Source organism: Eretmochelys imbricata, chromosome 3, assembly GCF_965152235.1.
Source record: "Eretmochelys imbricata isolate rEreImb1 chromosome 3, rEreImb1.hap1, whole genome shotgun sequence".
NCBI classification, from domain to species: Eukaryota; Metazoa; Chordata; order Testudines; family Cheloniidae; genus Eretmochelys; species Eretmochelys imbricata.
In genome coordinates this window covers 148,851,901-148,923,173 of record NC_135574.1, presented here as the reverse complement: position 1 = coordinate 148,923,173, position 71,273 = coordinate 148,851,901, and the positions used below count along the sequence as shown (strand labels likewise).

The 71,273-nt window shown below is 50.3% G+C and overlaps 1 protein-coding gene across 1 annotated transcript; it reads left to right on the top strand.

The window, feature by feature from the left end:
• The first annotated feature begins 52,883 nt into the window (after nucleotides 1-52,883).
• Nucleotides 52,884-61,908, top strand: DRC5 (dynein regulatory complex subunit 5). Its single transcript, XM_077811907.1, has 4 exons — nucleotides 52,884-53,067; nucleotides 56,873-57,441; nucleotides 58,938-59,387; nucleotides 61,714-61,908. Exons 1-4 carry the CDS (start codon nucleotides 52,884-52,886, stop codon nucleotides 61,906-61,908), a joined length of 1,398 nt encoding a protein of 465 aa, XP_077668033.1.
• The last annotated feature ends 9,365 nt before the right edge of the window (nucleotides 61,909-71,273 follow it).

Here is a 71,273-nt window from a genome sequence, read left to right as displayed (position 1 = left end):
GCTGCAAGGAGCCAAACTGTCTGGAGAGGAGGAGTAAAGCCCTTCACTGGGTGCAGTTAGGGAGCTGTCTCAGCTATGTGTCCATGGATAAAGCAAGAACTGAATTCCCCTATAAACCACTTCTCTCCCCCTTGCCTGCCAGTGCTTTACACCCGTGTCTGGAAACCACAGAAGAGGACCCAGGGGTTCTTGGGACTCACTCCAGGAAGGTGGCTATCTCATGGCGGAGGTAGTGGAGCCAGGCCTCACAGAGAACAGCGAGCACATGCTGAGCCACTGGCTCCAAGGCCAAAGGCTCCAGAGGTTGGTTGCTGGAGCTGAGCATCTCCTGGAGCTGCTGGATGTAATGTGGCAGATCGGAGCTGAGCCCTGCCGGGAGAAGAAAAGCAGAGCGGAGCGTTGGCCTTAGACTCCATCTTCAAAGGCAAGTTCGCTGGGGCAGGGAAGTAAGTAACATGCAGCCACTGGACACGAACCCTCCTCCAGTGCACCCCTTTGCATTGGTTCTCCAGAGGAGTCCAAGGAAATCTCCCCATGAGGCAGTGTGTTGGTCCCCAGCTGCCGTTTACGGAAGAAAGTGGTGCAGTAAGTCTACTTGAGCAGGAAACTAGATACTCTCCCCGGACCCTAGACACCAGCCAGTGCCTCCCATGTGTCCCTACAACTGAGATGGGCTGTGGTAGCGACTCCTCTCCCAGAGGATGGGCTGCTTCTCTGGCTTTGGGAATTCACTGGGCTATTGCTCCCATTCTAGACCTTCTGTCACCGGGCCCATGGAAAATGGGTTATTTAGCAGCTGGAGGAGGGGGCAACTTGCTTTCCAACTTCAAATCCATTTTGGGTGGCTGCAGGTTCAGACTCAGACTGTCCCTCTAGACCCCTGAATGTTTTCTGGTATTACACTCCCACTCACTTATGTTCTCTAGAACCAATAATTTTGCTCATTAGTCCCTGTGGTCCCCCGGTGCAGGTCTCTGGGATTCAGCCCGGGCTCCTCACGCACACCCAGCCACAGTTGAACCCAGCGCCAAGTGGATTTGGCCACTGAATGCATATGGTGTGGAGCTCACCGACATCATATGGCGCACCGTGCACCAAATACATGTGGAAGATCTGCCAGGCTGAGCGGTGGGGCTGGAGCCGGTCTGCCTGCCACTCCCAAGCAGCCTGGTGCTCCTCCAGCACTTGCCACAGCTGGAAGTTATGGACCTTCTGAGCATCCTCAAACCTGGAGGGTAAGCAGGGAAAGAATGCGCATCAGCCTGGGGGAGTGTGAACAGTGAATTAGTCCCGTCTCCTCTGGAGCAGCCGCAGGGATAGAGCCCAGATGGCTTGTACAAGGCTGTATGGTGGCCTCTGGAGAAAACTACCCTAAGCCAACATTTGTCTCTGATGCATCAACTCTCTGTCACAGCTGGAGGTAACACAGCAGCAAAGTCTACATTCCCAGGGATTCCCCAGCTCAGTCAGGTGGCTGAAAAGGATAGGGACAGGAGAGAGAGACTAACCTGGTCAGGTAGTGAAGAAAGCTCCCCCCAGCCCCAGGATAACACATTAGTGCTTGGAGGAGGTGGGAGGTCAGTGGTGTGTCAGGGAGATTCCATGGGAGGTCTGGCTGCCGAGCTGATGCAATCCTCCCTCGCCAGCTTGCACAGGAGCGCGGAAGCTGCATCGGATGGACAGCAAGAAGAGGTTTTCAATGCTATATTCATTCTGACCCTCACTGCTGGCTCTCCAAAGGTGACAGAGAGCTGCCTCAGGCCCTGGCCAGAGACAGATCCCCAATTAGAGAAGAGGAACCACACAGAATAACCCTTAGCTGCATTACCAGTCGCAATCCTGCATGGCTGGCTGCTACTAACAGTGCAGAAGGACATCTCAAGTGCTCAAGGAAGAACTTGAGCTGGAGCAGAAGAGCTGGAGGTCTGTCTTTTTTTATGGCCCTTCTCGCCCAGGCTCTATTCATTCACCCCCCCACCCCCCCACAAACTAGTCTTGTGTTGAGGGGGCCTGTGATTCTGCTGGTACCACCTTTGCCTCCTATACCATTTTGGTGGTGTCCCTGCCACCAGCTTGGTGACTGTCTGCCCCACCTCCCACGAGGCAATTACAGAGCCACCCTTATTTTGGATGGCAGGGTGTTGTGTCCATGTGCTGTTAACCTGCCTCAGTGTTGGATTGCGTCACATTGGGAAGATGCCCGCAGGGAGAGACACACACTATCCAAACCATGCTCCCTGGAGGCGTTACTTACACTGAACCAGTCTGCGCTTCTATTCGTGCAGCTCATGCATCCGTCACCCACAACAGGAAGCGACGCAAACACCTTGAGCGAAGGCAGGAAGTCAGTTGCCACGGGCGGCCTAGGCTTAGTCTGGGAGCCTGAGGTGGGGACAGCCCTACCATGGAGTCAAAATAAATATGTAACAACACCCTGCTTTCCAAGCAGTTCCGTCTCCTCATTTTAAGAGGGGAGAGACTGAGCCAGAGGGAGAGGTCAGGCAGGAAGGCAGTGGGAAGAGAACCCAGCTCCCCAGTAGGAAACTATGCCCCATCTCAGTACTCTAACCACTGGATCTCACTCCCCTACTAGGTCCAGGAATAGAAAGGAGGAGTCCTGATTCTCAGCCCTGCTGTAACCACTGGATCCTCCCTCCTCAAGGCCTCTGCAGTTGGTGAGGCCAACAGGGGCTGTGGAATCTGGGAAGAGCTCCAGCAAGCTTCCCAGTTCTCTTGTGGCTTGTCCACTACAGCAGCAGGCCCTGCCTCCTGACAGCTACAAAAGGAGGAGCTTTCCCTCCCCGCTACCACATCATCCCATTGCACGAACCTGAGGTGTCTGGTTCTCTGGTGGTGGAGGAGAAACCTGGGAACCCAGTAGGCGCGCAGGCGTCTCAGAGCATCATACTGGCTCCTGCTGAAGGCAGTGAAAGTTGCCTCAACGCTGCCCTGAGCCTCACACTTCGGCTCCTGCTAGCAGAGAGGGGAGAATAGCACGTGTCAGCCACACCACCACTCACCATTGCCTGGGCCAGCCACCCTCACCAGGCCTCACTGAGCCACACTGTGCTCTGGGGTCAGAATATCCCACCATGTCCCTGCTTGAGCATGGCTCAGTCTTGGTTTCCTCCATTCTCTGCCTAGGCTTGACTCCAGCAATGTTCTTTAATACCACGGTCCTCAGCCTAGTGCCTTTGTGACACCAGGGAAGAGATCCCGACACCCGGCTCCATGGGGATCCCAATGTGACACTGATGCCCCTCGGTGCGTTGTCAGCAGTGGGGATCAAACCTGGGACCTCTTGAACTTAATGTATGAGTCTCTACTGCTTGCTGTAAAAGACACAGCCAAGGCTGTAGTAGGCCCATTAATCTTTAGCTGGCCTGGCCGCTGCTGGAGAGGGACAGAGTACCACACCAAGCAGGCACAGCTTACACCAAGCTGGGGCAGAGGAGAACAGACAGAGGGGAAAGTCACCCAACCCCCATCTGCCATTAACCCTTTGCGGGACTTGTGGTTAACAATATCTACCAGCTGAGAGGAAGCACAGACCCTAGAAGCCAGGACCTTAGGGGCTGTTGGTTTCACATTCTCTCTCTCTCTCTCAGCATCAGAAGATAAATGTATCCAGTGAGCGCAAAATACTCTGCTGAGCCTGCCTTGTAGCTGACAGAGGCTCATTGCGTACCTGGGGAGGGACTCGGGCACAGAGCATTCACTTCAACATACAGTGTCCCACCCATGCCACCAAACCATGGCTCAGTTTGGTACAGATAGGGCCATACTGGCAACCTCTGCGCAGGGTGTGCCTCAGGCTGTCAGTCAGGGGCAGGCTTGTGAGGTGGGTGGGGGAGCTCCCTGTGTCTGGCTCCAGCCGGCGCTGTTCCTCCCTCATTCCTTCTGTCCCTCCCGAGCCCTGCCCGGCTTGCTGCCTTCATACGCTATTGTGTGGCTGGACCCTTTGTCCGCTCCAGCCTGGGCAATCAGTCATGACCCTGCGTTAACAATGATCATTGGCCACCAGCTCCTGGATGCTCTTGAGAGGCAAGCCATGCAGCAGACAGAGCCGGGATGTCGGGCTCAGTATCTAGATCACGGGCTGCATTAAGGCCAGAGTCAACCCCCATGGATGGACGGGCAGTCGCCCTGGGAAACGGGCAGCAGCAGGACCCCAGTGTCACTGGAAGGCAGGAGCAGAGCAGCTGATGGGGGAGGCAGTTCACACAAGGAGCGTTCCCCAGGGCTCTGCTGTCTCACCTCTGCTAGCAGCTGAGGTGTGAGATTCACAGACCTGCCAAACGCAAACGTATGTGTCTGCTAAGGCTGCAAGGGGCGGGGGGGGGGGGAAGGGTGGGCACCTGCACCCCAGCAGCTTCATTCACCTGGGAAGCCAGAGACAGGCTCAGCTTGTACGTGTCTTGAATGTTCCTGCAAAGAAAAGAACAATGGCTTCACCCCAGTAAAGGCTGAAGCAGCTCAGGCCCTGGGCTTCAGACAGCCATGGTCTCAATGCTAGAGGAGCCAGGACGTGCAGGGTACTTCCTAAGCACACTGATCGTTGCAGCTGAGAACCGGACAAGCCAGCTATCCCCAAGCACCTCTGCCCAGAGGGGATCACAACCTGGACAGTGTCCGATCCTCTGTGCTTCTCCTGTCACCCTGTCTTACTTGGTGCATGGTGAGCGGCTACAAGGCCACAAGCATCCAGAGACGTCTGCCAGGCGGAACAGACCCATACAGGCTGCTCTTCTCTCATACCTCAGGCCTCCCACAACCCTAAAGAGCCCAAGGGGTCCTGAAAGTGGGTCTGGTTATTCTGCATGGGGCTGACCCCTGCTGGGCCCAAGGACAATGCTGTCTTTGCAGTCCCTGGTATGAGTCTGTCTGACTGGGGTTCCCTAGAGCCTTCGCCTGCTCCTTACACGGACGCAGGTGGGAGATTTGGGGGATCATCACAGGGATTTGGAGCTGGGATTCTCCAATCTCTCTACACTACGGTCTGAGTGACACCGCCTGGCTGCTAGAAACACAGTACCACCTGCCCCTGCTGGAGCGGGAGCAGATCCAGACCTGTGGGCAGCAAGGGTGTGAAGCCATCACCTGGTATGAGCTCAACAGCAGAGCCATGCCCATTAGTGTGCAAACAAGGGGATGGGCACAGGAGCAAAGCCACTCCCTCTTGCCCCTCCCCCAGTGTGTGAACGAGGGGGGTTCATTGGGACACCCATCCCTACCGGCAGAGGCTGACACAGAGGAGCTGGGCCTCCCGCTGGGCAGCACTGGCCTCTAAGCACTTGGTGCGCTCCATGACATCCTCACAGTCCATCCAGAAGCGAAGGAGGTGGATCCCCAGGGTGCCATGGAGAAACTCCTTGAAGCCATCCATACCAGCCCTCTGCAACACAAGGGGGTGGGGAGCACAGTGGGAGGCTGGGTTCTGCATGTGCGGGGAGGAGGCTGGAGTTCAGCCCCAGAACAGAGCAGGGAGGGTCCCCACCTCCCCCTTTAACAGAGTCTGACCCCTCTAAGGAATTGCTCTACCAGTCAGACTTATAACGCGGGGCACCCAGGGCCCCTTTCCTGACCATCAGTGCTTGGCCCAGATGCTGCTGCAGCTGTGAGGCCCTCCCATCTCCCACAGGGCTGGCACCCAGGGGAATGAATACAGTTCCTCAGAGTAATGGCTGCAACCCGGCTTAGGCTTCCCTCTCCTGGTGGACAAGCCAGGAATCTGATGGCTTATCTGCCAGGCATTCCCTCACCACTGGGATAAACAAGGGTGCCTCACTGGCTGCTGTGGTGAGGCCCAGCCCAATTCTCCCCATGATCTCCTGCCTAGAGGGGGCTGGGAGGTCTCAGCGCTGGGATCAGCACACAGTTGTCCCCGGCTTGCTATGTTACCTGGGTCCCTATGACCATTCCTACAAGTGCAGAGCAGGGACACCAGTGCTGTAGGACCAGGGACAGACCGGTGGAGGGAAAGTGGCCAGCTCTAGCAGAGGCTGCAGCCAAGGTTTATTCCTAGAACCCCATCAATCCCCCAGTTCTACATACTAGGGGAGCTGCAACGAACAGATTTCCTGCCCCAAGGTCCAGAGCGGAGCAGAACTGGAGAGGCAGCTGCTTGTTCCTGACTGGAGGGGGATGGATAGGGACAGGAGGGAGGTGGCAGAGGGAGGAAGGGAGATACAAGGAGCTGTTAGGAGTGAGGCTTGGGGAGATGGAAGTGGGTGGGGCCGGGAATCACTCATGGGCCTGCAGGCCGGCACCTGGCACAGGGGAAGGGGAGACAGCATGGCAGCTGGCTAATATCTCCATCAACGTGCACCTCAGCCCCATCCTTCAGCAGGGTCCAATGAGACTCACAGTCCCCAGCACGTCCTCCTTCAGCTGCTGAAGAGTGGAATGGCCAAAGCCAGGGAGCAGCCAGGATTCCTCCCCTCCCTCAGAGGCACTTGATTCGTCCAGGTCAAACGGCAGCACCTTCCTGGTGCCTGAGACCGGCTCCCCTTGGCGCCTGCTGTGAGAGAAGGGAGAGGGGCTGCTCTGGCACTGGGCACAGGGTGTGTCAGAGCGCAGAGCCTGGGCAACTCACAGGGACACCTGTGTGCAGGGCTACAGTGGAATTACCCTGCACATCCCATCCTGCCCCCACACCAGCACCCAACCCCACAATCACCCTACTTCCCCTGCCCCTGATTCATCGCACCCACTGAGCCCCCAACCCCTGCCAGAGAGGGAAACGCCCTTTGGGTGCTAGCTGGGTGGCTGGTGGGTCAGCACTCTGGGAACAATGGGGCCTTCTACAGGCACAAGGGGTCAGTGATAGGGAGGTTCCTGCCACAGGACACAACACCCCAGCGCAGCCCTGTACCCCACACACCCCCAGCACACACCATACGCATCCCCGGGGCACCCCAGGGCAGCCACACACCTCAACATGCACAACTTCCCCAGCAGACAAACCACGGTGCTTCCCCCAGGGACACACACAGCTCCTGGGCGTTTGGAAACAGAGCTAATAAAAGGCAGCTCAAGGGCAGTCTCGAACCTGGCCCAGGGAGGTGCATGGAAAGAAAGCCACCGAGAAAGCTTGGCGTTGGGGTTATTCCCCCCACCCCCCGCCCCCCAGCCCTGAGAGCAAAACAACGTAACACCCAGACCCCCCCAGGCAGAATGTGGCAGAGGGATCCCAAGTGACAGCCCCCACTAACGCTATGGCAGGCCAGAGACGGCCCCATGCTCCAAACTGGACCCCGGGATCAGACCCGGAGCAGCTGTCCTACGGCCCTTCCTTTCCCGCTGCCGGTCTGGAATCCATGCCCGGCCACGTGCTGAGGGAGAGAATCCCTTCCCCCGCTGTGTCCCCCAAGCCAGCCCCCGACACCAGGCCCCCTCTCTGAGGGCTTCACAAGATCACACAGGATGCTGCACGGAGCCACTCTCACCCCCCCTCCCCTCCCATCAGACATAAATCACTCAGCAAGGGGAGTCTGCCACCCCCACAGCGCAGCGCTAGGCCACACCCCGCCTCCGCATGCCCCTCACGCTGCCTCTCTGCCTGGCCAAGTGGTGATGACACAGCACCCCCTCCCCCACCGGGCCATTAACGGGCAGAGGGCACCCAGGCACGAGAAGGCGGCTGACAAGGCTGCCTGTGAAATGTTAAAGCACAACACTGGGAACCAGGGTGCCAGGCCAGGCTCTGCCCCAAGACACGCTGTGCCACTTTGGGGGAATTACAACCTCCCCGTGCCTTGGTTTCCCCATTTGCAAAGGGAGGCTGAAATCCACAATGCACTTTGAGGTTCTGGGATAAAAGGGGCTAGATAAGTGCAAGATATTGTCATGCTCCTCACAGCCCCCCTCAGGAGCTGTCTCTTCTTCTCAGCCTTGGGAAGGAGCAGTCAGTGCTGAGCCAGACCACCACATACTCTCACTGCAGCCCATTCCCAAGCCCCCAGCTTGATCTGACTGTGCACTTGGCAGGGCTGCTACTTCAGCCTAGTTACTGCACATTGCCTGCTCCTCCTCCCCAGCACCGGGAGGTGCATTAACGCCTTCGTAGCCTTACCTGCCCGGGTGGTACTTGATGTGCTCTGCCGTGGGTGAAGAGCTAGAGGCAGCTCTGGTCAGGCCAGCAAGGGATCTCTCAGACCCACCAGCATTGGTCCAGCCATCCACAGATCCTTCTGTAAGCATGACACAAGTGACATGTCATAAATTAGTCCACGTGTCTAGACTCCACAGCAGCCCCGTGGTGGCTGGGCCAAAATGCCTCCATGGCTAGCTCCTGTCCAGTGCCCGCAGTGGCCCTAGGTAGCAGCCTGTGGGCTGTACCTGTCTGGGATCCCGGCTCCCACTCTGGGATTTGACAGGAAACCAGGAGCTGTGGAATCCACTCTGCACCCTAGGGAGCAGGGGAACCCAGCTGCTATTTGCTCTAAAAAGCTGCATGGGTTGCCAGCTTTACCTGCCACAGAAATGCAAACACATCTGGGATGGAGCAGCCAATCAACAGCCGCATAACACAACAGCTTAGGACCAGAAGAAGCGATACAGAAGACTGTCCCCAAGTTAAATGACAAGGGGAACTCAGGGAGATAGAACTTAGTTGTCCCTATTGCAACGTGGTCGGACACCAGAGCTAATACCCCGACACCCGCAAAAATTGCCTGGGATCTTTAATGACTACGAGCGTATAGTCCTTGTGTGCCCCTCATCTAGGGTGACCAGACAGCAAGTGTGAAAAATCAGGACTGGGATGGGGGGCAATAGGGGCCTATATAAGACAAAACCCCAAATACCGTGACTGTCCCTATAAAATCAGGACATCTGGTCACCCTACTCCCATCCAAGTACTGAGAAGCTCAAAGTCTGGGGAGGGAGGAGATGATAGCAGGTTGAATACAGACTTATCCTCTGACAGGCATTGCATGAATGTATCTAAGAGTTATGAGCAGGTGCCTTCCCACCCATGACTGGGCAAAGCACTTGGTGTGGGGCACTCCAAACTGGAGTACAAGGCAAACCAGGGGCCCATCACTCAAAGGAGTTTTCAGGCAAAAGCAAGAGGATGCATCTGGGTGCGACTGGCAGAGCCTCCGTCCACCCTCTCCAAGCTACAGCAATCTCACCGTTGGCCACTCCTGTGCCAGAGTCAGGCAGGAGGCTTTGGAGGTGCAGCCTGCTCAGCCCCTCTGCAAAGGGAGATTGTCCCAGACTCACGGCAGCTGGGAACTCCACAGGGCTCCCCCAGGGCAGCTGGTCAGGGACACTGGAGAAGCAGCCTGCAGGGGGGCAGAGAGTCAAAAGGGAAATGCCCAGGGACAAACGGCTACTGGTGGTGGGAGTCTCCATGTTGGTGCATGGAGGAGTCTGGAGGGCTATGGGCAAGCACAATGGGGTGGTCAGACAGTGAGTGGCCTGGATTCCTAACCCTGCAGGAGCGATGGGGGTGGGATCTAGATAGACTGTGGGGAGGGCCCAGTCTCCTTGGTTCTTTCAACAGTGGGGTGTCACTGATGCTCTCTGAGACCCTGCCTGACGTAGTGAGATCATCAGCTTCCCAGGAGCCCTTCCTAGTTGGCCAGCAACCCAGGAGAGTGATAACAGAATGGGGCAGCTGAAAGACACTTTCGGAGGAGATGAAGAACCGATGGGGCAGCCAGCGCTGCAGAGGAGGAGGCTCTCGCACCGAGAATGGCCAGGCTGTGCTGAAGAACAGAGAGGAGGCAGGTGCTAGATAACCAGAGGGAGCTGGGGGAGGAAGAGAGAAAGGCAGACAAGTTCTGCGAGATCACCTGGGACCAAGGAGAGTGATTGTGCAGAGCACAGAGTTGGTGGGGTCAGGGCATACTTTCCCTTCTGTGTCACCTAGAAGGCCCTGCTCGCTGTTCTGTGGGGTAGGCCTGCTCTAGGCTGGTCTTTAAACTATACCTGAGCAATGTTTGAAAAAGGGTCCCTGGGTAGGAGTGTGGTTTTTAACCATGGTCCCTTAGTTCTGTTTGAGTCTCAGCCCTGCCCTGGGTCTTGGCCAGCCTGGGGAGAGCAGCAGGCAGGTGGAGCCCTTCCGGGTTGATGAGGGCAGACACCATGCTGGGTGGCTTTTAGGGTATTTCTATGCTGCTATACAACACCTGCAGCACCAAGTCTCAGAGCCCAGCTCAACTGTCTTGGGCTCGTGGGGCTAAAAATAGACCCTCCCCACTCATAGGGGTCTCAGAGCCCAGGATCCAGCCTGACCCTGAACATCCACGCCAATTTTATAGCCCTGCAGCCCGAGCCAGTTGACCCAGCAGCCTGCCTATGGGTCTTTTATGGCAGGGTAGACATACTCTTCCTTATTCCCTTCCTAGCACAGGGAGGAAGGTCACTGTAGGGAGCCTCTCTCCTTGCCTTGGGGACAGAAGGATGCTCCTGGAGTGTCTGTGGGGGACTCACCTAGGTGGGCTGGGGTGCTGTGGGTTTGACTAGGAGGCCTCCACAGCCCAAGGCTGGGAACCCTGGTGGGCAGCCCAGCTGTTGATGGATGACTGGGGATTCTGGAAACGGTGGCACTGTCAGACTGACGGCTGTACCCACGAACCTCATGCCGGCTCACTGGGTAGCCTTCATCCAGGGGACGAATCAGCAGCTTTGCCAGCTTGTACTCCAGGTAAAGGGCCGTCCTAGCACCAAACAGTCAGTCAATGACACTGCCATCAAAGATGGCCAATAAACAGGGGCTGAGCAATGGCCCCATGGCATACACAGGACCCACAATCATCGAACGCACCACAGTACATCAACAAAACAAATCCAAAGATTCTGCTGGGGCAGGGAGCCCAGGGCTGGGATACCGGAGGGGCAGGGAGCTGCAGGTCAGGGGTGAGGAGCACTGGCAGAGCTGTGTGTGGGGAGCCCAGGGCTGGGATAGCAGGGGGGCTGCAGGTCAGGGGTGAGGGGTAGAGGCAGAGCTGTGGGTGGGGAGCCCAGGGCTGGGATAGCAGGGGGGCTGCAGGTCAGGGGTGAGGCTCTCGTCAGGACATCACCATCTGCCCTTCACCAGCTCGATCAAAAGTGGGTTAAGTAAAAATTTCATAGCAGATTCCCTCCCAAGTTCGTACTTTCCTGCCCCAGCCTCCCCAAGCAGGGACTGCTGCACTCGCTTTGGCCCTCACCACAGAGTGCTGTGGTTCCCATTTCATTTGCTGCTCTCTCAGTGTGTGTAGCCCTCTTACTTCTCCCTGCCCCAGAGGTTGCACTGCCACCCCTGCCCCAGGCCCCAGACTGCTAGACAATCTCCCAGAGTTCACACCAACCTCCCTTGCTGCGCTGGCAAGTGTTCCAAGCCAAGGGACTACCACACACCCAGTCGCACAGGGCTTCTGAGCAGCAGCAGGGATGGAACCCAGCTCCCCCTGCTCCCAAAGCATGAGCCCCTGCCTATAGCTAAAGGAAAGTCTCTGTTACTTCTCAGCGCTACGGAGCCCATGACACACAGTGAAATAGTTCTTATCCCATCCTGCAGAGAGCAGCAGTGAGCACACACATCCACACTCACCTCTGAAAAGGGGGTAAGCGCTCCCTCCTCAGCCAGCCCAGGATCCTTTCCCTCTCTGCATCAGTGGCTCCATAGTGAGGAGAGCTTGGCTTCATCCCCGTCTGGCTGGGAGACTCCGAGAGGAAGCTGTCCAGCTCCTGCAGTTGCCCCCTGAGCCGGTCGTAGCGCAGTCTCAAAGGAAAGGCCTAGACCAAAGGCAAAGCCTCCCATCAGCCTGGAGACAGACACAGTGCTGGGGACTGACAGGTCGCAGAAGGCTCCCTCTCCATGGATCAGCTGTTTGCTTTTAATTCTGTTACACTGAATGAATCAAACTGAGTGCAGGGGCAGCAGGTTCAGTGCTGAGGAGAAGCACCCTCTCCCCCGCTCACTGCTGACTTGCACCCACCGCTGTCCCAGTCCTGGGCTCCCCTCACACAGCTCTGCCAGTGCCCCTCGCTCCCAACCTGCAGCCCCCCTGCTATCCCAGCCCTGGGCTCCCCACACACAGCTCTGCCAGTGACCCGCACCCCTGACCTGCTTCCTGACCCTGATTCTAAGCTATGCCACCTTTGTATCCCATTCCCTGGATTCTGAAGGCACCTAGGGTAACCCAGTTCCCAGCATAAGTAAGAGCTGCCTCAGGGGCTGCTTTAATGTACATTGCCTGCCATGGCCCCTTATGGGCGCTGCAGCAGCACAGAATAGCTGGAATGCAGGTGCTCTGGCCATATACCCTGCCTCCCACAGCCATGCCCCCGGTAAATCCCTGCTTGGGGTGGGGTGGTGATGGGCCATGTCACGGCCCTCTGCAACCCTATGCTGGGGGAATTCCTGGGGGACTGGTTCCATCAGCTCGGCAGTCCCTTTGCGCTCTCAGGGTCTAAGGGAAGGGGCTGCCTCGGAGCCCAGCTCAGCAGCGACTGTAATAGGCTCTGTGTGACATTAAAGGTGTAGCCCAGTTTCCAGCGGTCACATGTCCACATCAGACCCTCCCCATGAAGATAAGCACTAATTGGGTGCTGAGGAAGATCTCCTGCCAAGGACTGGGGAGGCTCCCAGGTCAGGGCTCACTCCTGTCCACAGCCTGGCCTCCCAACCACTGGCCATCCCCTGAAGGTGCCATGCTAGTGCCACTTACCTCTCCCCCATCAGGCCCCTGCCCCCTCCAAACACCCACTCGCTAGGAGTTACTGAGAAGGGTTCCTTCGGAGTAAATCTGCCCGTGCACTTCTCAGACTAGTGGCCAGGCTCTTCCCTCACAGACACTGATGTAAATCAGGAAAACCCCCAAGGTAATGGCTGCAGTCACACAGGGATAAGTGAGGGGAGAATCCAACCCTTGAGGTGAGTGGACGCAGAGCCAGGCAATGAGAGCAGGTGGAAGGAGGAGCTGGACTCACAGGCAGAGCCAGGAAGGCATTGAAATACTCTAGGAAAAGGTCATCATAGGTCAGCAGCTCCTCCAGCACCCCCGGACCTGAAAGGAGAGAGAGACCAGCAGGGATCCCAGGGCAGCAGCTGGAGAGCCCAGCCCTGCCCATGGCTGCAGCAGCAAAGGGCGCCCACATCATCCGCCCAGCTCAGGTCTCCCCGTAGTGAGCTCCCTGGGGTGCTCCAGGGCAGGCAGATGCATGAAGATCAGATGGTGTTACTAGAGGCTTGGTCAGCATCCAGTGCAGAATGAGGAGGGGAAGAGCCCTGCTCTGGATTTCCATCTCCCCACTCCTCTGGACTGTACCCTGGGTGCAGGTCCCAGCCAGGGAGGAGAGAGAAACTGGAACTGGATTCCTGCCCCTGCTGGAATGATTCTGGTGTGCCTCTGGCTGGGCTGCCCTCTGCAGTGAGCTGCCCAAGGAGTTAGTCCAGGGATATTTGGAGGCACCCGAGGATCACAATGCCCCCCAATAGCACTGGACTTATTCCCCATTCCCCACTCAGTGACCCCTCCTCTTCTATCCCACACACACGCTTGGGGGACTTGAATAGAAGACCCTTGTGGGATGGTGTATTTTGCCGAACGATGGATCCACAGGGCAGCTTTCCTGTATGGGTCACATAACTCAGCAATCATTGTACCCCACACTCTGATTAAACAACCAGTGTCTCTAGGGGGTGTCTAGCTGGGGTTCTGGGGATGGGGGGTCTATGTTTAAATACATTCCCTCGCTCTGGTATTTTTGTGATGGGAGTGTATTTAGAGCTTAGGAAAGTGAGAGACTGACAGCAACAACCAGAGCCAGACAGAGACAACTTTACTCATGCAGTCCTGCCCATGCCCCTCGCTCCTGACCTGCAGCCCCCCTCCTATCCCAGCCCTGGGTTCCCCACACACAGCTCTGCCCGGGCCCCTCACCTCCAGATACTCTAGTTCTGGATATCAATCACGCCAAACTGTGCTGTGATTTTGTGTTGGGCACTAACACAGACTAGAAAGAGAGAGACACCAAAGTCCATTCCGCTTATCCTATGCTAAGATTCAAACCCAGAGCTCCTGTGTCCCCAGGAGTTCCCTCCCCCCATCCTTCCAGTGACACCAGTCCCGTCACATGAGCTCACTACGCCTTTGACTCTCTCCTTGTATCAATATTAAGATTAAGTCTCCTCCAAACAAACCCAGGCCGTTCTGGGCCCGACGTGTCCAAGCAACACTGTGTAATCGCCTCTGTGAGCCAGGGAGGCAAGTGCGGGCAGTTCGCAATGCGGAGGCTGGGTCTGCTCAGGGAAAGTGACAAAGGCTGCGCTCCCCGAGGCCACGTTCTGCTCCCTGCCTGCACACTCCACTCTGGGCAGGGAAAGAGACCAGACAAACTGTAAAAGGAGGACTTGTGGCACCTTAGAGACTAAACAATTTATTTGAGCATAAGCTTTCGTGAGCTACAGCTCACTTCATCGGATGCATACTGTGGAAACTGCAGAAGACATTATATACACAGAGACCATGAAACAATACCTCCTTCCACCCCACTCTCCTGCTGGTAATAGCTTATCTAAAATGATCACTCTCCTTACAATGTGTATGAAAATCAAGTTGGGCCATTTCCAGCACAAATCCAGGTTTTCTCACCCTCCGCCCTCCCCCCACCCCCCCCACACACAGACTCACTCTCCTGCTGGTAATAGCCCTTCCAAAGTGACCACTCTCTTTACAATGTGTATGATAATCAAGGTGGGCCATTTCCAGCACAAATCCAGGTTTTCTCACCCCCCCGCCCCCTTTTCCAAAAACTACACACACAAACTCACTCTCCTGCTGGTAATAGCTTATCCAAAGTGAGCACTCTCCTTACAATGTGTATGAAAATCAAGGTGGGCCATTTCCAGCACAAATCCAGGTTTTCTCACCCCCCCCCTCCCAAAAGGAGAGTGGTCACTTTGGATAAGCTATTACCAGCAGGAGAGTGGGGTGGGAGGAGGTGTTGTTTCATGGTCTCTGTGTATATAATGTCTTCTGCAGTTTCCACAGTATGCATCCAATGAAGTGAGCTGTAGCTCACGAAAGCTCATGCTCAAATAAATTGGTTAGTCTCTAAGGTGCCACAAGTCCTCCTTTTCTTTTTGCGGATACAGACTAACACGGCTGCTACTCTGAAACCAGACAAACTGTGTATCTGCGAGAGGGGCAGAGCTGCCCGCCCGGCTGACCCCACTGGCGTGAGGCCCCAGGAAGGGGTGAAAGTGCGTGACTGCAGCACCAGTGCCCCCAGGAGCAGGACAGGCCATACCGGCCCCAAAGAGTTTCCTTGTGCCCCTGTCACTGCTGGGAAGATCCCCCTCTCCACATTTGCTCCCCTAACCCTGGTGTATCAGGATGGCAGAATCTCACTGGGGTCAGGAAGAAAGTGCTCCCTGTGGGACAGTATCACATAGTTCAATGTCCTGGGAGAAGCTGCTCTTCTTGCTGAAGCATCCAACAATGGCCACTTCTAGAGATGAATACTGGACTGGAGGGGTCACAGTCTGCTACTTGGGGGGTTAGCGTGAAACCAACTGAGAGTAACTGGAGAGGGGCTGTCTCAGATCAATGGTGACCAATAGTTGTCTGTGTCTGACAGCTGTTTGGTGGCCCCATATGCAATGAGTTTGGTGGGCCTCAGTACAGTTCCCCAATGGCCAATTGTCTGCATCACAGACCTTACCCCCATAACAGGCCCCCTCAGTAGTCTAAGCAGAGTGGCCACAAAGTAATTGGGACTTGGCGCCTGAGTAACCCTCCCTCCCCTAGAAGGGGCTCCTTTGGGGCAGGGCTGAGGCAGATTTGGGGGGCAGTGTGTATGCGGGTGGGGGGGGAAGCTGGCCTTGCCTGCACCTGTTCTGTAGCTAAACAGAGGCTCCAAGTTGAGGGCTGTTAGACTGGAATCCTTCACGAGCCTGAAATTCACTCCAAAAATCATTCCCCACCCAGCTGCTTTCCTGTGACAAAACTCTGCCCCTACTGACCTGCCCCGGGAGACCTTGCTCTGGTTGCTCCGTCTGCATGCATGGTGAACCAAGCTGCTCTGGGGGGGACTCAGCTTCCCTCTCCTCTCCCCGCTCTGTGTTTACACACTGCTCTGTTTGCCTGGGACATATTTACAGTTGGTGGCAACTGAGTCACTGGGTGGGGCAAGGCCAGTCACTTACTCTGTTCTATGCACCCTGCTCTCTTTGGGCTCGGCAGAGCTTCAGCAACAGATGAAATAAGCAGGATGGTTCTCAGCAATTTGTGCCTGGCTGGAGGCTCCTCCCTCTTGCTGGGATCCAAGCAATCTCAGGCCTAAAATTAACAGATGCTAAGCTATCAGCTGCACCAGACATTCTGCTGTCCTCACTGGAAGGCACAGCTAGCCTTGGGTCTCTCCAACATAGACCAGGGCTGTGCTGCCCTCTGCTAGCTCCAGCATCAGCAACTGTAGATTTAACCTTCACGGAGCCCCTGTACCCCACAGGATTCCAAAGCATCACACAATCACTGCTTGTACTGTCACAGCTGAGCTGCCTCTAGAGGAGAGCACCCAGCTTCACTGCACAGCCTATGGGGGAGAGATCCTTGGGAAAAACTCTCTTCTTCCCACAAGGTCCTCTGATGAGGGGTACAAACCCCACACTGGCCAAGAACGGGCTAACAGGAGCCGCTGGGCTCAGTCAGCCCTGCCCTGCTACCCCACTAGGGGTGTCAGGCTTGGAGGGCAGTGACAAGAGGAGAGCCCAGCTCAGCTAGGTGCTGGTTAGGAGGAAGAGCAAATGTTATAGACTCATCGAATCACAGAAGATTAGGGTTGGAAGAGACCTCAGGAGGTCATCTAGTCCAACCCCCTGCTCAAAGCAGGACCAACCCCAACTAAATCATCCCAGCCAGGGCTTTGTCAAACCGGGCTTTAAAAACCTCTAAGGATAGAGCTTCCACCACCTCCCTAGGTAACCCATTCCAGTGCTTCATCACCCTCCTAATATCAAACCTAGACTGCCCCCACTGAAACTTCAGACCATTGCTCCTTGTTCTGTCATCTGCTACCACTGAGAACAGCCTAGCTCCATCCTCTTTGGAACTCCCGTTCAGGTAGTTGAAGGCTGCTATCAAATCACCCCTAATTCTTCTCTTCTGCAGCCTAAATAAGCCCAGTTCCCTCAGCCTCTTCTCAGAAGTCATGTGCCCCAGCCCCCTAATCCTTTTCCCTGCCCTCCGCTGGACTCCCTTCAATATGTCCACATTCTTTCTGTATTGGGGGGCCCAAAACTGGACACAGTACTCCAGATGTGGCCTCACCAGTGCTGAATAGAGGAGAATAATCACTTCTCTAGATCTGCTGGCAATGCTCCTACTAATGCAGCCCAATATGCCATTAGTCTTTTTGACAACAAGAACACACTGCTGACTCATATACAGCTTCTTGCTCACTGTAATCCCCAGGTCCTTCTCTGCAGAACTGCCATTTAGGCAGTCGGTCCCCAGCCTGTAGCGGTGCATGGGATTCTTCTGTCCTAAGTGCAGGACTCTGCACTTGTCCTTGTTGAACCTCATCAGATTTTTTTTGGCCCAATCCTCAATTTGTCTAGCTCACTCTGGACCCTATCCCTACCCTCCAGCGTACCCTCCTCTCCCTCCAGCTTAGTGTCAACATGAACTTGCTGAGGGTGCAATCCATCCCATCATCCAGATCACTAAAGAAGATGTTGAACAAAACCGGCCCCAGGACCGACCTCTGGGGCACTCCACTTGATACCGGCTGCCAACTGGACATCAAGACATTGATCACTATCTGTTGAGCCCGATGATCTAGCCAGCTTTCTATCCACCTTATAGTCCATTCATCCAATCAATCCATACGTCTTTAACTTGCTAGCAAGAATACCGTGGGAGACAGTATCAAAAGCTTTGCTAAAGTGAATGTATATCATGTCCACCGCTTTCCCCATATTCACAGAGCTAGTTATCTCATCATAGAAGGCAATCAGGTTGGTCAGGCATGACTTGCCCTTGGTGAATCCATGTTGACTGCTCCTGATCACCTTCCTCTCCTCCAAGTGCTTCAAAATGGAGTCCTTGAGGACCTGCTCCATGATTTTTCTGGGGACTGAGGTGAGGCTAACCAATCTGTAGTTCCTCGGATTCTCTTTCTTCCTTTCTTTAAAGATGGGCACTATATTTGCCTTTTTCCAATCGTCCCGGACCTCCCCTGATCGCCATGAGTTTTCAAAGATAATGGCCAATGGCTCTGCAATCACATCCAGCAACTCCCTCAGCACCCTTGGATGCATTGCATCCGGCCCCATAGACTTGTGCATGTCCAGCTTTTCTAAATAATCCTTAACCTGTTCTTTCACCACTGAGAGCTGCTCACCTCCTCCCTTTACTGTGCTGCCCAGTGCAGCAGTATGGGAGCTGACTTTGTCTGTGAAGACCAAGGCAAAAAAAGCATTGAGTACTTTGTTTTTTTACACATCATCTGTCCTTAGGTTGCCTCCCCTGTTCAGTAAGGGTCCCACACTTTCCCTGACCTTCTTGTTGCTAACATACCTGTAGAAACCCTTCTTGTTACCCTTCACATCCTTTGCTAGCTGCAACTCCAGTTGTGCTTTGGCCTTCCTGATTACACCCCTGCATGCTCAAGCAATATTTTTATACTCCTCCCTAGTCAGCTGTCCAAGTTTCCACTTCTTGTAAGCTTCCTTTTTGTGTTTAAGCTCACCAAAGATTTCTCTGATAAGCCAAGCTGGTCGCCTGCCATATTTGCTATTCTTTCTGCACATTGGGATGGTTTGTTCATGTGTCCCCAATAAGTCTTCTTTAAAATACAGCCGGACTCTTAGACTTTAAGGTCAGAAGGGCCCAGCATGATCATCTAGTCTGACCTCCTGCACATTGCACTCCTGAAATAGACCCCTAACCTCTGGCTGAGTTATTGAAGTCCTCAAATCATGGTTTAAAGACTTCAAGTTACAGAGGATTCACCAATTACACTATTTTAAACCTGCAAGTGACCCATGCCCCATGTTGCAGAGGAAAGCAAAAACTGCCATGGTCTCTGCCAATCTGAGCCTGGGGAAAATTCCTTCCCGACCCCAAATATGGTGATCAGTTAGACCCTGAGCATGTGGGCAAGACCCACCAGGCAGACACCTGGGAAAGAATTCTCTGTAGTAACACAGAGCCCTCCCCAGCTAATGTGCCATGTCCAGCAGCAGCAGATCTCTAGCTTTTGCTCTGGCAGAGAAGCCTGGTGGGGGGCCAGGAACTGATGAAAGACTGCTGGCTGCCATAGCCTCTCTGAGGGAAGGGGGGCCTGATGCAGAGAGCCCAGGTGAGTGTTAACCAGCAAAGACAGACCCTGCGTAGAAGGGCTGGGCCCAGCCATGAACTGGGACAAGTGACCTGTCTTTTGAATGTTTTATATTGGTTTTGGAACCCTGATACCCCAGAGGAGGTGGAATTTTGGCGTGACTTAGATGAGGGCTAAGTCCCCACAGCCCCGAGCCCTGTTGGAGGTGACTGCCAGCCATTGATGATCTGGAGGGAAACTGAGATAGGGTGAGTAGTGCCATGATAGGCCACAAGGGGCTGCTGCAGAACCAACCCTGCCACAGGCCCATTGGCTCTTTAACCTCCATGCGAGGCAGACAGGAGTGTGCTCCTTGAAGTCTTGTCCATGAGGTAAGTCTGATTCGCCAGTAAATGATGGACACGCCAGCGGTGGGTCAACAGTGCTCTTCCTCTCTCTTTCACCATCCCCGCCCTGAATAACTCATGCAGCCCCCAGTTTAAGTACTACAACAGGGGTGAGGAGACTTGATGCTGAAAGCCCTGAGCCATCCCCTGAGCTCTCCCCATCCTTCCCCTGTGCAACCCTGCTGGCTGGCAGGCACTTAGAGGAAGCAGGTGTGATGGGCAAGGCTGGCCCCTCATCTCTGTCTCACTCACTTGCTCACACCCAGCAGATGCTGCAGCATTTCCAAGACTGTGCTGTGTGCAGAGTTCGGGGAGAACAGGGCTGAACATGGTCCATGTTCCCCAGATGTTGTCGGGGCACTGCAGAGCGCTCCCCAGTCCGCACTGTGCTGATGCTAAACCAACAGAAGGGCCTACAGCTCCAGTCACCAGGGTCTGTCTTTTCTTTCCTCCATCACAAAGGCCTTTCATTCCTCTAATCCCTACTGTGCTGAGAGTTACTTTGAGGGAGCTCAGAGTCCAGCTCCTAGGCGCTTCTCAGCTCGCTGCTGGTTTCTGTGGAGCACTGCTGTGTGATGGGCTCATCATCTGGCACACACCACTTCTCCCGTGGTTCTTCTGCGCTGCCATAGACACTGAGACCCAGCAGCAGGTGGCAGCCTTGAGTCTCTGTTTTGCTCCCAGCTCACTGCATCGTGCCCAGGGAAGTGATGATGGGGGAAAAGGATACTCTACAAACTCAAGGAGCCAGGCTGTCAGCCAGCACTGAGTCTGGGGGCTGCAGCAAGTCCCCTAGTAGCAGCAACCACTAACCCTGTGATCTGTACTCTGGGCCTTCAGTGTTAATACTAAGACCTAATATAGTGCTTCTCATCAGTAGATCTCAAAGCGCTTTGCAAAGGAGGCCAGTATCATTAACTCCCATTTCACAGATGGGTAAACTGAGGCACAGGTCACCTAGCAAATTGGTGGCAGAGTAGGGACTAGAATCCAGGTCTCCTGAATCCCAGTCCCGTTCTTTAGGCACAAGGCCACTCTGCATGCCTTCGAGGGCTGTGGGATTGGGCTCCTCCAGATTAGCTCTTGCCCGGCCCATATGGGTGATAGGGAGGGACACTTCATCATGTGACTTGGACTCGCAGTGCTGGCTTGGCCATGAGTCAAGTGCCAGGGCTGGTTTTGGACAGTGGGAGGCACCAGGAAGGGGATGGTCTGGGGTCAGGTAACTTCTAGTAAGCGGCGAATTAGGTGAGCCCAGAAACAATCAGGGTACGTGCAACAGCAGAAATAGAGGCATTTAACCCCACCAGTGTCTCTTGCTGACTAGTTTTTCCCATTCACTCTGCACACACCTGCTCCTCTCAGTTCATTGGTGTGACAAGCCAGGCAAGTGCCAGTGAGGTGTAAGGAAGGGCAGGTCTCTGCACAGGGTTACACACCGAGCTTGGGACTGACCCCTAGTGTCCACGCACTACCTAGCGGGCACGGTGGCACATTGCCAGGTGGTGTGATATCACAGAATCTCACAGGTGAATTGGCCCTGCCCCTGTTTCTCTCTGCCCGCCTGCACAGCAAATGCAGCTGAGTCAGGGGACCGGGTTAGAGCACGGTTCCGGTGTGTGGTGTAGGCAGGGCTTTGACCAGATACCTCAGACAGGCTTCATACAAGCCCTAGAGAGAGATGTTAGGGCAGGTCATGCCTTAGGCTTGAGCCTAGCTACATAACACATCTAAGGACCTGTCTATACCCCACACTGCAGCAGGGCTGGAGCCTGCTCCCCTGACTCAACTGCACATGTTGTGTAGCTGAGCAGAGACAGAGAGACCTGAGGGGGAGGGGTGCGTGCTCCTGCTTAACCCCACCGCTGAGAGCATGTTCCCACAAGATCCCCCTCCTCCCGGCGCCAACCAGTCCCTATCACACTGACAAAGGCCAGTCATGTGACCCACGCTGCTTAGCAACCGCGCTGTATGGGAGCCATGGACACGGACTGTCTCTGTTTCACAAATCTCGGGGGGTGAGGGGGTGGGAGGAGGCCTGTGAGGCACTGGGGAGTGTCCAAATTCTTCATACCTCACACACAGTAATTCCTGGGCCTCCCCATCCCTTCCCTGTGCCCTTATAGAGAATCCTCATGGACTCTACCACCAATACCACTGCCCGGATTGTGGGCACAGAGCCATTGGGACCTCCTCCCTGGCCACAATCCCACCAAGCTGCCCCTCTGGGACTGGCTAATGATGCCAGGGCCAGAGGAGGCACCTGCCGAGTTCCTGGCCAGCAAGAAACAAGGTCCTAGTGATGTTCTGGGACGTAACCTTCATCCCATTCCTCCGTCCTGTCCCCACCCCTTCTCCGGCCAGAGGAAGTTCTGCTGGTGACCTAGAGCATGGGTGAAATGCCAGGCTGCAGTGGCCAAGCTAGTCCAACTCCGAGATTCCTCATTGTGACAACCCCTCACATCTGCAGGGCACAGCTGATTCGTGTGTGGAGCAGCTGGGTTTCCCTGGTACCAGGCTGAAGATAGGCACATGGCTCAGAGGGGCTGGAGAGTTCAGATGAGCCTCCTCCACCCCAAGGGGCTGCCTGGGGTGAAATGTCCTGCTCCCAGCTCACAGTTTCCCTTGCAAACAAGCAGCTGGGAGGAGGCCCAGCTAATGTAATCCTGTCCCAGCTGTCAGACAGGGGGTTATAGATTCCTCCTTCCTGCCAGTGCCAAACAGCAATGTGTATGGATGAGATGCCTTCTGCCCCGCCCCCGCCATCCACCTCTAGCCAAGACACAGAGAGGACAGACAGGCGGCCGGATGGAGGAAGGACTGTGCAAAGAGTGCAGGGGGTAGGAGACTTCGGTTGCTCTGCTAATGCACTTAGTGAATGATCAGAGAGAAAGGGGAGGCAGCTCCCAGGGCAACAGAGGAAGAGTAGGAGTGATTTCACAGTGGGAGGTGCAAGGGGGACTCCCAGAAGGAGGCAACAACTCTCTCCAGGGACAGTCAGATGCAGCATTCTACTGTGCCCCTTTGCTCCTGAGGGAAAGTCCTTGGCTTGTCTTATGGGATGACTTTCAATAGTGGGAACCCTCCAGGAACCCTGTGAGACAAAGTCCTCCTGGCATGTCTTCAAGGCTGCATCTTACAGGCAGCATCTGAAAACCCCACCGCCATGCAGAAGAGGTTCTAAGTGTGGCCTCTGGGCTGAACCTTAGGCAGCTGTGAGGTGTGAACTCCAGACATACCTGTGGTGGCGGTTTCTAGCAATCCCCTCCCAAGGCCAGGCATTAGGCCGAGTCTCCAGGAAACCTCTCCACCAAATGTCCATCCCTGTGGACTAATCCATAAAGCAGTGCCCAGGACTTCCTCCAAGGGCAGGATCTGAGTGGTGTTCTCCAGGTCTGGGCCCTGATCCTGGGCAGAGGTGAGAGTCTGAGAGTACAGGGGAACCCCGAGAAATCAGAACAAAGAGCCTCAACACAAGCAGGAACCAGAGTAGAGTGCTGGCAACTGAACTGTCCAGTGGGTCATGCTCACTCCGCGTCAGAGCCCAGACCCTGACTGGAACAGAGGCAGCAAGACTAAGTGTCTGGATCTGCCATCCTAGGGCAAATCTGGGGAGTCTGATACCCCTGCTGTGCTGCCAAGACATCACAAGGGCCACTGAGCCAGACTGCAATAGCCCAGCCAAACTGGCAAGCTTTGGGGAGGGAGACCTGCCAACAGCTGGGCAGATCCTGCAAGCAGCTAGGAGAGAGGTTCTTAAGGCACTCCAGAGAGAGAACTCCCCAGCCATGACCGTGATCTCAGACAGAGGCTCCAGATGTCAGAGTGGGTGGGTGGGTGAAAGGTGGGGTCTGCAGCTGTGGGTGCCCTTCCCAGTGGAGACACTGCCGCCACATCTGGAAAAGCACATTGTGGGGTATGACCAGGGGCTGATACTTAACCAGTGGGACAGAGCTTCTCCACACGGCCAAAGGGATCTCTCCACAGGGAGGCATTTCCCCTCTGGTGCACTGGGTTACTCTGGCAGGGTTGCTTGCTTTTCCTTCTGGAACTTCATGCAGGGATCAAGAGAGGAGTGTGTATGTCCTGGATTCCCACTGAAGGGTGAGGAGGGGGTAACTGTCACTACAGCTCAGCCCCTCCCCAGCCCTCCTTCTCTGAGAGCCACCTTGGCCCCCCATCCCTAGAAGGCTGATGGCACCCTTGCTGTGTGGGTGCCAATGTGCATTTTCTGGGCTCTCAGCCAAGTGTGGCAGCTGGGGGTCCCCTCCTCCGCAGGCCTGGGCCCCATCTGGCTTTGCAGCAAGCTGTTCACGGCTGGCTGGCATGGCATACTCAGCAGTTCCTGAGCAGGGTGGGAGGGAGAGCCCCGTGGAGCAGCTCGATCTAACATGGAGGACCTTTGTCATGAATTCTGGGCAAGCACTGCTGCTCGAGAAGGGCTGAGGGAGACCAGCACACAGAGCAGGATTCCCCTATGCATGGGCATTTGCACACACTTGTGCAGATGGGCTTGCACGTCTGCTTTTACACGTCGACTCACATGACCAGGTATATCATGTAGGCACTCGCATACCACAGCACTGAGAGGAAAAGAACTGTCTAGAGAGAGACTGGCTAGACACAAGCCTGTGAACGCCTACACGCTTGGACAGGCAGCTCCACATATTGCCACTCATGGAGCAGTCTGTCTGTGTACTGGGCTTTAAGGCAGCCGTGGCTGTGCTATCTAACCCACCACGGGGCTTCACACGTATGCACCTTCACACTTGGACTTTCACACTCAGACAGCTGAACATTTGCACGGACTCTTGCACACATATACACTCTCCTTCAGTCTTTCGCATGCCTGTGCACTTTCATACACACTCCTAGCACACTCTCACATTGACTCACGCCTGTACATACACATGGAGTCGCCCGCTCATGCACACACAGGTACTCTCTCCTGTGCTTGGACACATGCACGTGGGCTCACATGACAGTCTCACACACGTACACCGGGGAGCCCTGGCTCCCTCTCTTATACCTCTGGCATTGTAACGATGCCAGGATGGTTTCCACACGGTGTATTGATTTAACAATGTTGGGTTGGGGACTTACCTCCATTTAAAAGTACGTCCTGTCAATTTAGCTGTAGTGGGGTGTTTACCCATTTAGACTAAATTGAACTAAGGGGCCTGTATCCACCCGAGGTGGCTGCACCAGTTGAACTAAGAAGCTTCCCTGGTGTAGGTGTACCAGGTCACCTTACTATCTCCCAACCCCCAGTGCTCTCTTGATTTCGCTCCTCTCTCTCCTGCTTTTCAGCAGAGACTTCCAACTCTGGGCCCCAGACACTGGCCAGGAAGAGGGGGGCAAATCAGAAATGACATGGACCTTATTTTCACATGGAGAGGAATTATTTCCACTTGGCTTGGAATTTGCTGCTCCACTAATTTTGTTGTTTCCTCGTTTGCTCATTTGTCCCACATTTCGGTGATTGCTCCCTCCCTCCCTCCCTCCTGCGCCGTCCCCCCTCCACCACTATCCCTTCTGGGACTCGGGCAGGTGCAGACGGAGGCTGCACATGGAAGATAATCCATTAACTCAAATATCACTGAGTTTTATGAAGACGCGGGGAAAGAGATGCAAAACCAATTGACCTTTAAAGCACTGGAGTTCTCGGTTTCCCTCCCTTGTCTGGAAGCAGCTCTCTCCTCTCTGTCTCTGCATTTATTTTCTAAGCGGTATCAATAATTAAGAGGCTGCCTGCTTGCCTGTGCACCCGCGCTGCAGCACTGACGGAGGCATCGCTGACATTTCCCACTTCCTGGCCACTTTATTTCCACTTTTTGTTTTCTCTCTTCCTTGTTAGAAACTTAGGAATGGCCAGCCTGGAATGGTCCAGAGATCCATCTGGTTCCCTTCACGTGGAAAGCCCAGAGGTCCCTCTAGCCAGGTAACCCACCCCTGGTTGTTCCTGGACTGAACAGGCCCAGGAGTTATTTAATCCAGTGCCCCTGCAATGATGAAACAGATCCAGTCCTTCTAGTTTGGCTTTCCAGTGCCTACTGCACTAGAGCACACATATATTCCATACAGTCTGCGCTTCACAGTGCCTGCTTCTTGCTGTGTGTTTGTACAGCACCTGGCTCAATGAGACCCTGACTTTGGTCCAGGTGCCTCTCGAGGAATAATAATAATAAAAGGTGCCCTTCCCTAGCAGTATGACCCAGGAGGCTGGGGAATCATCTTCTCGGGGAGGGGATGGGAGCCCCAGCACTGGAGTTATTTCAAATTGAACTGGATAAGGAGCAGTCCTGCCCCGCACCCCAGGAGATAGGCCCCAGCTAGGCTAACGGGGCTTCCCCCTCTCTAGTGTCTAGGACTGCGTATGGAACTCAGACCCCACTCCAAGGCCACTGGTGCCAGCTGCCTCCTCGGGACAATTCACGCTCCCAGCTGAAGTGGGCAGGACTGGGGAGCTGCTCAGAGTTCCAGGCAGAGTCCAAGGGGACACACCACTGACTGGTCTGGGCTTGGCCTGCTTGGGCCCAATGGCCGTTATCCAGACACAGTCAGAGCTGCAGGATATTGCTAGAGCCACCCTTGAGAAGGCTGGCAAGCATCCCATCTACTGCCAGTTCTGCTCTGGAGTGGGGTGCAGCCCCTGCTGAATCCTAGGAGAGGGATCCTGCCGTGCATATGCTGGGAGTCTGGGTCCCAGGGCTGGTGTATTGGGGAGGGGGGAATCCTGGTGCTTCCAGGAGCTGGCTTGGTTCCTGGCATGTTAATGGGCACATTAGAAATGCCCAGACAAGCCCTGGCATGCTGAAGTGGCTGGGCTAGTCCAACTGGTGCCTGTCACAGTGGGCAGCTTGCACATGTGCTTCTGTTCTGGGCTTAGGCTTTTCCATCCCTGCTGCCTTCTGGAGGGAGGCTGGGAGAGGCTGGGAGCTCTTCCCTGTCCCAGCACCTGGGTGCAGTGCCGGGTGGGCCGGCAGAGGACCACGGAGCAGGGAGCTGATTAAAGAAGCAGTGGGAGGCAGATCTGTCATGGGAAGTCTCTCTGACAGGACATTGATGCATTGCTGGCAGACTCCCTGGGCCTTTCAGTGCTGGTCTCTTCCACTGTCAGGAGGGCCGAGGTGCGCAGGGAACAGGGCACAAAAAGGCAGTGTCAATTCAGCAGGCATTGTAGCACCAGCTTCAGGGCTGTCATATCCCATCAGTGTCCGCCTCTCGCCACGCTGACCTCACTGCCATTGTCCTTGCTGGGATGGACAAAGCTGCCTCCCTGCCTCATCTGATCACCCTGGGCTAGACTCTCCTCCTGGCTGAACTCTCCCCACCAAGTGCACATGCTGCACAGGGACACTGATGGTGCCAGGGGCCTGCTAATGGGGGGCACCATCTCCTCTGCCCCAGATCCCACACCTCTACCACTGTCTCATCAGCCACGTCAGCACACCTCCAAGGGTTACCAGTCCAGCCCCCTCTGGGGAAGGGGACAGAGAGGGGCCAAGAGAAGGGGGAGGAAAGGATCACCTTTCCCTCCACTCTCTGTTCTCTCTCATGCCTTCTCTCTCTTCCTGTTCTGTTGGTCCAGCTCCCTTTGGACCCCAGCCAGAGGGGTCATAGCAAAGCAGGGCTCAGAGATGGAGAAGGTGAGGGAGGGACAGCCCCAGCTGGAGCATGAAGAGGCCTCAGCCTCTGTTCCTGACAGCAGGAATTCCCAGGTGGCCAGGTGAGGTGCCCCCCAGGGAAGGAGGGTGCCATAGAATGAATCCACCAGTCTGGGCATTTCTAACACAGAGATGGTTCTTCCTCGCCCCTCCCCACAGGGAAAAGGAGCGTGGTGCCAGTGTGTTGCACAGTCCCCTGGCATCGCCTCCCATGTATCACAGGGGTGCAGATGCCCTCAGGAATCCAGCTGGGGATTCCCTTAGTCACATGGCAGAACAAGGGTCCCCCCAACACCGCCCCACCCCGCCCCAAGAGAAAGGAGTGCAGGTACCATGATGTCCTGTCCCAGAGCCTGAAAGGGAAGGAGATGTCTTGAGATGCCCAGCAGAGATCCAGGGAAGAAGATAGGGAGAGGCCCCAACTCTGCGCTGGCAGAAGGGGAGGGGAATAGCTGAAGGCGGAAATCCTTCTGCAATGTTGCCCAACTCTTGGAGTCAGTAGATTCTCACGGAGAGGCCAGGATCTCAGCTCTCAGGAAAACAGCCAGTGTATAGCCCTGATGGTTGCAGAGAAGAACTTGAAAGTAGACTTGCGGGGGTCCCAAAGACTCAGAAACCAGGTAGCTAAGAAAAAAGACAACTTTTACTATTTTTTTTAAATCCCATGATTTCAGAGCCAATCCCATGATTTTGGGGGCCTGACTTGCAGTGTTTCAGTGCTTAGGGTTAGTGATGCTGCTTCTGTAGTGCTCCAGATGGAAGGCCTGCACAGGAGTGGGGTGCATGGGGTCATCCTCCCGAGGAGACACTAGGAGAGGGGCGGGGTATCTGAGATGTGTGGTGGGGGTTCCCCTGAGGAGACATGGGGAGAGGGGCGGAGTATCTGAGGTATGTGGTGGGGTTAACCTGAGGAGATATGGGGAGAGGGGCAGGGTATCTGAGATGTATGGTGGGGGTTCCCCTGAGGAGACATAGGGAGGGAGCAGGGTATCAGAGATGTGTGTTCGGGGTTCCCCCGAGGAGACATGGGGAGAGGGTCAAAGTATGTGAGATGTATGGTGGGGGTTCCCCTGAGGAGACATGGGGAGCAGGACAGGGTATCTGAGCTGTGTTTGGGGGGTTCCCCTGAGGAGTCATGGGGGGCGGGACAGGGTATCTGAGGTGTGTGGTGGGGTTCCCCTGAAGAGAAATGGGGCATGGGACAGGGTATCTGAGATGTGTGTTAGGGGTTCCCCTGAGGAGACATAGGGACAGGGCAGAGTATCTGAGATGAGTGTTGGGGGTTCCCCTGAGGAGACATGGGGAGAGGGCAGGATAGCTGATATGTGTGTTGGGAGTTCCCCTGAGGAGACATACGGAGAGGGGTGGGGTATCTGAGATGTTTTGGGGGTTCCCCTGGGGAGACATAGGGACAGGGCAGAGGTATATGAGATGTGAGTTGGGGGTTCCCCTGAGGAGACATGGGGAGAGGGGCAAAGTATCTGAGATATGTGTTGGGGTTCCCCTGAGGAGACATGGGGAGCAAGGCAGGGTATCTGAGGTGTGTGTTGGGGGTTCCCCTGAGGAGACATGGGGAGCAAGGCAGGGTATCTGAGATGTGTGTTGGGAGTTCCCCTGAGGAGACATGGGGAGAGGGGCAAGGTATCTGAGGTGTGGGGTGGGGGTTCTCCTGAGGAGACATGGGGAGAGGGATAAGGTATCTGAGATGTGTGTTGGGGTTCCCCCGAGGAGACATGGGGAGAGGGTCAGAGTATGTGAGCTGTATGGTGGGGGTTCCCCTGAGGAGACTTGGGGAGTGGGACAGGGTATCTGAGGTGTGTGGTGGGCATTTCCCTGAGGAGACATGGGGAGCAGGACCGGGTATCTGAGATGTGTATTGGTGGTTCCCCTGAGGAGACATAGGGACGGGGCAGAGTATCTGAGATGAGTGTTGGGGCTTCCCCTGAGGAGACATGAGGAGAGGACAGGATAGCCGATATGTGTGTTGGGAGTTCCCCTGAGGAGACATACGGAGAGGGGCGGGGTATCTGAGATGTGTCTTGGGGGTTCCCCTGAGGAGACATGGGGACAGGGCAGAGGTATATGAGATGTGAGTTGGGGGTTTCCCTGAGGAGACATGGGTAGAGGGGCAAGGTATCTGAGATGTGTGTTGGGGTTCCCCTGAGGAGACATGGGGACAGGGCAGATGTATATGAGATGTGAATTGCGGTTCCCCTGAGGAGACTTGGGGAGTGGGACAGGGTATCTGAGGTGTGTGGTGGGGGTTCCCCTGAGGAGACATGGGGAGCGGGACAGGGTATCTGAGGTGTGTGGTGGGGGTTCTCCTGAGGAGACATGGGGAGAGGAGTAAGGTATCTGAGATGTGTGTTGGGGTTCCCCCAAGGAGACATGGGGAGAGGGTCAGAGTATGTGAGCTGTATGGTGGGGGTTCCCCTGAGGAGACCTGGAGAGTGGGACAGGGTATCTGAGGTGTGTGATGGGCATTTCCCTGAGGAGATATGGGGAGCGGGACAGGGTATCTGAGGTGTGTGGTGGGGGTTCCCCTGAGGAGACATGGGGAGAGGGGTAAGGTATCTGAGATGTGTGTTGGGGTTCCCCCGAGGAGACATGGGGAACGGGACAGGGTATCTGAGGTGTGTGGTGGGGGTTCCCCTGAGGAGACATAGGGACGGGGCAGAGTATCTGAGATGAGTGTTGGGGGTTCCCCTGAGGAGACATGGGGAGAGGGCAGGATAGCTGATATGTGTGTTGGGAGTTCCCCTGAGGAGACATACGGAGAGGGGCGGGGTATCTGAGATGTGTCTTGGGGGTTCCCCTGAGGAGACATGGGGACAGGGCAGAGATATATGAGATGTGAGTTGGGGGTTCCCCTGAGGAGACATGGAGAGAGGGGCAAGGTATCTGAGATGTGTGTTGGGGCTCCCCTGAGGAGACATGGGGAGAGGGGCAGGCTATCTGAGGTGTGTGGTGGGGGTTCCCCGAGGAGACATGGGGACAAGGCAGATGTATATGAGATGTGAGTTGCGGTTCCCCTGAGGAGACTTGGGGAGTGGGACAGGGTATCTGAGGTGTGTGATGGGGGTTCCCCTGAGGAGACATGGGGAGCGGGACAGGGTATCTGAGGTGTGTGATGGGGGTTCCCCTGAGGAGACATGGGGAGCGGGACAGAGTATCTGAGGTGTGTGGTGGGGGTTCTCCTGAGGAGACATGGGGAGAGGGGTAAGGTATCTGAGATGTGTGTTGGGGTTCCCCCGAGGAGACATGGGGAGAGGGTCAGAGTATGTGAGCTGTGTGGTGGCGGTTCCCCTGAGGAGACTTGGGGAGTGGGACAGGGTATCTGAGGTGTGTGATGGGCATTTCCCTAAGGAGACATGGGGAGCGGGACAGGGTATCTGAGGTGTGTGGTGGGGGTCCCCCTGAGGAGACAGTGCAATTCACCTGGCACAACCCATGGCATGCAATGGCTTCCACTATACTGGGCAGTTTAAACAGCTAACATGTGAGGTGCAGTGGAAAGAGAGGAAGGCCTCAGGCCTTCCAGGCAAAGCACTGGACTTAGGGCTCCTAGGTTCAGATCTCAGTCCTGCCATGGACTCACTGTGTAGCCTTTTGCTTTGTAATCCCAACTCTCCTCCAGAGTGGCCTTGGACAAGTCCTGGCTCCTCTGTTCCTCGGGCTCCCACAGGGGTGCTGTGTTACTCCAGATTTGCACTGGCAGCAAGAAGATCACAATCTCTCTCTCACACACTTGATGGATTAACTTTGTTGCCCCTTGTATAACGCCCCATGCTAATGGGGTTATTGCAACAGAGCTGAAGAGCATGAGAGAAGGAGAAACAGCATGTTGTTAGGATAGTGGGAGTGTGAGCTGCTTAAATGCTCCTCACAGACACTGCTGTCTGAAACAGACATGCCCAGAATATACTCAGCAGCCGGATCCAACTCCATCCAGATGATGCTTTCCTGGATAGCGCAGGGGAGCAGCCATTCCTACCCTTGGAGGCATCTGTCAGGAGGAAACTCTCCCCCCTGCAAGAGCCAGATTCTCATGTTTGGCAGTAAATCAGTCCAATCCAGCAGTTGCCCAAAGGTCTGACTGTCTAAATGAACCCGAAATACTCCGTAGAGGAAAGCCCAGTTTAAAACAGGTGAGGCTCAAGAGCACTTAAAGGCCTGGGGACAGCCTTATGCAGCTAGGTCCCCACTCCAGATCCAGCACAGGTCACTCCTGAGCCCTTCAGTAGCCTGTGGCAGAATCCAGTGGATAGGTGTGCATGGCACTCCCAAAAGCCCGCATCACAGTGGATGGTAACTGTCCCCCTGGTTGAAAGCCTCAGTGGGGAAGCCCAGGCCGGGATGGGGACATAGAAATCGTACTCCCCTCTCTGCACTGAGGGGCACCCCCAGCGCAAAGCTGAGACACCTGAGCAAGTTCTCAGTACATAGAAAGCTTGCCCAGCTGCAGCCTGTGCTTGCTACTCTGAGACACAAACAGCAGAGGAGCACAAAGCCAGGTAGCAGCATGCAGGCAGAGGGACCTGGGGATAGAGGACAATGGGAGCAGAAGAGAAGAGAGAGGAAGAAGCCTATCAGATGCCAAGAGGCCAAGTGACAGGGCTCTCAGGGCTGGCATTGTCTGATCAATGGCCTGGGAAAAGTTTTTTGTCTCTCCCTTCCCTGGACGGCCCGATCTCTGGGCAGTTTCCCCATGCTGACAGTTACTGTTCCACTCTCCCATTCTCTCTCCTGGAGGCATGTTTTCACCATCTCACCTCACAGAGCTGGAAGAGCAGTGAGGAGGCAGCCAGGCCCCAGGCACCATAGGCCAGGCAATGGAAGGTGCCAGAGCTTGTCGAGGATGTGGAGAAACCATGGGAGGATTCCAAAGCGCAGTGCCCACGGTTCTCACTCGGAGGTGCACAGGCTCCTTCTAATCTGGAAACAGACTGCTCACCCTCTCCTGTGCTGGAAAAGCAGGGAGCAGCATGGTCTAGTTAGTAGATCCTGGGAGTCAAGACTCGTACAATTTTTTCCCAACATCAGGAAGGAACAGGGTGTAGTGACTACAGCTGCAGACGGGTAATCAGGACTATTCCTTAGTGTGACCTTGGGTAAGTTACTTCATTTCGCCATGGCTCAGTTTTTTCATCTGTAAAATGCAGCCCGTCGTACCATCCTCTCTTGTAAAGCAAGGTGCTGTTGCTATGTAAGTGCAAAGCAGGATTGTTAATTTTGTGGGTTACATGGGTGGGGACATAAGAGCCTGCTACGGTGATTGAAGAAGGGATTGTTTAGAGTGGTCCAAGGGGCCCTCTAGAAATAAGGAGATGAAATAAATTCAGAGAAAATAGAGGCAGGAAAAATATATCAGGAAAAATGCCTCTACAGTGCAATCTATTTCTTTCATTTTTGTCTTTATTAATATGATTTTATTATCATAGTAGCACTTACAGGCCCCAATCGAGATCAGGCCCCCATTGTGTGAGGTGCTGTACATTGTATATGGAGCAGGAGACGGTCCCTATCCTGAACAGCTCACAATGTAGACAAGACAGATACAGGAAGTATTATTATCCCTATTTTATAAATGGGAAACTGGGGCGCAGAACGATCACATGACTTGCGCACTTGAAGGGCTGTGGCAATGCTGGGGATTCAGTGCAGGGCTCCTAAGGCCCAGTCCAGTGGCTTGACCCCAAAACTACCCTCCTCCTAGGGATCTGAGACCTGACAAACCTCCTTGCTGGAAGTGGGTGGAGCTCAGAAGCTCTGACTCTCAGGCTCATTGGTTCGTTTTTGGAATGTTTTATTCTTCTCATTTCTAATTCAAAGAAATGGGATTGGGGTCTCCCACCTGAAAGAAGCTCGTTAAGCATGAAGCATAGCGCCATGTGGTGGAGAAGCCAGCAAAAGGTTGTATGTGACTGTATCTGAGCAAGTTTTGTAACTAGTTAGGAAAGGGCTAGGGATGAGGATGGGAGTTGATGTGGGGTGAGATGAGAGAAGACGCGGGGGGCTGCAGTCATATTGTATGTGCTGCACAATTATTAATTATAATATAGCCCAAGGGTCTGCTTCTGTCTAGGCCCTTTCCTACCTGGCAGCCATTTGTCTTGGCTTCTGCCAGCCTCCACTGTTTGATTTCCGTTGCCCCCAGGTCAAGAGACTGGGGAAGTCTCCACATCCCTAAATTAGCAACCAAACCAGCCAAAAGCTGTTTCTTCATCCTCTTTCCTGGGGGTTCAGAAGAAGGGAGGTGGGAGCCCAGCCCAGCACATGTTGGAGTCTAGTTCATTTCATTTTTAATTGGTGTTCTGGTAGAAGGGAACATAGTCTCCTACTCAGACAGGCTGGTGACAGGGAGGAGAGGGGCCTGACCTTTCTGCCCTGGCAGTAATGAGAGCCCTGAGAACCCAGAATGGAGGGCAGAGAAAGAGGGAGAGCCCTGCCAGCAGGGGGAGAAATTGAGAGAGAGCAAAGACTGAGAGTAGATCCCCAGGAGCAGGGAGAGAAATGGAGAGGGAGAGCCCTGACATCAGATCTCTGAGAGTGATCAGAGAGCAAATCAGTGAGAGCAGGACCAGAGAGATCCCTGAGCATGGATCGTCCCAGCCCGGCTACTTTTATCTTTTATATAGAAAAAGAAATCCTTATGAAATTAACAAAAATCTGACAAATTACCTTTAAAAATAAAGTGACAGTTAAACTGTCTAACCCATGGGTTCTCCGCCTGGAGACCTTGTAATGAAGGAGACAGTGCCATGAAACCAGCCATTAGGGGCATGGGACCTGCCCTTCCCATCTTGCTACATGGGATGAGGGTTCTGGCTTGATCCAAACTAGATGGGAAGGGGATTTGAGGGTTGTCAGTGTGGAAAGGGGGTCCTGATATGGAAAAGCTTGAGAACCACTGAACTGAGCCATGCTGGGAGACTATCTAATCCATGTGAATGAGAGACAGTTTGGCTCATGAATGAGACAGGGTTCTCTCCATTGCTGTCTCCTTGTTCTTTATTACCAGGGCCCTTGGCATGAAAGCAGGTACTTTGCCTCTTTGAAGCCTCTCCAGCTGGGCTCAGTACCCTCTTCTGTGTGATATCAGGCTGATTTCAGTGGAGATGATTCCAGAGTGACTGACAGAACATGCTGGCCTCAGCTCGGGAAGCAGCAGGGGAGATTGTGAAGGGGCAAAGAACTTGTGTTCATGTTAAGGACCCTGGAAATGCAACTTGGGGGTTGGGGGGCGGACCGCTCTGTGATGAAGTGGGAATTTTTCATAATGTTTTGCATGAATACTGTGTGCGCCTCAGTTTCCCCTATGTGCTGCATGGTTAACTAAGTCGGGGGAAAGGTTGTTTACCCTTTGCAGAGATCCAGGTGTGACTGACACCTGGCTGTCTGGGGCCTGGGTGCATGCCCAGGGAGAGTCCCAGAAGACAAGTGCCTGGACATTTGGCACCTTGCAACTAATGACCATGGATGGCCCACCCTCTGCAGGAAGCCAGCTGGTCTTGACCAGATGGAGAACAAAGAGGGCTAAGGAGGATGTGACAAGGTTTCCCAGGAACAAGAACAAAGGACTCAGGAGGGGCCAGGTAGGTGGGTAAGTGTGGGGCTGCTGGAAGCAGGGAAGCTTCTGGACCAGGACTACCGAGGGGTCAGTGGGCTCTGGACCGACCCAGATGGACTTTGCTATAACTTTCCATTCTCTATGTTAATGAAGGACTTTCTATGTTGTGTTCCAGACAGCTAATAAACTCTCCTGCTTTTACAACGCTGGCTGCGAGTCACTCCAGATTAAGGAAACTGGGAGTGCATTGCTCCCTTTGGGTGTGTAAGTCTCCCTCTGGTGTCCAGGCCAGGTGGACTCGCTGAAGGGAGCTCACGGCATGAAGCAGGGATGCTGACGGCTCTGAGGTTGGGTCCCAAGACGCGGTGAAGCAAAAGAGCTTACCCCAGTGAGAGAGTGTGACACACTGCAGGGGTTCTCCTAGGGACTGTTCCAGAGCTGTGCGAGGATCCGTGACACCCCCCAAACCAGAGGAAGTGGAATACTGAAAGGACAGGTGCATCAGCAGTTTTTATCTAAACAGGGGGGCTTATTAATAGTAACTCTACAGTGCCATTTAGGTGCTTGGTGCCTGACAGTCCGATAGATGCTGGTCACTGATTTTCAGTGGGACCCAGCCTCCGCCATCAGTGGCTGAAAACGTTGCTCAGGGTCCCTGCCCCAAGGAGTTTCCAACTGAAATGAGCGGAGAGGACACTGAGCCAGGGGCCTGGTCAGAGAAGGCCAACGTTCACCCCAAATAAGCTCACTGGGTCACTCATGTCTCTAGCTCTCACATCAGGTTACAGCCGCTTTGTTGGGTGACTGAAAAATCAGCGTGGTTGTTAGTCATTATTCCCACGTATTTGGCACAGTGGTGTGGGGGAAAGGATGGGAGGAGGGTTGGGGAGAGAGTCTCAAAGAGGGGTTGGAGGGAGGGGAGGGGAGGGGAAGGCCATTCTTGTGGTGGAAGACAGATTCACCAGTGTGGTGTGAAGAGAAGTGGAACTGATGGAGTGCAGGACAGTGGCTGGGGACGAAAGACACTGAGGCAGGGGCAGAGCGGAGTGCACCCTTGAAGGATTAGACATCCAGAGCTTTACAACCAGGTGGAAATGGGCAGCAAACACCTAGATGAGAATGCCCCCAGTGCAGATGGCATAGGACATAAAGGCTCTATATCTCCCCTGCTTTTTATAGCCTTTTTAGTAGAGGTGTGCCAAGGTCACGGCTGGGGTCCCACGGGGGCATGTCAGTGGCTGGAACACTCTGGCTGTTCTGGGCTGGCAAAGTGGCCCACAGAAGGCTGTTCAAATCTGCATAAATTAAGAGCAGACCAGGATATGAGGAGGCCTCAATTGGGACCAGAATCTGGGAGGTGCAAAGGTGGCTTGAAGCTATCTGTTCCTGGGCTGAGCCTCCTGGAAGGTGTGGCTCAGAGTTTTAACCCTAGACGGATAATGAGACTATCCAGAGTTAGGATAAAATACAATACGGCTATAAACCCTCCTGCTTCAGGGTATGCACTAACCTCTAACAGATGGAAGTAGGAAGAAACTTCCCCTATGGACAGGTAACTTCTAATTGCCCACTACAAGGATTCGTGCACCTTCCCCTAAAGCAGCTGGTGCCGGCCACTCTCAGAGACAGGCTACTGGGCTAAATGAACTGTGGGGCCGACCTTTCCCAGCAGTGAGGCAGGGATACTGAACTAGATGTACCTCTGCTCTGATGTGGTATGGTAGGGACACCAGGCTCCAGGGAGCACTGGGCAGATCTGGTGGGCAATTCCTATTTTTTGTGTCTTTCCAATTTTCTAGAGCTCTTAAAGGAAAAAGGTCTTTGAGTCCTCAGCTCCTTGTGGTCTTATTTGCTTTTACCCCCGACTGCTCCTGTGTCACATTTTAAAGGCCAGGGTGACAACATTTGCAGCCTTCCAGCAGGCAAGCACTACCTCCCTCAGTGCACTGAGCAGCCGTAGGCAGGTGCTGTAAGATGTCCCAGTGAGATAAGCCCCTGCCAGGGCTGCTGAGCGTGACTCCCACAGAGCAATCACAGGCAGCAGATGGGCTGATTTCAGTGTTAGCGTCTCTCTCCATTGGCAGGGGAGGGGGGTGGAACCAAATCCAATCTAATTAAGGGTAATTACCATTCATCCCAGCAAACTGCAGGAGACAGAACTCACTTTCTCCCAGTCTATTAATAGCTGTCAGCAGACACAGGGATCCTGCTGGGAGCCAGGGGGAGTGGAAATCGTTGGGAGGAGATGAACTCAGAGATATGTCGCTCTCTGATGTTCCTTTCAGCATCATCTTTGCACAGGGAATTATTGCCCCCTTCCAGGATGCAGGAGTTTCTTTAACAGCACTTTTGAGAGAGGGGATTCCACTGACCCAGGGGTGCAGAAGACAGGTAGCTTTTAACTCACTCTTTCAAAATGAAATCTTGTGTGCTAGAAGCTAGGGGTTGAGTCAAAGCCTGACCCAAGTCACCGGCTGAATTTTCTGGTTCATTGTTATGGCTGACTGCTCCACTCCTCAGGACCCAGGGAACTTTTTACTACAAGGGGAAGCTCATCTGTACAGGAGACAGAGCTCTCCTGGGGGTTGGTCCTAGACAGTGGAACAAACTCCCGCAGAAGCTCAGGGCCATCACAAACCTCTCTACCTTCCACTCCAAGTGCAAGGGACACTGCTTCAACCTGCCTTCTCTAGCATAAACACAGAGCAATGTGTACATGCAGAGAACCCAGAACAAATCTCTCCATGGCACACCCAATTCTGCCCCTGGGGAGAGGATGAAGGATGTTGGTCACGTCACTTAATGCACTGCTGAAAGGCGCTCAGATATCACGGTGATGAGCTGGGGGTAAGATTTTGTAGACTAGACTAGAACCACATCCTCATCCAATGGGTGATTTATAGTCATCACAGAAATGACACATTCAGTGTGCCCTGAGCTAGAACACCAAGGGGGGGACTGAGGAGCAGTAGCAGAGCAGGATTGGAAAATGTTTTGCACAGACTCTACGCTCTGTCTGTCTCTGGCCACTACGATCAGTCTCCTGCTTTTGTGGGCATAAGACCCACCCAATATATTAGTGTATTTCCAAGGTCAAATGTGCCCTGCTGGATCATTATATCCGTGCAAACCCCACAGGGGGGTCACCAAAATCAATTCAAGGGTAACTGCGTTGGAGTGGGATGTTGCTTTTGCTGAGCAAAGCAGCCTGTATAGGAGACCCACAGAGGCAGCTGAGCCACCTCCTCTGCCTGAGCATTCCTTTATCCTAATTTGTTACTAATTGATGCCTGCCACTAGTGAGTCACAGGGAAAGCCCATCTGGGAGTTTCCTGCCTGTGTTAAATGGATTTCAGCTACTCCTGTGTTCTGTGCTGCAAGAGGTGAGGAATCTGCTGTGTTAATGGGGGGATCTCCAGACTCAGCAACCAAAACTCTGGGACATCAAAGGCTGTTTTGGCATCTTGTCAGGACTCCAGCCCTGTACGCGCATCTTCCTTGATAGGCGAGCAGGAACTCAGCTCTAGAAGCATGCAGCTGAAGAGCTTTGTGCTTTCCCTGAACTAAGAGGAGAGGGTGGATGGAGAGTGCAGGAGGGTGCTTCAGGCAGAGTTTGGCCCATGGGTTGTGTTTAAGGCACCACTAACTAACCCAATGTATCAAAGATGGTAGTTCCTGTTCCTAGAGCTATACAGTGTCACACTGGCCCTACCACCACCACCTCACCCACAGCTCTGCTGGACAGACCGTATCAGCCATACTCCCATACCTGGACAGAGAGCCACATCTAGGGCACATCAGGCCAAGGAGGGGCTAGTGGGGACAGTAGCAAACAGGGGAAACATACAAAGAGCTGGGAAACTCCACTGAACAATAGAAGAGAATTCAAGGGGCCAGGGAATGAGCAGAGCACTTTTAGCTGGTCTGTAGCCCCTGCTGTTTCCTGTGCAGGTTTCCATAGGAGGTGGAGGTTCAGAAGCTGGATTGATGCTGTGCACCTCTGAGTTATCTGGATATCTCTCAGCAGTCTGTAACAGTAATGTGCACAGATGTAGGGCATTTCAAAAGATCATACAGGACCAGGGAAGAGGCTTGTGGCTCTCTGAAGCAGCTAGGGCTAATAATACTGCCTCAGTATAAGTCAAGAGCAATCAGAAGTTCAAGCTTCATCCAGCCAGATATAGTCCTTCGCCCCCTCTCAGGACTTCATAGTGCTGTGTCCCTCATTACAAGGCTCTTTTATCCCCTATCTAAAGCTGTTACCACTCCTGTCCTCACCAGAAATCCTTCCTTGTAGCAAAAAATACTTTGACCCCCTAAACAATCCTTAGAGATACACAGAGAAATTTGAGATGGAGAAGCCCTTTTAGGTCCCATCTTGTTCAGCCAGGAGCCAGGCTAGGATCATTCTCTACAGTTGTGGTCCATAGTGTCTATGCAGGATACTCAACCTGTATTACAGCAGGGACCCTGGAATTTTGGAGCACTACCCCTCCCCCTAAGATACAATAGAATCAGGACAATCTCATTTATTTTGATGTTAAGTTCAGCTGGTTTTATGCTGCCCCCAAACTGCAGTGTAACCTAACAATTTTTGGACTGATAATGCATAACTGCACCAAAGAAGCTGGCTGGGGTGAGTTTGAGATTTGACCCCTGGATGGAGGACAACTGGGGTTTTTTAACCCAGGAAGGAGTGAGAGGCAGGACTCAGGAAGAGGATGAGGCTCTTGGTACTGAATAGGGAATGAATCTTCTTTTCCCACCTCCCCATTTTTGGCAAGGGCAGAGGAGACTTTAAATCTGGGTTAATGGGGTTGGATTCCTCATTTTCCACCCAACTGACTGCCCCACAGTGCTGTGCCATATCTGCCACTACATCCAGCACTGATGGAAGCAAACATTAGCTGGATAATCACCAATTAAATAGCTAACAATGATATTTCATTCATTCATTAGGTTTCAGGGTCAACACCTAATTGAGATGAATGAGCCAGTTCACCTCTCTCTGCAAACTCAGTCAGACATCACTGCATCCTTCACATTAGTTTCAAATTTTAGAAGTTATTTCAGCAGCCATAAGGGATAGAGGCCTTTTTTAAAAAAATGAAAATTCAGATACTGTAGCACAATTATGCAGCCCACTCAGAAAGAAGGGCAATTAAGTGCCAATTTATGCAGCTGCATAATCTCATTCTATATGGAGCGCTGCCTATAGTCTACTCCCTAGGATTTTGTCCAATCTAGTTTAAAATGTCCTGGGTGATGGGGCTTCCAATCCTTCTCTTGAGAGACTATTCTAGCATTTAACAGAGCTCAACTGTTTTCCAGATGTTTAGTCTAACCATCTCTATTCCTAATTTCATCCCATTACTCCAAGTTATAGGTGTTGGGCCCCTGACATTCTTGGGGTTTATACCCGTCAGATATTTAGTCTTCTGCAATGTTTGGAATTTTCAAAGAATCAATACACTTCATCCCATATCTAGTTCATATCTTCCAGATGCCAGTCGACAGACACATGGCTTGTTGCCATAGCAGACCTATATCTAGTTCAGTGCTGCTCAACTTTTCCCACCCCACAACCCCATGTTACAACAAAACAAATATGGGAAGCCCACTCCCATCTAGTCATACAGAAAGGGAGGATGGTTACAACCCCCAGCTGGAGAACCCATGTCAGTTTCATTCTTGTATTCCTTCTACAGAAATCAGTCCTTCCAATGCCCAAAATGAGGAAGGTATATTGCGTTATTATGCATTGCCTCCTTTTTCTACAGTCTTATTTCTGACTGCTACTTATGCTGCTTTTTTGCTTAAAGGGGAGGCTGTCAAAGAAATTAAACCCAAAATGTGACCTTCTGTATCTTCCAATTGCTCAGCTTTGGTGGGCAATGTCTTGTGGCATCTGCAGATCCACCTCGCTTTTTAAATCCATCACTGTGTCAGGCAGCAATTAAACAAAAACAAGTCCAGTTGCTAATTGTTGTCTAACCAAGGAATCATCAGTGTCACCTGATGATGAGATTTATTCCCAGTGATGTTGTGAAGATTAATTGGTTGGTGGACCCAATCCTGATGTTTTTCTAAAAGATAGGCACTAGTTCAAACAGGAATTAATTCAGGGAAGTTTTATGGGTGCGTTATACAGGAGATCAGGCTAGTTTATTACAGTGATTCTTTCTGGCCCTCTAATCTATAAACCCTTACTTACGTGAGTAGTCCCACTGAACTCTATGCATCTGATTCTCACATTGGTGTAAATCAGAAGCAACTCCACTGAAGTCATGTAAATTAGAGGAGAATCTATCCAAGTTTATATGCTGCCCTCTTCTCTGTAGTATCTGAGCTATTAATGGCCCAGTGGAAGTGTTCACATGCATAAGGGTTGTAGGACTGGGACCACTGTAAAGTGTTCTGAGGATAGAAATCAGTAGAGGCCAGATTCTGGAACTCCTACTCAAATTGAGCAGTAACTTGTCTCCCAGGTAACTCCATTGTTTTCAGTAGAAATATGTGTGGTGAGAAAGTGTGGCAGCATCTGGCCATATATAAACATTGTATAAATTATTATTCTAAAACTCATGAGTCAGGCCTCAAAACAATGAGATTAGCTTAAAATCATGAGATTTAAAGAGAATACATTTAGGGGGGTCTTTTTCTTTGCCTTGTGGTTCCTGAGCCTTTAGGGTACACTAAGGTCACCTTTTTAGGCTTTTCTCCACAACCATGAGGGACAGAAACATCTTTGGTGGTTGTTTTTTAATGAAAGGAGCTCAGGCTTTTAGAAAAACACCAGCTATCCCTAGACTCGCAATCAAATCACAGGACTTGGCAACGCTTATTATTATTCATAGTTTCACTGAGTCCAAGGCCAGAAGTGACCATTGTGATCATCTCCGTCCTCCGGACAGGGACTGTCCATATGTTTGTGTGTTGCTCAGCACTGAGCACATCATTAGCATTTAAAAAGACACCGTCAATCCATCTGCAAATCTTGTTCCTACTGTTTGTACCACGAAATGCTAAAATGATTAGAATTGAAAGTGATCGGAGAAAGACATTAATTTCTCTCTCAGTACCTTGTGTGTAGTCAGTTTCACTGTTTTGTTAAGGGTTCATGCTCTTCCACGGTCCCTGAAATAGGGTGTTAACTAGTAACAGCAGCAGTATTGAAACCAAACAGACCAATTCCTTTGAGCTAGAGTTGAACCACTGCCCTAAGGGCTTCTAGGGGAATTAAGCCTACAGTCCTCCACTCTACCAGCTCAGCAGATAGGTATGTCTGCAGAGAGAATGGGCTGGGGGAGTGGATCTGGGCCTGTTTGGCAGTATCCTCTGACCCGCCTAAAAGACCTTCCTAAACATCAGCAACAGCAAATAATTAGTTTGTTTCTTAGGAATATTTTTTTGGGACACACCATTTAAAGGGGACTCTATCAGAAAAGATGACTGTTTGGAATTAGCCAATTCCAGAAAATTCAAGTTGACAGTGTACTTCTAACAAATGATAAGTAGCTGCAATAACCAAAAGGGTTACAAACCAAACAGTGAAGCCAGAACAAAATCTCTCAGCACAGCAAAGAATTCATCCTTCTGAGTATAGTGTTTGTTAAGCTCTCCAGAGAAAGATCTTTCTGGGATGTCTGGAAAACTGCAGCAGTTACCACAGCTACCTTTTCGATTGTCTCAGGTGGGTTCTAGGCCAACATCCTGAGGGGGCTACTGTAGGCCAGTGCCTTGCTGGGGTGAAGGCTCCTTGTTGCACATAAGAACTTAGATCAACATCCCAGGATCCAGATCCTTTCCAGAGACAATTTTCAGAGTAAACTGTCTGGGCTTCACTGGGACCCGAGAGGTGATGGGGGAGGGATTCTTCCAGATCCCACTCCCTCCCACTCCACTTCCCTCCCCTCCCATCTCCCTCAAGCTCTTGAGGCCTGATTCTCCATTGCCCTGCACCTTGCATAGTCATTTACACCAGTGCAAAGCGCATATCAAACATTACCAAATCCGAACAGCAATGTGTTACACCCACTTTGCCAGATGTAATGAATATGCGAGGGCCAGGCCAATGGACAATCAGACCTCCAGCATCTAAACATTACCCACAACAGCTCAGAGCTGGATGCAGTTTCCTCTGGAGCCCGACAGTAGTGCTCTGAGTGTCATCTGTGCATGGGGTGGAAGGGGTCTCTAGAGACTCGGGGCTTGTCTGCACTTACAGCACTGCAGCTGGATCTGTGCAGTTGCGCTGCTGTAATGCTTAGTGAAGACACTACCTACACCAATGGGAGAGCTTCTCCCGCCAGTGTAGGTACTCCCCATCCCTCCCCGAGAGGCAGAAGCTAGGTTGACAGAAGCCCTCCTGCCAACATAGCACTGTTTACACTGGGAGTTAAGTCAGTATAACTGTGTCACTCTGGGTGTGGTTTTCCACCTGTCTGAGCAACATAGTTATACTGACATAAGTTTGTCCTGTAGACCAGGGCTAAGGCCTGGTCTACACACAGCTTTTACACAGGTATAGCTCTGTTGGTTTGGGATGCAATTTGTTTTACTGCTATTGTTGTACCAATATACCCCTAGTGTGAACACTTATATTAATATAAAGCTACCTTATACTAGTGTAATTTATTCCCCTTCCTGAATGGGCATAGCTGTACTGGTTAGGGTTGCTACCTGTCCAGGTTTTCCCAGGATCCTCCCTTTTTTGAAGAAGTTGTCCCAGGAAATCTGCCAGGGAGCTCTGCAGGCACTGCCAGCTGGCCAGTGCATAAGGTCAGGATCAGCCCAGATATCTCAGGTTTTTTGTACCTCTAACAACCCCATTACCACCGTGAGCACCTTTACACCAGCCACACTCGGGGTCTGCATTGCTCTGGCTGTCTCGGGACAGCGTAACCTGCCTAAGCCTTGCAACTTGTGCGTGTAGCCGAGGCTTGAGCCGCCGGGGCGGCTGACTGCTGCAAATGTTGGGGCGCGGGGGAGGGGGTGACCCCTCCGCCTGCGGGGCCGCTGACCAGACCTGTGCGTGGCTCTGGGGCGGCTCTGCACGGGGGGGGCTGGGCCCGCAGCGGCGGCCAGGGCGCGCGAGCCCCCAAACTCTGGGACCGCCCCCGCCCGCAGCACAGCGGGGCAGCCTCGCTTCCGCCCTCGGAATCCTCCCCCCCCCCCCGGCCCCGCCCTTGACAACGGGCCGCTTCCCCAGCAACCGCGGCCGGGTCCGGCCGGCCAGGCCAGAGCAGCCCGAGGCGGCGCCCACCGGGAGGCGGTGAGAGGGTAGGGTCAGAGGGGAGAGCTCCCCCCCCCAGCACACACGGGGGTGGCGGGGGCTGGCTGGGGCGGAAGCGGGGAGCCTCCAGACTCGGGGCGCGGGGGAGGAGCAGCAGGTGTACTAGCTTACTCAGATCCGCCCCGCCCCGGGGCTGGGGTTTCCTGCCCCAGCCCAGAGGTTTCCCGAGATCGGGGTGACGTCCCTGACCAGGAGCTCGAGTTGGTCAGGGAATGGGCCCTAGAGCTGGTGGCAGAGGGCTCCACCCTGCAGCGAATGCCTAGAAATCCATGTGGGTCTGGAGGGGAGCCAGGGCTGGTTGCGGCTGCCCGCCCCCCCGGCTCTCCCCCTCGGCCAGCTGAACAATTCCTTACAGAGGAAATTTAGGGAGTTTCTTCCCTACCCGGGTTATACCCACTTAGGGAAATACAGGGGCTTTGTGCTGTCAACTCCTTGGACAGGGACTGCCTGTATTTGTCTGGAGCACGCTGCCAAATGCCTATAAGTAATAACCTCACAGAGTCTGCTAATTCACAAACTCGATACTTGTCATTTAAAAAACCCTCATCCCAACTTTCAGTGGGTGTTTAACAGAAGAGGTCATGCTGTAGTGAGGTCTATTACTAAGACTTCATTTCTTTTACAAAATATACCACGGTCAGTATGCTAGCATGCTCTGTCATATTACTCTTATTAATCAGTACTAAATTATGCTTGTCAAAAGACATGATAAAGCATATTATGTGATGCTTTAAGTATGATTTCTTTAAATTGTGTTTGGTTGCCTACTCTTTAATTTTCAACATTTGGTAATCACACATGGGCCTGTCATTAGTACAAATTAGTGAGGTTCTGTTGCAAATTGGGACTCCAATACCATGGAGAAGGCTCAGTGTAAGAACTTAGGGAGAATACTTTTTAAAATACTTGATTTGAAAATCATTTCTGCCTTTGCTTACTTCCCAAAATCTGCATTGAGGCCCTCAGTTTCTTTTTTCCTCTGCTGGAGCTGATCACATCACTAACTCCTAAAATAGCATTTTTCAGCTTCTGGTGCTAGTAATGCTATCTGCAGTTATAGGAGAAACAGAACTGTGAGGGCTTGAAGTCAGATCTTGGCAGATAGAAAGCCCTTCAGTTCACCTTTAAGGACCCTGACATTTACAATATAGAAAGGAATGCCAGCAAGTCATTAGTGAGGAGAAGGGATCATGTTCTGGTTGTTAAAGCAAAGGCCTGGGAATTTAGAAATAAGTTCTATTCGTAGTATTGTCATGGGCTTCCTGTATGAGCCAGGCAAGTCACTTCCCCTCGCTGTACCCCACTACCCCCAACTGTAAAATCTGGAAATTATTTTGCCTACCTCAATGGGGGATTAAATTAACTGATTGTTAAAGTACGTTGAGATCCTTGGATGGAAGGAGCTAAAGAAGGGCAAAGTATTGTTTTAATTAATTATTAAAATTAAGTGACCAATTAACTTTTATTGGGAGTCTAGAGAACAGCTTGATGGAGAGGAAAGAGGATAAAGTCATTGCTAGTTCAGGACGTTGCTAGAGCTAGATTTGACTTGATTGAGCAAGCACTGATGTTTTTGGAAGTGCTGGATATTCTCCTTGCCTCTCTGTTGACTCCATATTTCTGTGTATTCCCATCTTGGATGTCACCTTTCTCACAATTACTGCCACATAAAGTGCCCCTTCAAGGGTTGACGAGACAGTGCCTGCCACTGCTGACTGGCAAGTGTTGTCACAGGTGGTGGTGAATTCCCAAGCAGCTACCTTTCTTGAGGTGTTACTTCTTAAACACAATGACTTCCATCACTGAGGAGTGTCTGATACGTTGGTGATGACTCAGGGCACCTTAAGTAAAAGGCGATATAGAAGATAATTTTGTCCCTGGCATAGTTTGTTATTCTGTTCATGTAAATAACCATGTTGGCAAATGGATGGCAAAGCTAATTCTGCCAGATCTGAACTTGACAGCTGTTTTCCAACATGACTGTAGCTAGCACGCTTTCTTTGTGCAGTATATATGGGTGTGCATGTGAGTGTATAAAAAATTGAGAGCCATGCTATACACATTACATCCTAGAAGTCAACAGCATAGTTGCTTAATACAAATATAACATACATTGGCAAAAATAGCTCCCATAATTCACCACTGGTGGAGTTTCACCGGTGGTAGCAGTGGTGAGAATGCTAGACAGAGCTTAGGTGTATTTACTACTGTCATCCAGTCCTGCTCAGAGCAGATCTAGATATTGTGATAGTAAAAACACCTGCAGCTTAGCCAGTGTTTCCACAGTGCTAGAGCAATGGTGAGCAAACTCCCTAAAATTCTGGGTAGACAGGACTTAGATGTGGGTGCAAACTCTGTTGGGCTGTAATTGCTTGAAATAGTTTCAGATACTTTTATGAGCTCTAGTGCTGACAGGGGCTTTATGTTTAATCCATTTCTTGGACTGACTAATTGCTGTCAGGGGGCCCTGTGAAGTCAGTGGGATTCTTTACGTTGACTTCAGTGGCACTGGATCAGGCACAAAAGCCAGAAACCTTTCTCTTTGAGCAGACTTCCTTATTTCTTACTTCATGCCTTGAAGAAGCTAGAATGAAAGCAATCTAACCTGGAATCATTGGGTGGAATTATTTACCACTGGAGGAAATAGGTCTTTTTAGTAGTTTTATGCAGAAAGGCAAATTGCCTTAATCTGTGCATAAGTAAAATAGCTTGGGAATTTACTACCTGTCCAATTTCATTGCATATCATTTAATAAAACCTTTGTATTGTAGGTGATTTAAGTGTAGAGTAGGTGGAAAGGAGCATGCATTACTTTTATTGACTATTCTTGGCTTATCGATAATGTTGTGATGGGACCTACCCTCCATTAACTTATCTAATTCTTTTTTGAATGCAGTTATATATTTGGCTTTCACAACGTCCCCTGGCAATGAGTTCCACAGACTAACTGCGTTGTGTGAAGAAGTACTGCCTATTAATTTTAATTGGGCGACCCCTAGTTCTTATGTTATGTGAAGGGGTAAATGACACTTCCTTATTTACTTTCTCCACACCGTTGATGATTTTATAAACCTCTATCGTATCCCCCTTCAGTGATCTCTTTTCTAAGATGAACAGTCCCAGTCTTTTTAATTTCTCCTCCTATGGAAGCTGTTCCATATCCCTAATCATATTTGTTGCCCTTCTTTGAACTTTTTCCAGTTCTAGTATATCTTTTTTAGCATGGGGTGACCAGAACTGCATGCAGTATTCAAGCTGTGGGTGTACCATGGATATATACAGTGTCACGATATTTTCTGTCTTATTATCTTCCCTTTCCTAAATGTTCCAAATGTTCGGTTAGTTTTTTGACAGCCATTGTACTTTGAGCAGGTGTTTTCAGAGAACTAACCACAATGACGCCAAGATCTCTTTCTTAAGTGTTAACAGCTAATTTTAGACCCATTCATTTTATGTGCATAGTTGGGATTATGTTTTCCAACATGCATTACATTTCACTTTATCAACATTGAATTTTATCTGCCATTTTGTTGCCCAATCACCCAGTTTTGAGAGATCCCTTTGTAACTTCTTCACTGTCAGCTTAGGACTTAACTATCTTAATTTTGTATCATCTGCAAACTTTGCCACCTCACTGTTTACCCCCTTTTCCAGATCATTTCTCAATATGTTGAACAGCACTGGTCTCAGTACAGATCCTTGGGGAACCCTGCTATTTACCTCTGTCCACTGTGAAAACTGACCATTTATTCCTACTCTTTGTTTCCTGTCTTTTAACCAGTCCATGAGAGGACCTTTCTTCTTATCCCATGACTGCTTACTTTGCTTATGAGCTTTTGATGAGGGACATCATCAAAGGCTTTCTGGAGGTCCAAGTATACTATATCGATTGGATCATCCTTGACCACATGTTTGTTGACACCCTCAAAGAATTCTAATAGATTGGTGAGGCACGATTTCCCTTTACAAAAGCCATGTTGACTCTTCCCCAACGTATGTGTTCATCTATATGTCTGATTGTTTTGTTCTTTACTATAGTTTCAACCAATTTGCCTGGTACTGAAGTTATGCTTACTAGCCTGTAATTGCCAGGATCACCTCTGGAGCCTTTTTTAAAAATCAGCGTTACATTAGTTATCCACCAGTCATCCACTACAGAGGCTGATTTATGCAATAGGTTATATATCGCAGTTCAGAGTTCCACAATTTCATATTTGAGCTCCTTCAGAATTCTTGGCTGAATAGCATCTGGTCCTGGAGACATATTATTCTTATACATTTGTTCCAAAACCTCCTCTACTGACACCTCAATCTAGGGCAGTTCCTCTGATTTGTCATCTAAAAAGAATGGCTCAGGTGTGGGAATCTCCCTCACATCCTCTGCAGTGAAGAAGTTGTAATTTGCTTTGTAGTATCCATCCATCCAATGTTTAAATATATGCGACGCAAACTCAGCTGCTGGAATTTGTTTGCCACATCAGCTATAGTTTTCTGTCTCAGATTCTTAAAGCCAAGATATAGGGGTACATGAGCCCAAATCAGCGAAAGAAGCCATTTCACGAAGGGATTTGTGTCTGGACTGGAAGCATCCAGAAAACAATGCCATTGAACAGGAGCAGGGGTATATGATTACCATGCCAAAGGTTGTGTGAATTGATTCAGTGTGATCAATGACTCAGCGTCAGACTTGGCACTCTACAACACCTTGGAGCCTTTGAGTTGATTCAGACACCTTTGTGGAATAATTATCATCCCATAACAACCTCGCTCCTGCTATATTCATGTTCACACTGAATGCTAAGTAGGAACAATGGAGAACTGGAAACAGAGAGAAACATATTTTGTATCGAACCAATGATAGAAACATAGGGGTCCAGTCTAGTGGCTGTATGATTACTACTGTGCAGCATCACATGGGGGATTTGTCTAGATTAGGAAAAGAGACTGAGGTTAGGTTTATTTAGATGACATGTGTTACCTAACCCCGAGCTAACCTTAATCTCTTTTCCTAATGCAGACTGACCCAAGATCTATTTAATTCACATCACCACTCAGATCAAAACAGAACATAGCATCCTGGGACATAGATTCCACAGGCCACAGCTCTGTTAAATCTGAGGGCCCTTATGTAGTGCATTTGGCCCAGAGGCAGCAGAAGCTACTTTGAATGAGGGGAGAGGGTGGAGGTGCTTCTGCATGGGGAGTGGGAAAAGTCAGAGGCAACAGGGAGAGGTCAGAGTGGCAGCAGGGAATACTTGGAGTGTGAGAGAGAGGATGGGGTGTAGTAGTGACTTGCTCCTCAGCGCCACAGCAGCTACCTCAGCTCCTCTGCCCCGCATGCATGCACACAGTTTACAGGGAATGACTCGCAGGGGTGGAAACATAGATCAGGCCCCACACTATTTCCACTGTGTGGGCGCTAACCGCCTGCCATTCCACCGCCCCTGATTTGGCCTACAGGCTGCAATTTGGTCACTCTTGGCTGATTATTATTTAGTTACTTACCTTGCTTTACAAAACCAAATAAAGACAGGTTTCAAAATAGCAGCCGTGTTAGTCTGTATCTGCAAAAAGAAAAGGAGTACTTGTGGCACCTTAGAGACTAACCAATTTATTTGAGCATAAGCTTTCGTGAGCTACAGCTCACTTCATTGGATGCATTCAGTGGAAAACAGTGTCCCTGTCACAGGGAGTTTGCAGTCTAAGCTAAGGGAGGTGCTGTAGCATTGGGAGGACAAGGGTGAAAACAATTTGGTTATGTGGTCACATGGGAGAATGGTGCTGGTATCTTGGGGATGGTGTAGTTTGTTTTTTAAATATCTGTAAGACTCTAGGTTACAAACTTCACAGATTACAATGATCTATTTATTGATTAGTGCAGGATTCATATTACCTAATGAGGGATTTAGGAATTATACCTTTCCCCAATTTCATTGCCCTGGAAATGGAATATTCCATGTGGCTTTGTTTAGTTGGTCTCTAAAATCATTCAACGTAGTCACTGTGCCATTAGTAAATTGACACTCAAACCATTTTCTGGGACATGACCATGAAGTAACTCTAGGCCATCTATGCTGTGCTTCAGTTTCTAAGTGCCAGCCTTTCTGGGACTGCTCCAGGAATGTAAGGAAAGCTGTCAGTAGCCACAGGAAACTGCAATTGGCTTGGGAAGTGTAGAAGTACCTGACACCTTTAAGAAAGCAGTAGGTAGAGAAAGGTCACTTGTCCCAATAGTGTGTCCTCTTCAATAAGATAGCAATGCCACCTGAGTTCTTTAGTCCCTAAAGCCAGATTTTCAGGTGGTGTAAATCCATTGCAGACAATGGAGCTACACTGATTTATGCCATCTGAGAATCTGGCCCCTTCTCTTTTTCCCCACAGTTCTGGTTAGCTGTCTCTGAACACCCTTGGAAACTTCCTTTCTGTATTCAGAGCTCGTTGAAGAAATAGTTCTGTTTCACCACTACTTACTCTTCATTTCTGAATATTCTGGTTGCCTCCCCCCATTTCCCCTCACCCCCTTTTGGTGTGGTTTCCCTTCCTCCTCGGTGTATGTTCCTCCTCCTTTCAGCCTTTTCACTGCCACGTCAATAGATATCCCTATGCTAATTCCCCCACCATACCAGAAAACCTGACCTCCCCACCATCTTAGGCTGCTCTCTGTCTTCTCTCCTTCACTGTAAACTGGCCATCAACAAGTTTAGGCTTGAAATTAGACAAAGGTTTCTACCCATCAGAGGGGTGCAGTTCTGGAACAGCCTTCCGAGGGGAACAACAGTGGCAAAAAAACTATCTGGCTTCAAGACTCAGCTTGATAAGTTTATGGAGGGGATGGTATGATGGGACTGCCTACAATGGCATGTGGTCCATCAGCGACTGCCATTAGCAAAAATCCCCAACAACTGGAGATGGGACACTAGATAGGGAGGGCTCTGAGTTACTACAGAGAATTCTTTCCCAGGTATCCGCCTGGGTCTTGCCCACATGCTCAGGGTCTGACTGCCATTTTGGAGGTGGGGAAGGAATTTTCACCCAGGTCAGATTGGCAGAGACCCTGGGGGTTTTCGCCTTCCTCTGCAGCATGGGGCACATGTCACTTTCAGGTTTAAACGAATGTAAACGGTGAATCTTCTGTAACTTTGAAGTCTTTAAACCATGATTGGAGGACTTCAGTAACGCAGAAGTTAGGGGTCTATTTCAGGAGCACAATGTGCAGAGGTCAGACTAGATGATCACAATGGTCCCTTCTGATCTTCAAGTCTATGAGTCTAAAGCCCAATAACTATCTACCATAACCTTATCCCTCATCGCCGATTCCCCACCAGCATATTAGCAGGTCACTGTCCTGTAGAACCTGCTGTGTGCTGTGAATACAAATGAAGAAGCTTTTGCTGACTGTCTCTGCAATACAACACAAATCATTTCTCTTTGCTTCTCTAGTTCTTCTTAGCACTTCATAGAGCTCCTCTCTTCCTTCTTAGCAGGTTGTTTTATAATAATGTCCACAGACAGTTTGGGGGATCAGAGGACTGTCAAAACCTACTACAAAGGTTTCAAAGAAACAGGGACTAGTACTGGCTGAGCCAGCACATATCAGTGCTATAAAGGAAGATGGAGCAGTCTCACAAAGGGGAAAGAAATAATGAGCTTGATCTGTGTAGCAGCATCTGCTTCTCTCCCTTTAAGGGAAAATGATGCATGGAATCAAAGCGAGGCTCAGCAGAGAGGTGTGGGGAGGGACATTGGGGCGTACGATTTTACATGGCTGCAGGCTTCTTTGTAGGGTATTATTGGACGGTCTTTTATCTATCTTAGAGAAATGAGGGTACCTTGTTTCCTAGTCTGTTCTTTGTCATGTCCCTCACCGGGAGTTTCTGCATTACTCTTACAAGGCTGAGAGCTATGGGGGGATAGGGAAAAGGAAACTGGCAAATTTGACCCTCAAAAGGAAAAAAAAGAGAGTGTTGGTCTTTAGAGACATAGTGGGTAGAGGAGGGCACTGGCAGTCTATTCTGTTCCAGTTCCATTTGATGGATGGGATAACAGGCCCAGAAAGACTGACATTAGCTGCAGGTACAGCTGGGTGAGGTCAACTAGGTCCACAGGCTCTCCTTTACCTCCTTGTTGCTAATATGGGGCCTGTGTGCCCCATCACACTGACTCCTCTCACAGGGTATTGAAGCTCCAGTTAACAAATGTTCGTAAAGAGCACTGAAATCCTCGGATAGAAGGCAATGGGGAAGGGCAGTGAAAAAAATTGCAGATATAAATTAATACAGTTGCAATGAGCTTTAACCTCTAAAGCGTTAATAGCTCTTTATAGCAATACCATTGTATTATTTATTATGTTTATTACACAATGCCCCCATTGTGCTAGGTGCTGTATAAACATAAGAGCAATAGAAAGTCCCTGCCCTGAAGAGCTTACAATCTAAAATAGACAAAACAGAGAAAGGGTAGCAGAAAAGGGTATCCAAAGTGTGCAGAGTGATGTCATGGGAGTGCCAACATTTTGTTTTTGTTGTTTTTATTAGTACCAGTGAGAGGCTCCAATTATTGGCCCTTTCTTAAACTTTTTTTTCCCCCAGGAACCGTGGCTGGAAATGTGCTGGTGATACTGTCCTGATGCAGACTTTCCTTCTGTTTCGTCTACGGGGGTAGGGTCAGATTAGCATGTGAGGATGCAGGAGCCAGTTTCTGGAGACATGAATGTGGCCTCTCCCCCATTGAAAACATCAGTGGTGAACCCTGCAGCCAACCCCCGACGCATGCGACGGATCATTGCTGAGGATCCTGAGTGGTCCCTGGCCATTGTTCCACAACTCAGTGAGCTCTGCCTCCAGCACATCGTCAGCAACTTTGAAAGTAAGCCATGGTCCCTTCCCCACAGCAGTCCTGCGGACTGCATTGTTCTACCTTGGGTTGTGGAGCCGGCTCACACTGTGTTCTCTGTCCTGCTGAGTGTCAAAGAAAGGGAAAGAGAGTGGGCAGAGGAAAAAATCTCTCCTGCTGCTCAATAGCTAGACGTGTCTATGTAACTCCATTGGCTTCCATTGAGTTACATGGGCGATGAATTTAGCCCACTGGGACTACTGTGCAGAGTGGGAAGCTGTCCTGAACTCAGGCCATCATATCTGTCAGGCTGCTCTTCAGTTTCCCTCCATGCCCTGCTTGGACTCACTATATCAGCTTTTACCTTGACCACTGAAGTCAGATTTCTCTGCTCTTTCTCATCTCACACATTACAGTACCATCCAGGGGCCTGGTCAGGATGGGTCCCATTGTGCTGGGTGCTGTACAGACAGGTAGAACTATTCCCTGCCCCAGCTGAAGAATACAAGTAATGTATGAAGGGTGTGGGATATAAACTTATGATTTCACTAACATTTCCACAGCAATCAGCTGTGATGTTACAACCCAAGAATGGTGACATCCTCAGGTGGAGAGTGTGCATCTGGACCAGATGAATTGCTAAGAAATAGCAAGGCTGCTAGTCTAGCATGCTGCCAGGTTAGGGTTCAGAGTTTGGGTCCTAAGCTGCCTGGATCTGGGAGCCCAGTGAGTCTGGAAAAGGAGTAACTTCCTTGGATCCTCAGTGATTGTGACGGATTGGGTCACAGAAACCACCTTGGAACTGCCACCTGATGTGCTGACACTACCTCTGAGCCCATTTTCCCTGGCAACTTGGGACTTCAGTACCCTGTCTTGTTGAGTCAGACACGCCAACCTGCTACAAACACAGACCCAGGTCTGAACCACGTCCCCCACAAGCTGCAGACTTAACTGAAAACAGCTTAAGAAGTGCTCCTGTCTCTAACACCCAGATATCCAGTTCCCAATGGGAGCCAAACCCCAAATAAATTCATTTTACTCTGTATAAAGCTTATACAGGGTAAACTCATAAATTGTTCGCCCTTTATAACACTGATAGAGAGATATGCACAGCTGTTTGCTCCCCCAGGTATTAATTACTTGCTCTGGTTTAATTAATAAGTAAAAAGTAATTTTATTAAATATAAAAAGTAGAGGATGGTTCCAATAATAACAGACAGAACAAAGTAAATTACCAAGCAAAATAAAATAAAAACACGCAAGTTGAAGCCTAATACAGTAGGAAACTAAATGCAAGTAAATCTCACCCTCAGAGATGTTCCAATAAGCTTCTTTCACAGACTAGAGTCCTTCCTAGTCTGGGTCCAGCAATCACTCACACCCCCGTAGTTACTATCCTTTGTTCCAGTTTCTTTCAGGCATCTCTTTGGAGTGGAGAGGCTATCTTTTGAGCCAGCTGAAGACAAACTGGAGGGGTTTCCAGGGCCTTTTATATTCCCTGTCGTGGGTGGAAACCCCTTTGTTTGCCTGTGCAAAATCACAACAACAAGATGAAGTCTGTAGCCACATGGACAAGTCACAAGTCAGATGATTCCTCTTTTTGCAGGCCGATGCCTTAGTTTACATGTTAGTTTGAACGTTCCTAAGAAAGCTGAGATGTGGATTGGCATCTCCCAAAGTCCACTGATAGTTAAGTGTTTCTTGATGGGGCACTTACTGAGAATAGTCCTTTCTCAGGAAGCTGACCAAATGCTTCACTGAGGCTACTTAGAATCAAACAAGTACATAGCCAATATTCATAACTTCAGACACAAAAATGATGAACACATACTGTCATAAATATAAAGGGAAGGGTAAACACTTTTAAAATCCCTCCTGGCCAGAGGAAAAACCCTTTCACCTGTAAAGGGTTAAGAAGCTAGGATAACCTCGCTGGCACCTGACCACAATGACCAATGAGGAGACAAGATACTTTCAAAGCTGGAGGGGGGGAGAAACAAAGGGTCTGGGTCTGTCTGTGTGATGCTTTTGCCGGGGACAGAACAGGAATGGAGTCTTAGAACTTAGTAAGTAATCTAGCTAGATATGCATTAGATTCTGTTTGTTTAAATGGCTGAGAAAATAAGCTGTGCTGAATGGAATGGATATTCCTGTTTTTGTGTCTTTTTGTAACTTAAGGTTTTGCCTAGAGGGATTCTCTATGTTTTGAATCTAATTACCCTGTAAGGTATTTACCATCCTGATTTTAGAGAGGTGATTCTTTTTTACTTTTTCTTCTATTAAAATTCTTCTTTTAAGAAACTGAATGCTTTTTTCATTGTTCTTAAGATTCAAGGGTTTGGGTCTGTGGTCACCTATGCAAATTGGTGAGGATTTTTATCAACCTTCCCCAGAAAAAAGGGAGTAAGATTTGGGAGGATTTTGCGGGGACAGACATTTCCAAACAAACTGTTTCCTAATAATAATAATACCAGTGTTAGACGTTTGGTGGTGGCAGCGAAAGTCCAAGGGCAAAGGGTAAAATAGTTTGTACCTTGGGGAAGTTTTAACCTAAGCTGGTAAAAGTAAGTTTAGGAGGTTTTCATGCAGGTCCCCACATCTGTACCCTAGCGTTCAGAGTGGGGAAGGAACCTTGACACATACAGACAGCATAATCATAACCAGCAAACTACAACCTTTCCATAGACATCCCTCTTGGCCTTCTCTGGACAAGAACTGGTGCAACCATAGGCCCCTGGTTGCAACAATGATCTATACTTTCACAGTTTATGTCAATAACTTCAGTGATGCTCTCTGCCCGACTCGGAAAAGTGGTATTGAAGGCCTCAGAAAGGGTTTGACTAAGAGAGGGTCACTGCAATGTAAGCATGTTAGTGTGTGGGAGGAAATGGAGGGAATACTGGAAGAAGTCTCCGAGCAAAGCCACAGCGCTCTTCTTATGTAGATATCTTTAGTAGAAAGAGAAAGTAGGAACCCAGCTTTGCTTCTCAGAATAAGATTTTCCATGTGCAGACAGGTCTCTCTGTTTTTAGTCTCTATGATTCCATCATGGTGATGATAATTAATAAAAATCAGGTATATAGTGCTGTAAGTGTATATGGCACTCTATAGAAATTCCCTGTCCCCAGAGAGCTTCCAGTGTCAGTGAGATGAGATGAGAGATAGGACAGAGGTTCAAGGCAGAGGGCTGAAGAGAGATTACTGGAGGAGAAGGGAACATTTTTCTGAATAAGGTAGGTTTGAAGGAGGAGATAGAGAGTGCTTGGTGGGCAAAAAGTGGGTAACTTTTAGTAGAATATACAATGGTGCAAAGCCAAGAGAAGTTTTATAAAGAACATCTAAAGAACACAGACCCAAAATTTTCTCCTTTAAAAGGTTATCATCCTATGGGGAAGTTCTCTAAACAATGAGCCAAATTCTGCTGTCACATATACTGGTGTAAATCCAGAGCAACTCCATTCACATTAGTGATGTTATTCTGGATTTACCTTGGTGTACTAGAGCAGAATTTTCCATTAAATATCTATTTAGACAACAAGAAGTCCACCGCCTAAAAATAAAAATACAAAATCACTATCCACAGTTTATGTAGGACCGACAATATTTTTTTGGTGTGGTACTATGGGAGTAGCAGAAGGGAGCACAATTAACAGATGCTATTCCCAAACAACATATAAAATCAATGATTGCCAAATGGTAAAAAACTTATGTCAATAGGTCTGGGTTAAAATATTACTCACCATAATATTTCTAGGGGGACTGGATTAGTGAACATACCCGCCCCTCAGATTCAGAATGCTTTTTGGGAGTAACTTCTCCTCTTCATTATTCCCTACAGAGAATCCTGTCGTGGACTGTCTCCGGCCAGAGCACCAAAGGAAGGTGCTGGACAGGATTTCCACAGGCCTGCCCCTCACAGTGACCGCCAACCTGATCAGTGACGAAGGCTACTGGAAGAGGTGCTGTACTGAGCGATGGGCTGTGTGTGATGTCTCTCGCTACGGGGGCAGCTGGAAGCGGATGTTCTTTGAACGCCACCTGGAGAACATCCTGAAGTACTTCATCCCTAACACAACCGACCCCAGTCAAGTCCTGGAGGTCATCCCACTTTGCAAGGAGTATGTGAGGAAGCTGGAAATCGATCAGTTCCTCCCACCAGTGAAGCTGAATCAGAATAAGGAAGAGGATGACATGTCCGATTCTGGGAGTGATGTTGGGGTCGATGAATTCTGCATGCATCACTATGACCTAGGAGTGCTCACTGCTGCCCTCTCTCACCTAGAAGAGCTGCATCTGACATATGGTGTGAAAGACTGTGGCATGAACTTCGAGTGGAGCCTCTTTGACTTTACGTATCAGGACTGTTGCTCTCTGGCCAATGCTTTCAAGAAGTGCCACACCTTGAAAGTAACTTGCCCAAACTGATTTTTTAACATTTATATTTTAAAGGATAAACTAAAACAGGGACAGAGTACCCTTGCAAAGAGCCAAGAGACCAGTTTTACCTGCTGCTCACCATTAGTCTGCCCAGTCCAGTGGATGGTTTCCAAATGTTTGACTCAAATAATTTGACCGTCTTAGGCAAATTTTCTAATTTGGTGCCTAAGTATATTCATAGGATGCAATTCACTGTAACATGTAGGGGCCAAAGCCAAATCACAAAAACTGGTAGAGTATTTGAAATGCATTTGATGCCACACAATGGGAAACATTAAGAGCGGGTATAAGCAAGTCTGTATTTGTTGAAATTGATAGGGCTGCCTGCACCAGGTTTGAATTTGGCCAAGTGAGTGGAAAGTCAAGATGTGAAGCGTCCTTTCCCCCTCAAGCCAGGCTGTCTGCTAGCTAAGGGCAGGGCCTTTCCCCTTTGCAGTGCCTATCTAACTTCATGTTTGAAATGAGACTAACTTGGTGGCCTGTAATTTAATATCCTGCTAGGTGCTGTTTGTTATCATGTGTTGTGTGAGGTTCAGTAAGGCCTGTGTCTTACTAACGTGAGCAACCCCCCTCCCCCCATATAAAATGTGTTCTCTGTAGATCAGGAGGGAAGGAGCAGTCCTGTTGCACCTTCCTGCACAATCCTGGATGGGGATAAGCAAAGGGAGCCAGTTCTTTGTTAGGCCAGTCTCTTAACTTTCACGAGCAAATACATGCAATATGTTACTTAAGGATAAAAATGTGACAGGACGTCACACAGCAGCACAGACACCCCAAAACACCGTGGGGAGATGTTAGAACTCCCAGCACGGAGGATGCTTCTCTCTGGACAATAGTGTAACCCTCAACTCCGTGGTTATTCCAGTACAGAAATTCTGCCCCACAAAATCATAGACAGGTAGGGCTGGGAGGAACCTCAAGAAGTCAAGTCCAGTCCCCTGTGCTGAGGCAGGACCAAGTAAACTTAAGCCATCCCTGACAGGTGTTTGTCCAACCTCTTCTGAAAACCTCCAATGACGGGGATTCCACAGCCTCCCTGGGAACCCTATTCTAGAGTTAACTAATTCCGGAGTGTAACTAATTGACACATCACAATTCAGAGAAAAGAATAATCTGACCCCTCACTCTCTGGATGGATTGACAGGTTCTGCAACTGCCTTCCACCATTAGGTGCAATGAGCTCTTCTATGGCCACAGAGATCCCATTGTGGGGCCCTTTTGTGACTGCCCCCACTAGGGAACCTTGCAAACATGTAACTGTTATATTTCAGTTAGAGGTCAAACAGTGGCTGTTAAATTTGAAGTTAAGATGGATTTGGCATTGCTCTCTAGGGAGGTTAGGTGCCCAATTCCCTTTGACTTTCAGTTGAATTTGGGCACCTAACTCATTTAGGCTTTTTCAAAATCCCTCCCAAAATGATGGTAGTTGCTGTGCCAACAAGCATTACCATATTTTTCTTCCACAGGTCTTCAAGCTGTGCCGGAGCAAAGTGGATGACGAAAAGAGCCGGATGCTGATACGGAATTTGTTAGATCACCCATGCTTGGTGGAGCTGGACTTGTCCCACAATCTAATCAGGGACCGGGGAGCACGAGCCATTGGCAAACTGATCAACCACAGCAAGCTAGAAATTCTCAACCTGTGTAATAACCGGATCCGGGCCCCAGGAGCCCAGGCTATTGCTCATGCCCTAGCCAAGAATTCTACGCTGACCTCTCTGAACCTGCGCATCAACTGCATTGAGGATGAGGGTGGCCAGGCAATAGGCCATGCCCTGCTGACTAATGCCACCTTGACATCTATCCATCTGGGAGGCAATGAGTTGTCAGAGCCGACAGCTACGCTTTTCTCCCAGGTCCTTGCTCAGAACACAGCTCTGACTAGCATCAACCTTGCATGCAACCACATAGGGCTGGTAAGCAGCTTTCCTGCCTAAAAGAGAAATTGCTTCCATCTACTGCCACTACAGCAGCTAGTGCAGTCCAACTTAAGCATTTGTCTGGATGATTTGACATAAAGCAGATGCAGAGCTTCTTTGGTCTGCGGACTGCTGCCCCTCACCAAGGAGCCAAATTTAGCTCCATCTCACACACTGCCAAGGTGATCTTGCTTTGATTATTATAAATTATTGGCAGCAGAGAAGCTGAGGTTACAGCAAATATCACTTAAAAAAGGAATCCCACATTGTTTCACACTCCCTGCACTCTTTATATATAATGAGACCCTCAAGTTGAATCTTGTATTTTGTGAATTTGGCCTTTAGGAAATTGAGAGTTTTGTTCCTAAGTTAAAGAGAGGCCCAGGAAATTCAGGGAACATTTCTGAGACCATCATGGCTTCATCATGGTACGAAGGCATCACCCTTATAATCTCCCGCTGGTATCGATAGATCAGCGTTGTTAGAAAACTGGCTCACTTGCTGAATTTATGTAAGTCTCTGCTCTGCTACTGAGTCACCATGTGGCTTTGGCCAAAGTTTTCATATCCGTGTGCCTAATATTCAACTCTTAAATCCAAGTGGCCTGATTTTCAAAACTGGTGGGCATTCACAAATCTCATCGAAGTCACTGGTGGTGCTCAGCTTCTCTGAAAATCAGGTCACTTCTATTTAGTTTTTTACATGTGAACAAAGAATCCTAAATCTAGGCATCCATGTTTGAAAATGGCCTCTAAGCTCTGTGCCTCAGTTTCCCCATTGGTAAAATGGAAATAGTAAAACCTACTGTACCTGTCTGCCCAGCTCATGGGGGAGCTGACAATTTATTAGCCAATGTTTTTAAAGAGCTTTGAAGACAGCAAGCATTTTATTGGTTCTAATTCTTATTAGCCTCTAGGAAAGAGCTAGAACATAATAATAGAAGGAGAAAAGGGTGTTCTAAAGGGTTGAGGTTTATCCTTGGAAATAATAACCCTAATGCTTAGCACCTTCCATCCAAGGGTCTCAAAGCACTTTGCAGATGTTCATTAGTGAAGCCCTAGAACACCCTGAGAAGTGGGTCAGTATTATTGTCTCCATTTTACAGAGGAGGAAACAGAGGCACAGGCAGAGAAAGTGACTTGCCTGAGGTGTCACAGTGTTCAGTGGTAGAGCTGGAAATGGAACCAAGGAGTCCTAACTCCCAGCCCCCTGTTGTAACCATTAGATACACTTCCCTCCCAACATGGGACTCCAAGCGAGGAGTTGTGACTCCCAGGCCCCTGGTCGAACCACTAGAGACACACCAAACTCAGGCCTTGGTTATGTACCTGCATTCCTGTTGATTTCAAAGGTAGACTCCTTCCCTTCCTTTCCCACTTCCTGCCCTCTCTCAGGCAGGTCAAAGGCAGTGGGAGGCTGGGGGCAGGAGGAGTGGTCACAGAGGGTAGGAGCTAGGGTGACCAGATGTCCTGATTTTATAGGGACAGTCCCAATTTTGGGGGCTTTTTCTTATATAGGCACGTATTATCCCCCCACCGCCATCCTGATTTTTTACACTGGCTATCTGGTCACCCTAGTAGGAGCAGCATGTTCATTTGGTATCTGATAGATATTGATTGACAATAGCTAAGATTCAACACCTCCAGGAAACGTCTGTTGGTCCAATCCCTGGAGTGTGTTGACAGGTGAGGTAGGTAATGGTACCAAGATGAGCTGCCTCCCAAAGCTCTAGAACTCCTAAGATCTCTGCCAAATTTTCCATCGCAGCTTGAATTTCCTCAGTGGATTGAACTTCAGTTGTGTGGGAGGTTCTGCCTCACCACCAATGTCCCCAGGAGATGGTTTCTGAAAAGGAGGCTATCTGAGTGGACCTCTCTTGACATTTGCTGGAGTAGGAATGGTATATCTAATTGTGCTGGTGTTGACATTAACTAGCAGTGAGCTGATGAATGGGTGACCAGATACACCGGCATGGCTCTGTCAGGTTATCATCTCAGTCTTAACCAGCCATGAGCCTGAGAACTGCTGACATGATACCCAGAGGGAGCCATTAGTGTGTGCACTGCATAAGGTTACACTCCCTTTCTGTTTTCCTGCCAGTAACGTTTCAGTCTTGCCGAGAAATAAGATACCCCATGTTTTGCTTATTGTCATGTACTCCTACTTTGGACATGTGAGATGGAAATGCACATGCTCCTTTCTCCCCTACTCCACTTGCAGGCAGTAGGTGAGTGCCAGTGAAAGGCACTCTGGGGATTGGGGGACATGAAGCAGCAAGTCTGCCCTGGTCTGCACTTCACATCCATCTCCTTTCTGATTCCAGGATGGTGGGAAGCAGCTGCTGGAAGGAATGTCAGATAACAAGACCGTGACTGAATTTGACCTGCGGCTGGCAGAGGTGGGGCAAGAGAGCGAGTACCTCATTAACCAAGCCCTGAAGGCTAACCAGGAAATTGCCCGTCTGAAAACCTTTCACCAATCAAACTCCTTGGAAGAGAAATCCCCAGATCTGGATTAGCCTATCACATGCCCTTATTTACCACTGTAGCCTTTGAAATGAAATGTCTTTCCTCATTGGGCAGCTGTGGCCATATGATATTAATTCATGATTGCGGGAGGGGTAAGAAAATGTAACAGACAGCGTGGTGTCAAGGCCTAGGCCCTACCTGGCAGTTGGATCCCTAAGGAGATTTCTCACTGGCTCCTTCACACAGTGTGGTCAAGGGTTTCCATGTGACTTCACTCCTCCATCGCAGCAGTGCTGCTGGATTGTGTGCTGTTGACACCTGTCCATAGGGAACCATGCTGATTACCCCCAGGTGTGGCTGATTACACTCAGATGTGATTTCGGCATAGTTCCTACCTCTCACAGACTGGCCTGAAAATTCATCTCCTGGAATTAGTCTCAGAATATGTTTTTCTTTATATAACCTTTTCAATTATTTTTTCTTACAATAAAATAACTAAAACAGGGAATTATACATATTCCACTGTATTGGCTACTATTCTTACCAATGAAATCAATTGGCAGTCTATGATAGGCATACTACAGTAGCCTATGGACCATTAGCAGTCTGAGGCGAGTTGTCACATGGTGTTGGGGCCTTCTTTGTTTCCAGCTGCTAAATGGCATTAAAAAACTCAAGCCATGTTCACTACTGGTCTAAATGTTTCCTCTCCAGGTGAGCAATGGTAGTTGCAGTTTGGATGTTATGTGACTGTGACGGAAGATAGAGAGACTGTGTGTGGGTATTAAAAATGTGGGTTGTGTTATGAACAGAGTTGAGAAACCAGTGTATACAGAACAGTTTTTTTGAAGCAGGAGGGAAGAGTTAATGCATTACATACCAGATGCCATGTTCTAGAGGAAGATTGTACATATTGGGCCAAATTCATGCCTGGTGTACCTCCACTGACTTGAATGAGTTTACAGGTGGGATGAACTTGTCCTCACCCATAGTTAGATTCTGGATTGTCCTGGGTCTGTAGAACAAGTGCTAATCCTCAAAGTTCTGAGTAAGTGAACCCTGTTGCTTGTAACTTGTTTTGGTGTCCTGGTAAATAGGTAAAGCTCATTGAGCTCATTTACTAATACCTAATTAGTTCAGGTGTCATCACATGTGAGTTTTGCATTAGACAGTCATGAATTTAGGGCAGACTTTTTCTCTCAGTCCAAACATTTTGATTGCATCAATGTAGCACTCAGTGAGGTGCTTATCTTTGCTGATCCCCAGTGAAAATGGAGTTGGGGAGAGTTTGAGGCACTTGCTATGGCTAGAAATCAGCTTTGACCTGGAACCTAAAGATTATATATAATGGGGCATTCTACAAACAATGTAAACTGGGCTGCCTTAAGTGAGTATTGTTTTGGACCGTTAGATAACAACAGCTTTGGCAATATTTTGTTTCCACCTGTAGAGGAAAATCAAATCTTTAGGTAACATGAATTTATTGCTTATGGAGTATTTGTGAGTGGTAGTGAGAACTCTAGCTCACCCAGTCACCAGTATTTCTGTCTTGTCTTTGTTCCAAACTTGTGGTGTAGGATATTTTTCAGCCATAATTTTCCAGAGGATTGTGTCAACTTTACTAGTAGAACAAATTCTTCATTAACAACATCCTAAGCGGGTTGGTAACTTCTCTAATGTGTGACTGCAAAACACGTGCTTTGCATTGTGATGTCATCCTGGCATGTGGGTTAATGTGGGGTAGTAACTGGATCTGATATGGCTTCATGGAGGCAACTTGCCTCTGAATTCGGACCCCCAAAGTTCTTGAGACCCGGTTATGATTCCTGTGGTGCCATCCAGGTTTTGGAAAGCATTCCAGTAATAAGCTCAAGCCAAGACCATTGAGGGGGAGTGAGCCCAAGCAGCAGCCTTTTGTCCCCACAGTGAAACAGCGCAGCATCTTCCAAGCAAAGTGGCCCGTTCCAGATCTGACCTTCAGGCCGTGCTGCTATTTCAGGCTTTTCCTGAATGGTGGGCTAAACAGGGTATGTAGAGGTTGGGGAGGGGAGAATGTTGTTTGTTGCAGGTCCGAAACTTTTCTCTGCTTATTGACGCAGCTGAGGCTTTGAATATATTTTTACACTGTCTAGCATTCTAGACAGACGTGTGATGACGCTAACGAGCTATGTTCCATAAACAATAGATCTCCCCGTCTTAGGAAGGGTTATGTGCTGTTCTGCCTTTGCTCCTCAGTGGCATTGCGGTGGGAACTGGTGAGGCTCGTTTTGAATAGGACACTTGTCTTAGGGAGGGTGGCTGTTTTTAACCAAACTTTTTTTTTAATCTTGGGGTAGGAGGAGCTGTAACATCCCAGCCAGAACCCATGCAGCTCTGTGTACCCTGCTCAGGGGAAAGCCAAGTTGTCTTGCTGAAAACAAAACTGCTTCCCCTGCATTCAGAGGGAGGGCTCCCCACCTATCACAATGGGAAGGAAGGGAAGCAAAGGGGTAGTGGCATAAGAGTAAGAGGAAGCCAGGGCTCTGTCTCCTCACTCACACACTTCTTCCCTGGAGGGGAAAATACTTGTTGGGCCCAGTCTATTGGCCACCTGAGGAGGGTGATGGGAAAGGAGCCACTTGATTGACTCCCTGGGTCCTTTGATCCCTCCTGCAAGAATGCTGAGCCATGGCAGGCCTCACAGGGTAATGTCCTTTTGCCTCTGTGTACAGGGGGGTCTGGTCTCATCCTACTTGTCCTATGTTCACTACCAGTGAATAACATTACAGAGTCTCTGACACGAACAAACCCACAGCTGAGGCCGGAGTCAGTGAATCATCTGGAACTTTTATTACACCGATTTGGTTTACAATCTTTGTACTTTGATATTTCCAACAGAAAAGGCAACATTGTGATATACTGTTTGTACAGAGAGAGAAAGAGAGACAGACAGACAGAGAGAGCTAGATCATATTGACATATTTAAAAGTAAAAACTGTTCCCAATGCTCACTAAAGAGTTTGTTAGACAGATCCCCACCGGTGCTTCACTCCACACAGCAGATACAAACGCCCGTGGCTCTGCTGTCTGTGGACCCCAGGCCAATGGGACCCTTAGCTGCTTGATGCTCTGGCCTTATAGATCAGAAAGGATACGGTGTGAGGTTATCACTGGCAGCAATGGCCACCTTAGAGGTGTGTCAACAGCACTACCCTAAAGCCCTTGCAAATCAACCTATGCTATTTACTCCCTTCCAAGCTACACTCTGGTGTTCTGCAGGGGCTATCACCAACAAAAGAAAAGCCAGCCACAGCAGCTATAAAAGATTTTGTCAAGACCTCTCCAGAACGTCAGCTACTCATTACCCACCACTAAGCATTTTTTGTTGAGGTCGGTGTTCTTAAGTTTACAAAATATTTTCTTAAAGAAGTGGGGGAGGGATAGCTCAGTGGTTTGAGCACTGCCCTGCTAAACCCGGGGTTGTGAGTTCAATCCTTGAGGGGGCCATTTAGGGATCTGGGGCAAAAATTGGGGATTGGCTTTGAGCAGGGGGTTGGACTAGATGACCTCCTGAGGTTCCTTCCAACCCTGAGATTCTATGACACAGCTGAAGTAGATGAGATTTTGTTTAGTAACCTTGCAAAAGCCCAAGGACCATGTTAGCCACACGGGCAGGCGCCACTCCCAACGATGTGGATGGACCAGTTACAAAAGGGTTAGATTTGTCCCAAGAACAACTCTGTGTAAATTACAAGGGCAGCCCACTTCGTGGAGAGCAGGGTGATTCATTGAAAACCAGTTCAAGGTTGGAAGTGGTTGTGTTCCCAAAATGTACCGTAAACCACACTCCACCAAATACACAAAGAATGGTAGGTTTGTTTGGCAGCATCTGCCCTGAGAGGTGGTTAGAACTGGGCAAACATAGTTTAAAAAAAAAGGGTTGTGAATATTTGTTGCAATAAAAATTGTATTAAATTGCCTTCCAGGGCATTCACACTTTCTTCCTGTAAACAGAGGAAAGTCTGCAAGTAGCTGAACTATAGCAGCTATCTTACAAATGCCTAACCTGTGCCAAGACTCACTGGAATGTCTGTTCAGGCAGCCATCTTGAAATCTCTTGGACTTCCCTCCTCTGGCACCCAAATGAAACCATGTGACTTGGGTGACCGCCCCCTCCTCCCCCTGCCAAGCATGGACCCACAGAAGTGAATAACGTGTTAGTTGACACATCTTTGAACAATTTCAAATAACAAACCATTTAGTAAAAATCCAAGTCTGGCCAGGGACCATCGGCAACAGAAATAAGGGCAAATGAATTGAATGAATAATTCACTAGCAATAGTTCACCTAGTGCTATAGAAGGCCAACAGTCCCATAGGACACTGAAGGTGTAGGTCAACTGTGAGACCTCATTGCAAAGCTAGGGAGGAATGACCTTCAGCTCCGAAGTCTGAGAGCAGTTTCTGCTCCACTTGGCTGTATGCTGAGGATCCCCAAATGCTGTTTCTGCCCTATCCAGCAGCATGAAGGGGCAAAATCAGGGCAAGCCAATCAAATGAGACAGCGTTTCTTTGTGCGTGCACGGAGGGAGGGGCGTATAAACAGTGGCTTCGAGAGGTTTGAACTCTTGGGAACGACACTAGAGCTTTTGCTTTAAGTGTGCAAGTAAGCGCCCCCGCCTGAGCTGGATGGGGCGAAAAGCTGGTTCCTTAAAGCAGCAGATGGCAAGCTGGGCTTCTGCTCTTCTGATCTGAATGCATACGGTGGAAGGGACGTATGTCTGTGGCTGGCTGCCCAAATCTCACAGCTTCTGCTATGAGCCACAGCGGTGTCATTTCTTGGTGTCGGAGCAACAATGTCTCATGAAACGGGCTAGTTAATTTCCAGCACTAGCTGGGAAATGGGGGAGGGTGGGTATGCACAGAGCTCCTTACTTCATTCAGCCCCTTCGTTTGGCCTGCATTAGGTTGGCACTGCCCACACTGAGCTTTCTCTATTTGCTGCCAGGGTGGGGAAGTATTTCTACTGCCGCTTAGTCTACCTTTTGTGCGCTCAGCTAGCCAGAGCGGCTGGAGAATGGCAATTTGGAGGCAGTGGAGGAAGACGAGTCCTGGTGGGTTTGTGAGTCACCCTGAGACAGCAGAGTACGGCCAGTCATTTCCATGGCAGCTGAAAAGGTCTGAGGGACTGGGCAGAGCCTTGCATGCCCAGTCGCAGAATAGCCTGAAACCCTGTTTGGGGTTCTTAAAAACAAATTAGTGAATGAATGTGATGCTCATAAAATGAGGGACACAGAGTGCTGGTCTGAACCATGCATAGTGTTGGCAAGATTCCTCCCACTTAGCCCTGCTAATCCGCCTCAGCCAGGTCGCTCCCCTTTCTACTCCATTCCTGGGCTCTCCACCCAGCTCTGCTAATTGTCCTCAGTCTGCACCTGCAACCCCCACTCTCTCACACACTCTCGTTCAGTCCTGGGGCCCACACAGCTCTGCTGGTGTATGTCGCTCTTGACCTGCAGTACTTCTGCTTCTACTCTTGGCTCGCTGCAGAGCGGCACTTTTGTCCACATGGAGTAAGAACGAAACCCTCTGAACTCATTTCGCTTGTGTCCTATGTGGGGAGGGTTTTAGGGAGCCGGGGAGGTGTGAGGTAGTGTAGAGACACTGCCTGCAAATAGTTAAATTAGGCTGAAAGCATAGCTAACGAATGAAGAGCTTTATTCCCACTAGCCAGGCCTCAGAAAGCAAGTGCTGCCAGATCCCTACCAACACCATCCCCTCTGACCTGGATGGATTAGCTTCTCTAGAGGCGAAAGGCAATTTAGTTGTTAGCCAGTGACAATTATACATCTGGGCCTCTGGCAACGTTATCCCTTGTGGTTAATGCTCATCTGTTCCTTGGAGAGTGGGCTGAGAGCACCAGCCTGGGAGGCAATGGTATTGCTCTGATAAATTAAGGCGTCTCAGGCCTTGCAGTTACACCAGGCGTTACTCACACAGCTGTCTCCTTAGCCAAGGAGACTTCTCCTTTCAGAATGTCCATCACACACCTTTCGATCTACCTTGACGCTGCCTTTGATTCCGCCTTCCGCTGTTTTCTCCCATGCCATCTTCTGTCCTGTAACAGCCTCCCTAGCCTAGTGCCCCAGGCTCCTTCCCCCTCTCCAGCCAACCCCCACCCCCTGAAAAGCCACCACTTCCCCAAAGCCCACAGATGCCAAGCAACTGGATTATAGCATGCTCACCACTCCCACTTAAAAAGATCTATGCTGAGTTCTCACTGTGTTGTGGCCCACCTAGTCAGTTTTTATCTGACTCTGTCCAGCCTGGAAGCACCTCAGGGCAGAGAGCTTCCTCTGTGAGTTGGACACTGCACATTCTGAAGGCAATGGCAAAGCTTCCTTCAACCTCAGCAGCAGCAGGACTGGGTCCTGTGTTCACAAAGGGCCCTGTAGATAACGCATCTGCGTACAATATTTGTGATGCTGATCGTGCCTTTCGGTCCCTCGTGCCTATAGCGACGTGTTTGGAGTTCCTCTGCCTCGTTTAGCGGGCCCCTCTGCTCAGGGAAAGCAGGTATCTATCTCTCAGCTGTTGAGTCCTGGAGGTCAGGAAAATCAATATGACAGGGCTTTTACGCTCTGGTGTCATGATCTTTCGGGACCGTTTCTTCTTGAATCTCTGGAAGGCTCTGACATAGCAGCCTATATGCATTCAAGGAGTGAAGGAAGCAGCAGGGAAGGTTTTTTTGTGAGTGTAGCAACCAGTGTGACTGAAGGAATGATGGCTGTGCTGCAGTGATTTAGAGAATAAAGGAGTTCCCTCATGGGTCCACGTCACGTCACAGAGCACAGAAGTGGGTTTGTGGCTGTCCCCAGAGATGACAGATTAATCCAAGGTTTGTGCAGCCCTCGGGGGGGAAATGTGGCCAATGGAAGTTGACAACATGGCAGGTGGCTGCCGAAACATAGTGCAGACTGAGGCCACTCCAAATCCCAGCATTCCATCTTGATCCAGGGGATCAAGGGAGCAGGTGGGATGGTCACTCAGGCTTTGGTCATGTCAGTAGGATTATGCGTTGGGAGCTGAATAGGGGAGGGGAGATTAGCTGGAGTTATGCCTGGTATCAGATTGGGGGAAGGATTCAATGGCTCTCCAATTCCAGTCAGACATGGGGACTAAGATGTTCTAAAATACTTCTCACCACATGCTTATTGGCACCACCTTTCTATCCCTGCCCTTCATGGCTCATACACTCACTGCAGCAAACGTGAAATTCCACAACCACCTCCACACAAACAAGGCCAGAGATCAGCTTCCTTTCCCATGAAACAGGCATCATTTTATCATTTACTGAACTGCTGCAGGAAATAATGGATTCCTCTGAGCAACTTAACAAATTTTGGTGCAGGACTCCATCCCACTAGCTGTGCGTATGCACCAGGCCAGTTTGTTTTGATGGAACAAAATATAACAACTTTATCCTTTTCTATTTTCTCCTTCTGTTTTGTTCTCTTTTCCTTGAGGCCTGACTATTTAGTGGAAGTGGTTGAAATTTTTCAAATTGGTGAGTGGTATGAATAAATTTTTCATCAAAAATTCAATTATCAAGCATAAAAGGAAAAAACCCTTTACCAAAAATTGTTCAAGTTTTTTTTCTCCAGCTCTATTTTGAAGGGGGGAACCCAACAGGAAAAACTTTTGAGAAATTCCTCTAACACATTTTATTGGGATTTTTTTTTCCAACCAGCTCTACAGTGTATTGAGTGAAGCTTCACAGAACAGTAGAATCCATTACTTTGCAGGGCTGTTGTAGCTGTGTTGGTCCCAGGATATCAGAGACACAAGGAGGGTGAGGTAATATCTTTGATTGGACCAACTTCTGTTGGTGAGAGAGACAAGCTTTTGAGCTCCACAGAGGTGAAAAAAGACAAGCTTCTGAGCTCCACAGAGCTCTTCTTGAAAGTTTGTCTCTTTCCCCAACAGAAGTTGATCCAATAAAAGATGTTATCTCATCAGGCCTCTCTCAGAGGGCAGGTCTACACTACCAGTTAAGTTGATCTAACTTATGTTGCTCAGGAAGATGAAAAGCTCCCCCCGGCGCAACGCAAGTTTTGCGCTGTCCACACTGGAGCTGTCGGCGGCAGACACTCTCCTGCTGACACAGCTTGTGCTTCTCACTGAGGTGCAGTAATTACGCCGATGGGAGAGCGCTCTCCTGTTGGCACAGTGCATCTACACTGGATGTGCACCGCAGCGCAGCTGCATCAGTGCAGCTGTGCCGACGTAGCGCTGTAGCGTAGACTTGCCCAGAATCTATTACGTCATTCTCCCACCTCCCCTTCCCCACCTCCAATGTCATCACTCAGGGCCATCTGCTCCCCAGAAGAAAAATCTGATAAAAAAAACTCTCTCCCTAACTTGAACAGGAAGAATCCATCTGTTATCACCTGATCTCATGTATCTGCTCCTGCTTCTGGAGACTTGTTTGTATTCTCAGGCCTGTGTTTTGAATCCTTTTCACCCTGATTGCTTCAAGGGCTGCCATCCAAAGTCAGAACTCATTAGATGTCAGCTGCCAGTGCAGCTAATGGACACTAGAATCGTGTGACTGATACCAATACTAAATCATTTTGACACATTGTAGCTACGTTGTTTCTTTCACTCAGTGAATAGCTAAGATTGCAGAAGTAGCTTGCACTGATGGAGAGTGAGCGATCCTCGTGTGTGTGTGTTTGCTCTGCAAAGTCCACTAAAGTCTAATCACAGTGGGTGAGCTACAAAATCCCCAAAGTTCCAAGAACTGGCAATATTTCTGGAAGGGCACATGTGTTCCCATAAAGTTTCATTTTCCCCATTAAAAGTTTTAGGTCTTAAAAGTGTTGCATAGGTGGGTGATGTACCTGCTGGTAGAGACAGGCTCTGGATTGCAGGAAGATGATCTCCTTGGACTTCATAAAGACACTGCCCCCAAGACAGACCAGGCATGGAGAGAACAAGAGGAAGTACATGAGGCTTCTTCCAAGTTTAGTTTAGACCCTGGAACTTGTAGGCAGGAAGGCTGTGGAAAATGCCATGTCCTGGCTGGAAAGAGTTGCTGTTGGGGAGAAGAAGGCTCCTGGCCCTAGGTCGCAGTGGTCAATTTGTTTGTTTCGATGCAGCTCACAAGATCAAATCCTTGGGCATAAGGTTCCCCTTCAAAGTGTAACTCTAGGTTCCATGACGGAGGGAGGAGAGCAGAACCTCCTGACAACAGGTTGGCCACAGGGGTACCTGGATCTCACAAGCTCATTGAAGACCAGGTGGATTCTGGAAGGTGATTTATTCAGCAAAATCCCAATGTTAATTCCAGGCATAAAATAAATATTGCAAGGGATTGATCAGGCTGGATTCAAGGGCAAGTGAAGTTGTGGAGAAGATGGGCCATGTTCACCCTT

Excerpts from the sequence above, each read along its gene's own strand:
- DRC5 (XM_077811907.1), top strand. The coding sequence starts at position 52,884 with ATGCAGGAGCCAGTTTCTGGAGACATGAATGTGGCCTCTCCCCCATTG. Across the intron at positions 53,068-56,872 it reads CATCGTCAGCAACTTTGAAA|AGAATCCTGTCGTGGACTGT; the intron begins GTAAGCCATGGT and ends TATTCCCTACAG. Across the intron at positions 59,388-61,713 it reads CATGCAACCACATAGGGCTG|GATGGTGGGAAGCAGCTGCT; the intron begins GTAAGCAGCTTT and ends TTCTGATTCCAG.